Raw genomic sequence first — 72089 nt, 5'->3', positions numbered from 1 at the left:
TAAGAAAATCAGAGCGATATTTCAAACATTTCATATTCAGAAACCAACTTTTCATATTCAAAGACTCATTTGGCACAACATGACTAAACATCTACATCTTATCATATCATATCAGAGCATCATATCATAACAGAGTCCATGTTTAACCCCCATAGTATGGTTGTGCATTATGTGGAAAGACAAGTAGAACATAAATCACCATGTTATCAAAGCAATCACACTCAGAGCAGAGACCACTATTATATATCGTGGTAAGGCCAGAGGTCACTATTATATCCCGTGACAGGGCCAAAGGCTACTATTATATCCCGTGGTAAGGCCAGATGTCACTATTATATCCATGATAGGGTTAGAGGTCACTATTGTATCACGTGACAGGGCCAAAGGTCACTATTGTATCCCGTGACAGGGTCAGGTGTCACTATTATATCCCGTGACAGGGTCAAATGTCACTATTATATCCAGTGATAGGGCCAATGGTCACTATTATATTTTGTGACAGGGCCACATATCAGAACAAAACAGAATCAGAATCACCATATCAGAATCAGAATCAGAAAGTCGTGCCAAAAGTTTTCAGAAATCACATCTTATCTAAACAAAGTACTGAACATAATCATATAATCTTCATAATCATAGTAGATCCAAAGCATATTTACATAATCATGCACAAATTTTCAAATTCACTCTTTTTGCATAGGTCATAAATATAATGCAAAAAATAAGCTCATATCTACACCAGTCATGACAAAAATATTTTCTCTTTCATCAAAGTTCAATGAGTAATGAAGAATAAATAATTGAGATTATTTTCACATTTCTTTTGAAAACATATGATGCACATTTTCATAAATCAAACTCAATTCATTTTTATTTTATGCAAAGTCTGGCATATGAACTTTGCTTACCTGAACTTCTTAGTTTTTTTAGAATTTTTCCACAACAGTGCTGAACGAATATTAACCGTCACCTATAAAATAATCACGCAACTTCCATAAATTTTCAATCCACGTATTTCAATATCTAAACCTGAAATGCCAATTTTAATACTTCAAAACCTAAAATTTCTCTTAACTCTAAAATACCATCACTTTCTAAATTCATCATTTTCCACTTAATAACTCTTACTAAAACATTAAATTCTAACTTATTTACTATGCAATATAAAATTGGATAACATAATTATATTAAAATCTATTAAAGTAGACAAAGCAAAAATACCATTTAATTAAAATAGACTTAATTAGTCTCTCTTTAAAGAGTTCAAAATAAAAGTCTTGCACTACATTGTACTTCTAAAAATATATTAAAAATATAATAATACTAATACCATATTACAAATATTTATTATTATCATTATAAAATCATGTATTTTCTTAAGTAAAATTAAACCAAGACCATTTATTAAAGACATAACCCATTTAAAATAAGTCCAAAATAACTAGAATAATTTCTGTAAAAGTGAAATCTAGCCCATAATATTTTTAAAACACAAAACCATCTGAAAAAAAGTCCAACACAGGTTAAGCCCTTGGGCTTAACGGCAAACTTGAAATATTGTAAATCATTTTTTTTTTCTTTTTTCTTCTTCTTGTAGTAGCTTTACGTAAACTAGATTTTCACTATTTTAGTTGTGCTATGAAGGCTCACCGGAAGAGAGAAAGTTGCGACGGATGAAGAGCTGGGCGAGGGTGGGTGGTGATTGCGACGGAGCACAGAGAGAGAGAGAGAGAGAGAGAGTAACACGGTGAGAGAGTGAAACATGAGGGAGATAGAGACTAAGCCAAGAGAGAGTGTCATGGAGGTGCTATCGATGGCTTGGGCTATTCTGTAACTACTGCTGCTCGATGATGCATAAATAGAGGTGGTACCAAATGGCTGAGCAGGTTGGGGCCGTGACTGACTAGGTGGTGGGTTTGCATTGCTCACGGTGGGGGAGAATGAGGGGTGGGTGCTCTATTTCGGGAAGCAAAAATAGGGGTCTTCGGTTCTCTATGCAAGTGGCTGCCGATCTCGCGTGGGCTGGGCACGGAGGTGAAGGGCGGTGGAGGCTACTGCGACGTGGTGGCTAAAACCGTTGGGCATCATGGAGAGTTTCTAATTCACAGCCAGGTCGTTTGGGGAGGCAGTCTCGGTGGCTAGTGGTGGTGCAAGGCAGATCTGCGTGTGTCAAGAAAAATGATGGTTGGTCTGGGTTCCCTTGTGGTGACTATGAAGAGGTGATGTGGCTTGATGAAGTTAAAGCTGGGGCTGCTGCAATCCTAGGACTTGAAGGAGGCGACATTGCATGAAAGCGTATAATGTGTATTTATATATGTGATTGAGGACCAAACGAAAACAAAAAAGAGACGTGCACGTGCATGGGAGTAGAGTCATGCGGGATGGGAACAACTAATCATAAACTAATAGTTTGTTTTTATGGTTTAAAACAAACGGGTGTGGGCCTTGGGTTATTGGGCATACTAGGTTTGGGCTTTTTCAAAGAAAAATAGGCTTTGATTCAATCTCTAAAAATAATATTTGAAAAATTAACTGGGCTCTTTCTACGTATAAATCTAAAAACAAAAATTTTAGTAAAACAGCTTGTTACTGGACTCGGGTGTTATAATATAATTAGTAATACACATTATATAGTATTAGTATAACTATTAATACAATAGACTATGATAATATAAGATTTTAAAATTTAATATTATATTAATTAGTGATTTATCATATAATACAAAACTATTTTATATATAATTATATATTATATATAAATTATATACAATATAAAAAATTATAATATATATGAACCATATATGAACTGGTCCGGTTCGGTCCGATCTGATTTTAGAAAAAGAAAAACTGAAACTAGATCGATTTTGACTGGTTTTAAGAAAAATAAAACTGGTACCGGATCGAATCAAACTCGATACTGGACCATACCCACCAATTCGGTCCAGTTTTACCCTTTTTTTTTTTACACCCTTATGCAGAATCATGGAGAACCATTGCTAGAAGCAAAACACCAATGGCGGTCGAAACTCCAACCTAAAACACAAAGGCGCGTGAAGATGAAAAGTGGGCCAAGACACAACCTGCAGCCTCATTTAATATCAGCAGCCCAAATCTCCTTCCCTCTAATGAACATCCAACCACCCTTCACTTGCAATTATCCCAAATGCAATTGGCCTTTTGAAAACCCACAGTGCACAACAAGGTCTCTCCTCATTTAACCTAAAAAAAAACCCATTAAACATTGTCCCCCTCAGTCTACTAAAATCAAATGAGAAGGATTTCACTATGTACACGTCAGGCCCATCAGTGTATAAGCAAATCCTTAAGCATTTTGAAACTCTTTCGGGCTCAACATATAGTTCTCCACCCATTGCAACCCAAAAGCGCAGGACCCAAAGCTCAGTAGACCACACTCAAAGCAGTGGTGAATTATCAGCAACTAGCAAAGGATCCACTCTGAAGGAAATACCCAGCCCCAAAAACAGTAACCCCCTTCAAGAGAAAATCTCAAACTTGCCCTACTCTTCCTCTAGGATAGAATCGCCCATAGCTCTCTCCCCCCCCCCCCCCCCCCACCCACCGCAAAGTCACCGATCCAACCTTGAACCAAACCCTCCCAAAAAAATCATTGGAAATCTTTGCAAGCACCAAAAAGAGAGATTGGTGACATTGAGGATGTGGACCAAACCTTGGTGGCAATCATCAAGTCCCGCAGTGTCCGAATGTCAGTCAAGGTGGAAAAGCAAAAGAAGAAGCTGAAAGCTTCATTTCTTGATCTCATTGATGGTAATGATTCTCAGAACTCTCTTCAAAATCAATCTTGTGTCAATGAAGTGGCTGAGGTGGCGGGCGCTAACCTGCCACCAACCCAGAAATGAGACTACTATGCTGGAATTGCAGAGGCATAGCCCGACCTCTTGCAATATGTAGTCTAAGGGCACAAATCAGGACTCACCAACCTGATTTAATTTTCCTTTTGAAAACTCTTTTATCTGATGTTAATACTGCTAGTATAGTGAATAGACTAGGGTTTTCTTTGTATTTGCATGTTCCTCCCCCGAGGAAATGGGGAGGCCTTTTGTGTATGTGGCGTCCAGGTATGGACGTCGAACTTGTTTATATTTCTAGCAATGTAATGACTCTTTTGGTATATTCTGATCATGTACATATGCCTTGGTTACTTCTCCTAAACTACTGTTCTGCACAACCTAGTCAAAAGCAAATTTTTTGGACTCAACTTAACTCTATCGCATTAGAGTTTTCAGGACCTTTATTAGGGTTAGGGGATTTAAACTTTGTCCTTCATCAAAATGAAAAAATAGAAGGTAGACCTTTCGCCTCTTCCTCTCAATCCACTGGCCTTAGTCTCTTCATGAACCAACATGGTCTAGGCGATTTAGGTCACGAGGGTTCAAAATACACATGTTCTAACAACAAATTTGGAAAAAACCATATTCATAAAAGACTAGAGAGAGGGATTGCTAATCCCTCTTGGACCTTTCTCTTTTCTGACATAAAAATCTTTCACTTGCCAATTTACTCTTCAAACCATGCTACACTCCTCTTGACCACAACTGGTTTAAAAAAGGCTCCTAATTCTTTCAAATTTGAAGAATTTTGGGCAAGAGACCCTGCCTGTCTTGCTATAGTAAAAAATGCTTGGGAAAGAATATTTGTAGAGTCACCAACACATATTCTTTTCCAAAAATTGAAAGCCGTAAAAAAAAGCCTTCAAATTTTGGAATAGATAGAGTTTTGGTCATATTCAAACATTAATCAAGGATCTGAATAACCAACTGACTCAAATCCAATCTAGTGATCCCTCTGATTCTTCTATCTTCATTGAGGAAAACCTAAAAGTTTGCCTCACTGAACAACTAAAAAGAGAGAAAATTTTGTGGAGGAAAAAATCCAGATTGCAATGGCTCACCACCACTGATCTAAACACCATATACTTTCATATGACTTCTACGTTGAGAAGAAGAATAAATGATATCTCTTGTTTGAAAGACACCTTTAATCAGTGGGTGAATGATCCATCATCTATTAAGAACATGTTTTTGGACCGCTTCAAAAAGATCTACCAAACCTTAACCCCTGAGCTCCTTGTGGATCTAGATAACTTGTTTTCAGAGAAAATCTCAAATCTGGAAAATGATAGTCTTTGTAAAATTCCGTCAGATGAAGAAATCATGTCAACCATTAGACAAACTCCTTCCTCTAAATCCCTTGGACTTGATGGTATTACTGATTTCTTTTACAAGCGTTATTGGGAGGTTATCAAAGTGGATCTCACAATAGCAATAACGTTTTTTTTCACCAATGACCACATTCTGTAAGAGCTTAATCATACACACATTGCCTTAATCCCCAAGACTGATTCACTTGATGCAGTCCACTAATTCAGACCAATTAGTCTTTCTAATGTGTGCTATAAAATCATTGCCAAAATTTTGGTCAACAGACTTAAGACTATTCTCAACAATTTTAACTACTCACCAATCTGCTTTCATCTCTTTACAAACTTCAATACAATAATTATTTTAAAAAGATTTTTATTCAAATTTCTCTATCTCATTTTCCAAAATCTAATCTCAAACAAATTTTCAAAGTTTTCAAATATTTCCAAATATTTTTTTAGTATTTCTCAAAAACCTCACTTATTTTTGGAAAAATCCTCACCTTCAAATTCAAACATCTTTACATACCCTAACAATTTTTAACCCTTTAAAATAAATTCCATCTAATCATTAGATCAGTTTTCGTAATTTTGAAATAAAAGCATTTTTAGAAAAAGACTATCAATCCAAACATATTTACAGATTCCACTGCATATACGTTATTTCATAAGAAAATTATTTAAAAATATTTTTAAATTTTCTTTTAAAAAAATAAAAAAAATTTATTTATCATTCTTACATCACACATTAATATTTTTTTAAAAATAAAACATGAACATATATAGATGAAAATTAAATTTATTATTTTTATATTACTCACTAATATATACTTTTTTTATTTAAATAAAAAATAATAAATAACATGTTGGTGGGCCGGTGGCTGGAACAAGAGAGATAAATAGAATCATTCCGCGTGGATATGCCTTCTGAAAGTTATAACCTCGTAAGTGTTCAATATTCCGTCGTCCCTACCTTATCTTTGTCCTGGGCCATTGTACTACCATTACGCTTTTTTTTTTTTTTTTTCCTAAAGATACCACCATTACGCTTTTTTTTAAATCTGAAAATTTTTTCAGATTTAAATCTGAAAAATCAAAGCATTTCTGATGGATATATTATTGAACAGTTTTAATTATTTATAATCTAAAAAGTCCATATGATTGATGAGGCTAGCTGGCAGGTTAGCACCTTGTGACGTGGATCGATGACACTCACCTAGGCGATCACGACTAGGCTTCGTTTGTATTTTAAACTAATCTCAACTCATCTCAATTCATCATTACAACTTTTTCAAATCTCAATACAAAATATAATAAACAATTCAACTTTTTCAAATCTCAAAATAATAATAATATTAAAAAATAATATTCTAATAATATTTTATCATCTCAACTCAACTCAACTCAACTCACTCTAACATCCAAACACAACCTAAGACTTTAGTCAAAGTGTTTCGCACTCTGAAAAGAAATTATCTGCGCATAACATTTTTCGTAAGTATTAGTACCAGTTTGAATTTAAAATTTATTTTAATTTATCTCATTTTATTATTATATTTTTTTAAATTTTTACATAAAATATAATGAATAATTTAATTTTTTAAAATTTTAAAATAATTTTTTTAAATTTTTTACATAAATTATAATAAATAATTTAATTTTTATCCTATTATTTATAAATCAACTCTTAATCTAAGAGTGATATTTTATAAAAATGTATTATGTGTATCATTATTGTTCGAAAAAAGTAACGTGTCAAGATTGATAAAAGAAGAAGAAGAAAAAAAATAGTATCTTTTATTTATTTTTAATCGATTATCATGTAAATATTCGTTAGATACATAAAAGTGACACAAGTAGAAACGTTAATTTTATTGTTTCTGAATTTTCTAAAAGCTATTTTTCAACTCGACTCGATTAGTTTTAGGTGCATTTAAAAAGCTATTTTTCTTTCCCTCTTTGTCATTAAAAAGGCATTTCAAAAGAATATAAAACTTGTACTTTTTCCTTTTATCAGGATTGATATATAGCTACGGAATCAATTTTTAGATCTATAGAAAAAAAAAATATTACTTTCAGATTTATAGCATTATTTATGCTTTGTTTATATATTTAATTTTGGTTTCTTTCCTTCTTTGTGCTATTCATACTTTATACTTTTTCTTAAGGGGGCTATTCTGCCGCCCCACTTTTACTGTTGACTGTATTTTTTAGGAAACATTTTATTCACAATTTATTTTAATTTATTTTAATTCATTTCACTATTATTTAATAATTTCAACTCACAAATATCACTATTATTTACAATTCATCTCACTACTATTTATAATTCATTTCAAGTCATTTTCGAATTTAAACGTCTTTTTAGTATTTTTTTTTTAAATTTTTAATATATTTAAAAAAGGAAAATGTTGGAGCTCCCGCTGGGGGCTCCCGCTGGGAGCTCCCGCTGGAGCTCTAGTATATTTTATATGTGTATTTTTTAATTCTTTTTTTATATAGATGTTTTTAATAATTTTTAATATTTTTAAAAAATAAAAAAATTTATAATATTATTAAATAATATTTTCTTAATCAAGAAGTAAAATAAAAAATATATTTTTAATATTTTTTATTTTACTTCATAATTAAGGAAATATTTTTTAATAATTTTTTTTTACTTCTTGATTAAGAAAGTGTTTTTAATAATATTTTATATTTATTTTATATTTAAAAAATATTAAAAATATTTATATAAAAAACAATTTAAAAAAAAAATACAAACAAATCATGCTACAGTCCCCAGCGGGAGCTTCCAGCGGGAGCCCCCAGCGGGGGCTGTAGCACTATCCTTTAAAAAATAAAAAAATATATTAATATATTTAAAATTATTTATTTAATTATTAAATAAATAAAAAAGTAATGTTTTTCTGAATCCTATCGACAATATATTAGTATTACCGTGGTAAAGAAAGAAAAGGATAAAGATGATGATGGACAACGTACGAGAACGACGACGAAGACTTTTATAAAAGCTCTGCAAGCAAATAATTGCAAACAACCCCGAGACTTGCAGGGTAAGTTTGCCTACTGTTATCTTCCTATAAAACCGGTACTGCGTGCTTAAACACTGCGCTCTTCGAATCATCAAAACGTAGTGCACATCTTTCTCTTTAGAATCAGAAAGTCCTAAATATTTCTTCCTTGTTTTTCTATAACCTTTTCCGGTTAAGTTTTGTTAATTATGGCTGGCAAAGGCAATGGTGCGGCAATTGGGATCGACTTGGGAACGTGCTATTCGTGTGCGGCAGTTTGGAAGCAAAACCGGGTGGAGATCATACCCAATGAGCTTGGGAACCGAAAGACTCCATCTTATGTGGCTTTCAATGAGACCCACCGTTTGATCGGTAATGGGGCCATGGACCAGGCTGCCATGAATCATAGCAACACTGTTTTTGGTATGTTCTTGTTCTTTGATACTTTTACGAGTTCAGATTTTAGAGTCTTGCTTTCAAAATAGTGGTTAATTATTTCTCGTTCGCATATATAGATGCGTTCTGTTGAAGTTGGGTTCTTTTATGTTCATTTAAATATATTGTTTTTCTTTCTTTAAGATGATGTTAAAGAAAAATGTCCGAGTTGTAGATAGATCTTTGTTTGGCTTTAGAGAAATGAGTGAAGCTTCCAGCCGGTCGGGTGAGTTCACCATTTTTACACCAGTCACTAAGGATCTGCCATGTGTAAGCATTGCAGCAATCACAAATTTATAACCGCATGCAGTAGATTACATTTTTATATTTGCTTTATGATATCTTTCCCCCTCACTCTCTCTCTCTCTAAAATATGCTCTCTCTCTCCAAGCACATTCTCTCTCTAACTCTCCCATTTTCTTTCTCCCCTCCTCTCTTTATTTCCCTTTCTCTGCAATTCCCAAGCGTCTTCTTCTCTTTCACGTTTTCCCTTTCACGGTTTCCCTTTCTCTGCAAACACAAATTTAATCTTTTCAGAATAAACATAGCCAACCCAACATTAAAATTTCTTTTTTAAAGTAAATTCCCGACATTACAATTTTAATTAATACCTATCAAGTTCCATGTACATGATCTGATCTACAAATTACAAGTTAGAAGAGCATTAACCACATTTTGGTTGCCAAGAAAGTACGAGAAAAGACAAAATCGTTTTTGCATTACGAGCAGCACACTCCAGTGTTACCAAAAACGAAAAGAAAATACTGAAGAAAACTAAAATTTTAACGCCGAAAATTTCTCCGAAAACCAAAAGAATAACATACGGTAATCAAAGGGAGATAAATCACCTCCAAGGGCACAGTGGATTTGGGGCCTTGAACTCGAAGAGAAAGCGACCGTTGAACTTTTAGTGGATTTTAGAGAGAGAGAGAGAGGGGCTTGCAGACAACGGGAATGGGGTAGGGAGAGAGAGAATAGATCCAAAATTGTAATCTAGTGAGTGTGGGTGCAAAGTATAGTTTGCTAAGTCTCTTACGTGGCAAATTCTTAATGGCTGGTGTAAAAATGATGAACTCACCCGACCGGTTGTGAGCTTTTTCCTAGAGGAATCTCTATCTTTGCATAAAAAAAGTTGACCTGTTTTTTTCTTTTGCTTTCTGATGGTTTCGATTTCTGAAACTAAGGATGTTTAATGTAATGATTTGTTTGTATGTTGATGCTCTTGCCTGTGGTATGAAGACGCTAAACGTTTGATTGGAAGGAAATTCGACGATGCCTCAGTGCAACATGACATGAAATTGTGGCCATTCAAGGTGGTTCCTGGCCCTGATGGGAGGCCACTTATTGTGGTTGAATACAAGTACGAGGAAAAGCGGTTTTTGCCCGAAGAAATCTCTTCAATGATTCTCATAAAGATGAAGGAGATTGCTGAGGTTTACTGTGGTTCGAAGATAAAAAATGTTGTTATCTCTGTCCCTGCTCGTTTCAATCACTCACAGCGTCAAGCAACAATGGATGCTGGTGTCATTGCAGGCCTGAATGTGATGCGAATAATCAACGAGCCAACTGCTGCTGCTATTGCATATGGGCTTGACAAGGACAATAATGCTGGTGAGAAGAATGTGCTCATCTTTGATCTTGGTGGTGGTACTTTGGATGTCTCACTTCTCGCCATTGAAGGAGGTGTTTTTGAAGTGAAAGCTACGGCTGGTGATACCCACTTGGGAGGTGAGGATTTTGACCGTAGAATGGTGAACCATTTCCTTCACGAGTTCAGAAAAAGGCATAAGCGGGAGATTGCTGGTGGAAAGGCTCTTAGGAAGTTGTGGATTGCTTGTGAAAAGGCCAAGAGGATCCTCTCATCTAATACTCGAACTACAATTGAGATTGATTCTCTATTTGATGGTATTGACTTTAACACAAGCATTACCCGAGCAAGGTTTGAGGAGCTTAACATGGATTTGTTCAGAAAATGTAGGGAGCCCCTTAAGAAGTGTTTGAAGGATGCTAAGATCGATAAGAACAGTGTCCATGACGTGGTTTTAGTTGGAGGGTCTACTAGGATCCCCAAGATCCGGGAATTGTTGCAGGAATTCTTTGATGGGAAGGAGCTCTGCAAAAGGATTAACCCTGATGAGGCTGTTGCTTATGGTGCTGCTGTTCAGGCCGCAATTCTTAACCGCGAGGGTGGTAGGAAAGTGAAGGATATCTTGTGCCTAGATGTCACTCCTCTATCCCTTGGATTGGAGACTGCTGGAGAGGTCATGAGTGTGCTGATACCAAGAAACACCACCATTCCCGTCAAGAAGGAGGAGGAGTTCTCAACCAAGGAAGATAACCAGCCTGGGGTGCTGATTCAGGTGTATGAGGGTGAATGTAGCAGCACTCATGACAACAACTTGCTGGGCAAGTTCGAACTCTCTGGTATTCCTGCTGCTCTTGGTGGAGTTTCAAAAATCACCGTTTCCTTTGATGTCGATGCTGATGGTATCTTGAGCGCCTCTGCCAAGGACAAAACCACTGGACAGAAGACTGACATCACAATCACCGACAAGGGCAGGCTCTCCAAGGAAGAGATTGAGAAGTTAGTGCAGGAGGCTAAGAAGTACAGGGCTGAGGACGAGGAACATAAAATGAAAGTTGATACAAAGAATGAACTCGAGAACTATGCTTACGACATGATGAACGCATTCAAAGACGAAAAGATTGCAGTTAAGGTCCCTGCTGCAGACAAGAAGAAGATTGAAGAAGCAATTGAGCAGGCTATCCATTGGCTTGACCGAAACCAACTTGCTGAGGCAGAAGAATTTGAGTTCAAGAAGGGCGAGTTGATGAGCATCTGCGGCCCTTTCATTGCCAACATTGGTCAAGGTGCTGAAGGTGACATGAGTGGAACCACGCAAGAGGAGTCTGAGAAGTGCATTTATCAGCAAAAGGAGTGTAATATCAAGGTCGAGACAAAGAATGCAATGGTGAACTACGCTTACAATATAATGAGCACTTTAAAAGATGAAAAGATTTCAGCTAAGATCCCTGCAGCTGACAAAAAGAGGATCAAAGATGTAATTCAGCAGAGTATCCATTGGCTCGAAGGGAACCACAATGCCGAGGCAGATGAATATAAGGTCAGGATGAAGGAATTGGAGAGCATCTGCGACCCAGTCATTGCCAGGACTTATCAAGTTGCTAATGGTGACATTGGTGAAGCCTCGCAAAAGCATAAGGAACCCAATAATGAGACCAAAACCAAAATGCAGGACGCTGAGAAGGATATGGATCAGGAAAACGAGCATAAGACGAAGGAGACAGAGAAGAGGAAGAAGAAGGTTGAGAAGAAGAACATGGCTGAAGATAAGGTGCATGAGGTTGAGGCAAAAAATGCTTTGGAAAGTTGTGCTTACTACATGAGGTACAAAATCAGAGTTGTGAAGAATGCTTTGACAAAGACCGAAGATGCAATTGAGCAGACTATCCTTTGGCTTGATAAGAACCAGAATGCCGAGGCAGGGGAGTTTGAGAATAAGATGAAGGAGCTGGAGGGCATCTGTCACCCGTTCATTGCCAAAATGAACTAAGGAGCTGGTGGTGATAAAAAAAAATATATATATATATATATATATTTCTTTCTACTGTTATCTGATCTTTGTTTGTGAGTAATTGAAAGTTGTTGGGGCTTGAAGGGTGAGGCTTTAGTTACTTTTATTGCACTTATATGTTAGCATTGTAAATCAGTTGTATATTGGGCGTTCTTGGGATGTTTAAACTATATGTTGTGTTGTGATGTTGGAAAAAATGATAGAAATCAGATTTCAATTAGAAAATATATAGCCAATGGGAAATGCTTTGGGACCCAAAATGTGTCCCGAATGGGATTTTTTTTTTTTTTTTTACCGAATGATTAAAAAAATATTTTTTAATAATGTTGTGATTTTTTTTTAAAAAATATTTATGATAATTAAAAAAATATATAAAAAAAGAAAAGAAAAAAATAGTCTAGACACATTTTGGGTCCCAAATGACCCATAGCAGTTCCCTAAAGCAAAAGGACCATAATTGTTTTTTTAGAATCATAAGATTTTTTAAAATGGTAAAAAAAAATTATTATTATTATTTTAATTTTTCCTTTTGAGAAATAGCCGATATATACTTTTCTCATCGTCTCCCTGTCTTCCTTTTTTTTTTTCTTTTTTTTTTTCCTTTCCATTTTCCCAATCTTCCTTTAGCGAAGTAGTCATGTATTACTTTGAAAAAAGATTCTTTTTGTCATTCTTTACGCCTGAGGTTGAGCTTCTATCATAATCAAAGTCACCATAAGAAAATGAATGAATAATTGCCCTCGCCTAATGTATGCCCAACCACTTTAAGCCATGTTTGGCAATCTTAGAATTCTCAAAATTCTTCAACAATATCTCTTAACCTAAAATTTCAACTTTTCATCTAATCATTAATTAAACACAAAAAATAATACTTTTACAAATTAAATAAATAAATAAAATAACATAAAAGATATAGTTTTACACACAATATTATATGTTTGAGAAATTATATTTATAGTTTTAAGATGTGTAAGGTTCGCCACTCTCTTAAAAAATCATGTATAAATCTGGAACACAAATGAAAAAATTATTTTTTGATGGTATATTCCATTTTTTTTAAATAGAATGCGCGGAGTTTGCACACTCCAAAATTGTATCTAGTATTACTCTCTATGTATTAAGTATTCGCCCATTTTTAAGTATAGATATCAAATATCCTTTTTCATCTTAAAAATTATAATCAAATAATTTTTTAACTTTATATATCCACAATTACAAACTCCAATACAATAATTATTTTAAAAAGATTTTTATTCAAATTTCTCTATCTCATTTTCCAAAATCTAATCTCAAACAAATTTTCAAAATTTCAAATATTTCCGAACATTTTTTTAGTACTTCTCAAAAACTTCACTTATTGTTGGAAAAATCCTCACCTTAAATTCAAACATCTTTACATGCCCTAACAATTTTTAACCCTTTAAAATAAATTTCATCTAATCGTTCGATCAATTTTCGTAATTTTAAAATAAATTTTTTTTTTAAAAAAAATTATCAATCCAAACATACTTTTTACATATTCCATTGCATGTACATTATTTCATAAGAAAATCGTTTAAAAATATTTTTAACCTTTTATATAAAAAAAAAATTATTTATTATTCTTATATCACACTAAATATTTTACAAAAGAATTCATGAACATATAGATGAAAATTGAATTTATTATTTCTATATTACACATTAAGATATATATATATTATTTAAATAATAAAAAGGTGCATGGAATAAGAGAGATAAAATGAATTTTTCCGCATAGATATGTCGTCTGAAAGTACTACCTAATCAATATTCGGCCGTCCCTACCTTATCTTTTTCCTGGGCCATTGTACTACCATCACGCTTATTTTTAATCTGAAAAATTATATGGATATATATTATTGAACAATTTTAATTATTTATAATCTAAACATTCAACATGATTGATGAGGCTAGCTAGCAGCCTAGCAGCTTAGCACCTCGTGACATGGATCGATGACCTCACCTAGGCGACCACGACAAAGACTTTAATGAGATGTTTGAATTCAGAGATGAATTGAAATGGATTGTGATGATTTGTAAATAATAAAATAGAGTTAAATTATTTATTATATTTTATATAAAAATTTAGAAAAATTATTTTAGAATTTGAAAAAGTTAAATTATTTATTATATTTTGTATAAGAATTTAAAAAAGTTGTAATGATGAAATGAGATAAGTTGACATGAGTTGAGATGAGTTTTGAATCCAAACCTCTCCTAAGGCACCGTTTGAAAGTCCAATCGAGCTGTCCATAATTTTATTTAATCTAATTTTAAGTTAATTCTAATATTGAAATATCGAAATTTTTTTATAGATAAGATCTATAATTTCAACTAGGAGAGATTTGGATTCAAAACTCACCTCAATTCATCTCAACTCATCTCATCTCATCATTATAACTTTCTCAAATTTCCACACAAAATATAATAAACAATTCAACTTTTTCAAATCCCAAAATAAATTTCTCAAATTTCCACACCAAATATAATAAATAATTCAACTTTTATTCTACTATTTACAAACCATCTCAACCCATCTCAACTCATCTCTGAATCCAAACCTCTCCTAAATACATATTTACATACATGATCTATAATATTTTTTAACTTCTCATAAATATATTTAAACTCATCTTAATATCTAAACTTATTTTAAATAGACCTCACAAAACTCACTACATAATCTCACTCTCTACTATTTTATAAATAACTCAATTTATTTGAAATGAACCTAACATTCAAACGGGACGTGACTCAAAAGTCTTTCGCCATCTGAAAAGCAAAATGATCTGCTCATAACATTTTTCATAATATACAATTACATATTAAATGAGAAATATTTTATAAAAATAATATCTTTTCATAAAATTATTTTCATCATATAACATTATTATAAAACATATTATAAAAATGTATTATGTGTATCATTATTCTTCAAAAAAAGTAATGTCTGTCAAGATTGACAAAAGAAAGAAAAAGAAAAAAAATTAGTATATTTTATTTATTTTTAATCGATTATCATGTAAATATTCATTAAATACATAAAAGTATAGAAAAGTTAATTTTATTGTTCCTCAATTATCAGTTTCCAAAAGAATAAAAATTTTGGATTTGTGTCTTTTGTTCGAACTTTATTATACATCTAAAATAGATTTCACAATATTTAATAAGTCTTTAATATTGTTCAAATATTCACAATAATAAAAAAAATGAAAAAATTAATATTTTCATATCAAATTGTATGAAAGTTTTAAAATATGAGTAGCTTTATCCCTTTCTTAAATAATAATTATGAAATCTATTTTATATATCTATTTCTTTTTTCAGAGCCGCTTCACACCGGTCGGGCTGGTTTTCTCCCAAAAACAGCCCTCCATTAATCTCCAGCCACATGGATAAAACACTATAAGAGAAATACACCCTACCACAGGCAATCACCCTGTACGTGCCCTGCCTTCGTTTCCTCAGCATTGTCATTTGCTTTCTCTGCCCTCAGTCCGACACCAACGCCGACACAAGCATCTCAGTCCGACGCCGACAAAAACATAGTTTAGAAACACCCCCTCAAATCACACCCTTCTCTTCCTCGCTGCCCCTCTCCTGCTTCTCACTTGCACCGCCCCTTGCTGACCCACGAAACTGTCTCATTTGATTACAGATTCAAATTCCAAAAAAACCCAGAAATCTAATATAAACCCAGAAAAATCCAGATTTCACACTTCTAATATAAAAACCCAGAAAAATTAAAAAAAAAAACAGAAAAAAATATGATGTATAAAAAAGCTTGGTGAATCCTCCAAGGTAGAATCTTGCCATGGCTATTTAATTCATAGACGGTGGTTGAAAGTAATAAATGCATTCATCAGTTCTCTCCATTGCAATAGTTCCTCCTCGTTGTTTTCCGCATATCTCCAACCATCCTCAACATTGTCACGCTCTTCCTCTGTTTCTTCAATATCTTCTTCCTCGTAGCCTTCTTCTTTGAGCGGCCATGGTTTTTTCATTACGTTCACAGGGATAGCAAATTAAGGCAAACATTTACGCTGTGCAACTTTTGGAGGAGGCAGCTTCAAGTTCGGTTTGGGCCTACTGCTTTGTTGGGAGCTGTTAGGGGACAAAGAGATCTGAGGGTGAGGAGAAGATTTGGGGGCAGAGTGTGGGTGTTCGAGGGGGTACAAAGGGGCTGTGAATCTAATAGTTGAGAATCTAATGTAGTGCATATACAAAATAACAATGATGGAAAGCCTAGGTGTCACTTTATTATTTGCGGGCTGTTAATCGAAGAACCTCGGACGGACCGGTGTCAAGTATTTCTCTTCTTTTTTTAATCTAGAATCCTCGAGAACTTAATAAAACTTTGATCTAAATGGAGGTTGAAAAATGCCAACTACTGATAAGCGTGACCATTTTCTTCAAATATTGATGCAAGTTTAAAAACTGAATGAATAAAAAAAAATCAATTTTAAGATAAAAGTATAAATTACGTCAAGATTTAGATGAAACCTACATTAAAAAAAAAAACAATTTGGTAGGATTATTTAAAGTTAGTTAAATCATTTTATTTTAGCTTTTTAGATAAGTCTTGGTTTACCATGTTACCAAATCAGATCATATGTAAAGTTTGATTCCATACTTTATAAAATAATTATATTTGAAGGTTTTTACACCACATATAATTCACGTAATATAATTATATGTTATATCTATTTAGTGTGAATGATAAATATTTGGTCCATACACAAATTTTAGATAGGAAATTTTACACACCAGTGTAACTTATACCCAATGAATATGTATAAATATGTAACCTATGTTTATATATTATTGAGGCAAAAAATGAAGAAGTTGTGTACACTAAGGAGACACCTCCAGCTGCATTTATGTAGAATTCTCTCATTGCTCCAACGCCTCCAGCTGCACTCCTGCACACTAAGAAGAATTCTCTCCCTACTCCACTACCAATGGACTTTGCCAAAGGACCAGGACCACTGACATCCTCCAGAATATTCAAGCCGAAACAACTTTGCTGATGTGTAACCACAAGAGTGGTCGATGTACTGATTTTCCTCTGTTATTTCCTATGTTGAGAAAGTGTATAAATATTTGAATTGTTTGCATGTAATCTGTGAGAATGAATCAATGAAAGTAGAGATACAAAGAATTTCTTTTCTCCTACACATTTTGTCATGCACCTTGTGTGCGTTTTTCTTGGTCTCTATTCTTCTATTGTCTTAGCATGGTATTAGAGCCACAACAGGACTAGCGTCTCTCTTCTTCTTTTTCTTTCCTCTTCTTTTCAATTTGATCATGGCTTCTCCAGAAAACTCAAATGTCTCACATGCCTCTCTCCCACCTGTCCCAAAAGCTTCCATCAACACCTCGTTTTCTCACTTTGTTACCATCAAGCTCACACTTGATAACTATATTCTATGGAAGGCTCAAGTGGTTCCGTTTCTCAGAGGGCATCAACTGGTTGGCTATGTTGATGGCTCTTCCCTCTCCCCATTCAACAATAGATGGTATTCCAAACCCAGACCACTCAAAATGGCTCCTACAGGACCAACTCATCATTTCTACTCTTAATGCTTCCTTATTTGATTTTGTGCTTGCTCAAGTTCTCTCTTGTACAACCTCACCTGAGGTTTGGTCCACCTCGCAAAGCTTATTTGTAGCTCAATCGTCTGCCCACATCATGCAAACTCTATATCAACTAGCGACACTTAAGAAAGGATCCTTTACCTTTTCTGAATATTTCAACAAGGCTACATCGTTGGCAATAACCCTTGGTGCTACTGGCCACCCTCTTTCATCTTCTGAGTTTATCATTTACCTGTTAGCTGGCCTTGGATCCAATTATGAGTCGATCGTGACATCACTCACCACTCGGCTTGATACACTTTCAACTCTTCAAGTTTATAGTTACATGTTAAACCATGAATCTAGGATTTTTCTTCAAACTAACAATCTCCTTTTAGGTACTTCAATAGTAGCTCATACGACCACAAACTTGCCCTCCAATTGGTCATACAAAATCTCCATCCAGCAAAGGCAATGGGTCTTTCTCTCAGGGATGTCGAGGCAATGGTGGCCATAGAGGAGGGTTTAACCCATTTTCCAGTAGGCTTGATACACGTTCCCTATGCCAAGTATGCCATAAACCAGGCCACACAACTATGATTTGTTACCACCAATTCAACCATACATATCAAGCTTCACCACCCCCATCCTTCATAGCTCATTATACAGCCTTGCCAAACACTACACCTCTTTCCAATATTTGGTTTCCCGACACAGCTGCAACCAATCACTTTACCTCGGATTTTTCTAACCTCAACTTGGATTCTATGCCTTATCAAGGTTCCGACCAAGTTAGCATTGACGATGGTTCGAAGCTTCCCATTCAAAACATTGGCACCGCTCATCTTCACTCCAACTCTGGAAAATTTCTTCTTTCCCAATTACTTCATGTTCCTTTAATTACTAGAAATATTATTTTTGTTCTTCAGTTTTGTTTAGACAATTTAGTTTTCTTTGAGTTACACTCTAATTATTTTTTGTGAAGGATTTGCACACCCGGGCAGCTTTTCTACAGGGTCACGTTAGGAACGATCTCTATGAACTACCAACTGACGACTCGGTCACCATCTCTTCCTATGAACCCTCTACCTCACCTCAAGCTTTCCTTGGTACATGGACCTCCACCTCAACTTAGCACACAAGGCTTGGACACCCGTCACCCCGGATCACCTCCTTTGTTATAAATAGGTTTAAACTTCCTGTTAGTTCATCTACAAAAATGTCTCCGTGTTTATCTTGTTCACAAGCAAAAGCATATGTTCTACCTCATACCCCTTCTCCCTCTAGGTCTAGTACACCATTTTCTTTAGTTTTTCTTGATGTATGGGGATCGGCTCATGTGCCGTCCTCCAATGGATGTAAGTTTTATCTTTTAATAGTAGATGACTTTTCTAAGTATATATGGCTTTTTCCGCTTCAATCTAAATCCAGTGTTTCAACCATAATGTTGCCCTTTTTGCAATTTGTTAACAATTTCTTCTCATCAAAAGTTGTCTTGGTTCAATCAGATTGGGGAGGGGAATTCTGACCTCTCCACAAAATTTTTCAATCTCTTGGAATTAACAATCGTATCACTTGTCCATATTCTCACCCTAAAATGGTACTAATGAAAGAAGGCATCGGCATATTGTCGAAACGAGCTTATCTCTTCTAGTCCATGCTTTGGTTCCTTATCAATATTGGGCCAAAGCCTTTCAAACGGCGGTTTTCTTAATCAACCGAATGCCAACACCAATTTTACAAAATAACTCTCATTTTCAAACCCTCTTTGATGAATCTCCCGACTACAATTTTTTACGAATTTTTGGGTGCTTGTGTTGGCCCAACTTGAGGCCATTTAATCGGCATAAGTTGGAATTTCAGTCCAAACTACGAGTGTTCATGGGCTATATTCTGGATCACAAAGGTTATCTTTGTCTTCATATTCCTACGGGCCGAATTTACACCTCCCGAGATGTCCAGTTTCATGAAGCATACTTTCGATTTTCTGTGCTCCAACAATCTCAGCCTGAGCCTCTCTTGCATACTGCTTTGCCCATTTCGTCTGTTTCCACCTCACACCAAGACTCAATTCTTGGCCCACCCACCTCACAAACTAACAGACACACTCCCTTCTCAAACACTCAGCCCAATTTAATACAGCCCGAAACCCTTCATCCAACGCATACAACCCCTCCCACCTTCTTTCATACACCAGCCCATTCGGATCCAACCCATTCCCCTCAACCCAATCCAACAACAGCTCCCATAACCAACACAACACCGTCTCCCATACCTGATACACTTACCCAACACGACATTGTCGTCTCTCATGTAACTCCTTCTTCGCATGAACCCAGGGTTTTCCACTCTCTTTCACATGAACCAGTCTCGACTTCTCCTCCTCCTCTCTCCCGCCACCCCATTGTCACCAGGTCTAGAAATCATATTCAATGTCCTCTATTTCGAACCGATGGCACGGTTCCATGGCCCACACCAAAACCATCCCTTAACCTTTCGGTCTCTACCTCTTCCTCCATATCCAACGAGCCAACATCTTTCACAGAGTCCTCAAAATACTCTAAATGGCGTCTGGCCATGGCTACTGAGTTTCAAGCATTGCTTGATAATCACACCTGGGACTTGGTCCCACCATCTCCCACCTAAACACCACGCTAATGGATCTCTTGAATGCTGCAAGGCTCGACTTGTGGCCAATGGATTTCATCAGTAGGCAGGTTTGGACTTCACCGAAACTTATAGTCCAATTGTTAAGCCCGTTATAATTCGTTTGATCATTTCCATTGTTGTCTCCTCTCACTGGCCGTTGCACTAGTTGGATGTCCAAAACGCATTCCTGCATGGTGACTTGGAAGAAGCTGTATTCATGCAACAATCCCTAGGTTTGCCAACCTGATTATCCTCAGCATGTCTGTAAGTTAAGAAAATCCTTGTATGGTCTTAAATAAGCCCCTAGGGCTTGGTTTGCTAAGTTGAGTAATTGCTTGTTATCTTTAGGATTTCATGCATCTAAATCAAATTCTTCATTGTTTATCTACTGTCAGTATAATCATTCTATTTTTGTCTTAGTTTATGTTGAGAACATGATTGTCACCGGTTCTAACTCTAGTTTTGTTTCTAATTTTATAGTTGCCCTGAGTGTTTCCTTTCCAATAAAGGACTTACAACCCTTGCATTACTTTCTAGGCATAGAGATTATACGCACTTCTGATTCTCTTTCTATGTCACATTCCAAGTATATTTCAGACTTGCTTAGCCAGACAAATATGCATAATTCTAAGCTCATGGCCACTCCCATGTCCAACTTAGTCAAGTTGACTGCTATTAATGGCTCATCATTTGAAAACCCCCAACTTTACTATAGTATTGTTGGGAGTCTTCAATATTTGGCATTCACACGTCCGGACATTTCTTTTGTAGTTAACAAAGTGTGTCAGTATATGCACTGCCCTAGAATTTTCCATTGGCAAGCAGTCAAACGTATTCTTAGATATTTACGTCTCACAAATAATTTTGGTCTTAAATTTTCTGTCACTTCCTCTATTTCATTGTCTGCCTATTCTGATGCTGATTGGGTTAGTTGCACTAATGACCGTAAATCTATTGGTAGATTTTGTGTCTATTTTGGGTCTCACCTAATCTTTTAGGGCTCTCAGAAACAGCCCACTATTGCCCGATCATCCATAGAAGTCGAATATAAGGCTGTTGCAAATACCACACGTGAACTTATTTGGTTGCAATCATTGCTAAGTGAACTTGACGTTTCTTTCTGAACCACCCACTCTTTGATGTGATAATCTCGGTACCACCTATCTCTTCCTTAATCCTGTTTTACACTCTCGCATCAAGCACGTTGAGCTCGACTACTATTTTGTACGGGATTGTGTGGCTGCCAAAGCACACAAAGTTGCCTTTGTTTCTAGCAAAGACCAGCTTGCATATATTTTCACTAAACCCCTATCTACTGTATGCTTTAATTTTTTGCAATCCAGTCTCACCATTACAATAGTGCCCACTGGATCGAGGGGGGCTATTTATGCAAAAAATGAAGAAGCTGTGCGCACTAGGGAGACGTCTCTAGCTACACTCCTGCAGAATTCTCAGTGTTTTTGGTGCCGTACCGTACTGGCCGGTACGACCGGTATATGCTGTACCGGCCAATCGGCCGGTACTGGTTTAATTAATATTTCGTTTCGGTTGAAATTTTGACTGTACCGGCCGGTAAGATTTTCAGCAGCTGGGTTGATGGCAGTTTTGAAATTTTTGCAAACTCTTAAGGGCAAGTTTGGACTTTCACCACAAAAAGAAAACCTAGCATTTTGGCCTTAGTTTCAGACTCTCAAGTCTTATTTCTTTCTCATTTTCGGCGCCTATTACCCTTCGAGTTTCGGCTTCACGCAGCTGCAAGCTGCAGCACCCGAGTCCCAGACGGCCAGCCAGCAGTCCATCGCCGTCCGTCTCGTCTCGTCGCATCGCACGTCGCCGACCACCACCCTCAGGGCCTCATCTTGGTATTTTATTTTTACTATTTTTTTCGTTTATATTTATAACTTAATTTAATTATTTTTTGTTACTTTTTTGATAAACAAATCAGAATTGTATTTTGATAGATGTTTTAGATTATATTGTTATAGTGTTTGTTTGTATTTTTTTGGATGTTTTAGATTATATAGTTATAGATGTTTTAGATTATATTGTTATAGATGTTTTAGATTATATTTTTATAAATGTTTTAGATTATATTGTTATAGATGCTTGTTTTTATTCTTATAGATATTTTAGATTATATTTTTATAAATGTTTGTTTGTATTTTTATAGATATTTTAGATTATATTTTTATAGATGTTTTAGATTATATTGTTATAGATGTTTGTTTTTTATTCTTATAGATGTTTTAGATTATATTTTTATAGATGTTTGTTTGTATTTTTATAGATGTTTTAGATTATATTTTTATAGATATTTTAGATTATATTGTTATAGATGTTTGTTTTTTATTCTTATAGATGTTTTAGATTATATTTTTATAGATGTTTGTTTATATTTTTATAGATGTTTTAGATTGTATTTTTATAGATGTTTTAGATTATATTGTTATAGATGTTTGTTTTTATTCTTATAGATGTTTTAGATTGTATTTTTATAGAAGTTTTAGATTATATTGTTATAGATGTTTGTTTTTATTCTTATAGATGTTTTAGATTATATTTTTATAGATGTTTGTTTGTACTTTTATAGATGTTTTAGATTGTATTTTTATAGATGTTTTAGATTATATTTTTATAGATGTTTTAGATTATATTGTTATAGATGTTTGTTTTTATTCTTATAGATGTTTTAGATTATAATTTTATAGATCTTTGTTTGTATTTTTATAGATGTTTTAGATTATATTTTTATAGATGTTTTAGATTATATTTTTATAGATGTTTGTTTTTATTCTTATAGATGTTTTAGATTATATTTTTATAGATGTTTGTTTGTATTTTTATAGATGTTTTAGATTGTATTTTTATAGAAGTTTTAGATTATATTGTTATAGATGTTTGTTTTTATTCTTATAGATGTTTTAGATTATATTTTTATAGATGTTTGTTTGTACTTTTATAGATGTTTTAGATTGTATTTTTATAGATACTTTAGATTATATTTTTATAGATGTTTTAGATTATATTGTTATAGATGTTTGTTTTTATTCTTATAAATGTTTTAGATTATATTTTTATAGATGTTTGAATCTCTGATAAATTTAGTAGCTTTAATCCAGTTTTACTAAAAAACAATTCTTTATCCAAAAGAGAATGCTAAACTAAGTAGTTTAGATTTGATGAGTTTCTTCTTAATGGCTTACTTATAAGTGCTAATTTTTTATACTTTAATAGTTAAAAATGTCTAGTTTTCAATCAATTGGTGGTATGACTTTAACTCCAACACTTGCTCCTGTAAGATTAGAAGATCCAGCAAGGGCCCATGCACGTGCTGTGCCAGAGGTAAGAAATAATACTGAATATTTATATTATAATAAAGTAATTAGAGGTGGTGGGATCACTCGGTTGAAGCATCATCTAGCTAGAATTTCAGGCGATATAGAAGTATGTAAAAAGGTGTCTGAAGATTTAAAATGACAAATGAAGAAGTTGCTTAATGAAATGAAAAAAAGCAAAGAGAAGAGAATGAGAATAAGGTCAAAGATTGGAGGCGATATACATATGATGATATTGATGATCGTAATAGTATGGAGGGACAATCTCAGCTTTCAAAAGGTAAAGGGAAGTCGAAAGAATCTGGAACTGGAGAGTCAGTGGGGGGATTTAGTAGATTTTTTGCTCCAAGAACAACTCCTGGGGCCCAACCTTCAATTAAGAGTTCTATGTGTTCAAATGAAATGATTGTAAAAGCAAAGATGGCTGTAGTACGTTGGTGGTATGATGCTAATCTGCCTTTCAATGCTGCTCAATCTAAGTTTTATCAACCAGCTATCGATGCCATGACTGTCATCAGGCCAGGATTCAAGGACCCATCTTTATATAAGTTGAGAAGAAATTTGTTAAAGATGGCTGTGGATGAGGTTTAAGATTATTCGCAACAAATTAAGAATATTTGGAATGAGACCGGTTGTTCACTAATGGCAGATGGTTGGACAAACCAGAAGCAACAATCAATAATCAACTTTCTTGTTTATTGTCCGAAAGGTACAATATTTTTGAAGTCTGTTGATACATCTGGCCTTAGAAAAGATGCTGAAACATTGTTTAATATCTTTGATGAGGTTGTTCAAAAAATTGGAGCTGAGAATTTTGTGCAGTTCATAATGGACAATGATGCAAGTTATAAAGCTGCTGGAAAAAAGTTATAATAGAAGTATGGCTCTTTCTAATGGTCCCCATGTGCAGTTCATTGCATAGACTTAATAATGTTGGAGAATTTTTTCGATCCAATATATTTTTCCCTTATTGATGATACCATAAAAAAGATAAAAAAGATAACAAAGTTCATCTATAACCATTGTTGGGTTTTGGCATTGATGAGAAAAAACTTTACCAAAGGTCATGATTTGTGTCGTCCTGCAGTTACAAGGTTTACGACAAATTTTTTAAGTATCCAGTGTTTGCTCTTGTTTAAGAAAGAACTCAGACAAATGTTTACTTGTGATAAATGGATTGCATCAAATCATTTTAAGAGCAGCTTAGGGAAGGAGATAGCTGAGATCGTTTTAGAAGATAAAGAGTTTTGAGCTCAATGTCAATTTATTGTTAAAGTTAGTGAACCTTTAGTTCGTGTTCTACGACTTATTGACGGGGATGAGAAGCCTGCAATATGATACTTGTATGATGCAATGGAAAGAGCCAAAGAAAACATAAAAACAAGATGCAATAACAAAGTCAGTTTATTTAGTCCATTCACCAGGATCATTCATTTTAGATGGGATAGGCAGCTTCACAGTCCATTACATGCGATGGGTTGTTTTCTTAACCCTGGAATTTACTATAGCCCCAATTTTAAAAATAAAAATGATGTTATAAGAGGCTTCAACAGCTGTGTTATGAAAATGAAACTTGATCCCGATAATCAAGACAAGATCATTGCAAAACTTGACTTGTATAAGAATGCAGTAGGTGAGTTTGGACATTCTTTAGCAATCTCTTAGCGTGATAAGATTAATCCAGGTATTATCATTTATCAATATCATTTGTTAAATAGTGTGACATTGTACTTTAAATTTTATCTTATTTTATTTTTACTTGTATTTAATTAATAATTTATAATTGCATTATTGTTATAGTTGCATGGTGGACCCAATTTGGTTGCGAGGTTCTAACGCTTCAAATGTTTGCTGTTTGAGTACTAAGTCAATGTTGTAGTGCAACTGGATGTGAGAGAAACTGGAGCACATTTGATTTTATTCATTCGAAAAAGAGAAATAGATTAGTGCATAAACGTTTGAATGATTTAGTATTTGTTCGTTATAATTTGAAGCTGAGAGAGATGTAAATTTTTTTAATACTAATGTTTTCATTGTTGAAAAATATATAACATTTTCAGTTATGTTTGATTTTATTTTGACAGGAGCATAAAAAATGGAAGAGATGTTTTAGATCTAATCAATCTTGAAAGCATTGATTTGATGGAAGAATAGGTAGGTGAAGAATCTGAGCTTCTTGATGGAGAAGATTTGGATTGGGCAAGTATTGAGGAGTCATTAGCCTCACTAAATGAGGAAGACGATAATAATGTTAGTGTTGATGTTGATGACGGTGATGACATTGATGAAAATATTTTGATTAACATGTCGAATCCTGATCCTTATTGTCTTTTTTATGAGGATGAATATCTTTGATGACGTAGTGAAGTTAATGATTTTATCATGATAATATTGGTGTTTATAACTTAATGTTAGTTGTAAATTAAAACTTAAGACTTGTATTGAGAATATTGAGTTTGACTTATTTTGTTGTTATTTTGGAATACAATTAATGCCTGTATATATATAATTTATCTAGATTTAAATTATTCCAAAACGGTATACAAAACGGTACCGGTACCGAAACGGTATCGTGACTGAAATATTATTCCGGAACGGTACACGAAACGATAGCGATACCGAAATATTTCGTTCCAGTGCCTTGACCGGTACGGCTTTCGGTACGGTATTCAAAACTTTGAGAATTCTCTCCCTCCTCTAATGCCTTCAGCTGCACTCCTGCACACTAAAAAGAATTCTCTCCCTGCTTCACTACCAACAGAGTCTGCCAAAGGACCAAGGCGACTGACATCCTCTAGAATATTCAAGCCGAAACAACCTTGTTGATGTGTAACAACAAGAGCGGTAGATGTACTAATTTTCCTCTATTATTTCCTCTGTTGAGAAAGTGTATAAATATTTGAGTTTTCTGCATGTAATTTGTGAGAATGAATCAAGGAAAATAGATATACAAAGAATTTATTTTCTCCTACACATTCTGTCAAGCACCTTGTGTGTGTCTTTCTTAGGTTGTGTTTGGATGTTGAAGTGAGTTGAGTTGAGTTGAGTTGAGATAATAAAATATTATTTGAATATTATTTTTTAATATTATTATTATTTTGAGATTTGAAAAAGTTGAATTGTTTATTATATTTTGTATTGGAATTTGAAAAAGTTGTAATGATGAGTTGAGATGAGTTTGGTAACCAAACTCACCCTTAGTCTTTTTTCTTCTATTGTCTTTTTTTTTTTTTTTTAAAAAAGGGAAAGTGATTTCATTGATCAGATAACATTCTATCATACATAACTGAATCTCCCAAGACAGAGTTTAAAACCTCAGGAGGGCAATCCTCTAACCAAAATCTTTCACTAACATCCCTAATTGCTAACTTGGCTACCGTGTGGGCAGCCTTGTTAGTTGACCTGTGTGCAAAGTTTAGTCGCCATATTTGGTTGCACTTCATCAATTGCTGCATATCCTCTGTCACTTGTCCAAGCCATAAGTTATCATCTTTTCCAAGCCATAAGTTATCATCTTTTTTGAGTTCACCGCATCTACAACAACCTTGGCATCCCTCTCAAAACAAACTTGGTTTAAGTCAAGCTCAATGGAAAAGTTCATAGCTCTATGAAGGGCATCACTTATTGCATAGAAAGCTGATGAGATATGGTCCTTAAAAGCTGTCAACACAGCTTGCAAGCTGCCTCCTGCGTCTCTGATGATTATTCTCAATCCCATACTACCCTTAGCTTTGTCAAAAGCTGCATCGAAATTCATTTTGAAATAGGGCCAAACAGGTGGCCTCCAATTTTGAGTTGATTCTCTCCAATCAATCCCTTCAGCACTCTTGAAACAAGTTTGATTGGTCTCTTTAAACAAAGATAGGTTAGCTTGAGCCCTTGTAGCAACTGTACCAGGTTGTTTTGAAAAATAAAAGCGTTTCTTCTAACCCACAGATAATAGAACATGATTGAGGCGAACTCCAAAATCTCCTTACTCAGCTTAAACCTCATTCCAGACCACAACAGCTGAAAATCAGAGGGATACCTCTTCCATTTATTGAAAATGCTGGTCTCTCCTCCCCAGACATCTGCTGTAGTACGACAGTCCCACTAAATATGCATTGGTGTCTCCCCTTCTCTTATACATATTGGACAAAGATTGTTCTCAATAATGTTCTTCCAATAAAGATTATCATTTGTAGGAAGAATATTATTAAGGGGCCACTGGGGGTTAGTCGTGGTGGTTGGGGACCTCCCCTTAGACTGTAGAGGATGCCGGCGGTCCAAGTGGTCATTGCAAGTGGGATCAAAAGGCTCACGGCAGTTTGCCGTGAGCTTGCTGCATGCATGGGGTGCATGGCCGAAGGCCACTGCTGCCCGCCATGCATCGGGGCGTGTTGGTGGCATTTAGGCTGGGACATAACACGCTGGCGGTCCACATGGTGGCCGTTGGCACCTCTGCTACGCAACAATGTGACTAAGCCGAGATATCGGCCACATGCAATCTCGTGCACGTGGCTATGCGGCGAGGTCTTCGCCGTGGGGAGGCGGTCATGGACCGTCTCTGAGGAGATAGATAGCGCCGACGGTTTCTATGGTGGTTGCCAGCACTAGCTCCCCTGTTGCCATGCACCGTTGGGCACGACCCAAACATTGGGTGTGGGCCTGCCGGTGGGGGTCACTGTACGTCTTATACAAACTGCCGACAGTCCATGTGGTGGCTGCCGCCGGGTCATTGGACCTTGCAGTGAGGCTCCCGGGTGCACGACAACGTGCACCCGTTATGCACTGTGCATGCCATGCACAGTTCGAACGTGTATGACATTGTGCACTTAAGCGCACAGTACTTGCTCACTGTGTTTGTGTACATATTTATTTACTTTATTTATTATACATTTAAATGCATAGTACATTTAAAGTGTGTGGAATGCTTACAACTCGAGGAGTTTGGACTCCTGGCCTTACACACTAGGTGCTTAAAAGTCAATGAATTGTAATGCGCTTAATCGGCTGGGCGAGGGAAAATTTACTTGCCCATTCACTACAATAGTATTTTCATAAAAATAAAAGTGAAAAGGCTGAAAATAATTATCTGGAAGAGTTTCATCTGCTCATTTGGATATTATTTAGCTCGCCGAAAAAGCGTCATTCTTCCGCTTCCAGTGTAAAAATAATCTCGATCACATAGATGGCGACAATTGTTAACTCCTAAAAATACCGCAACAATCAGGAAAGAGAGAAAGATTCATTCCCGGACTTGTTGAGATTGTTCAGGTCTTGATTGGTATTGTGTGGGTCCCTGGTAGTGGTCTGGTGCGGCTGTACAGTGTCCGTGCGTGCATCCATGAAGATGAACATTAAATAAATGTAGGAAAAGTAAAGAGAAAGGGACACACAAATTTACTTAATTCGGCATTGTGCCTACGTTTACGGAGGTTGCAGAGGGGAGAATCCATTATAATATATTTGTTTACAATCTCTCATGATCTCTCGTCTTCACTATACAATGGCGATTTGAGTTCTATCCTTTGGTTTTCCTCCTCTTATTAGAGTTTCTGTGGTGATATTGAAGAAGATGAAGTCTCAAAATGGCCTGACCAAAAGTCCCCAAAGTCATATGTGCATTTGTCTTTTATCTCCTGCCCTCCTTTGCTTTGTTTTACTTCCATTAGTGTTATGTCACAGCACATTTCCTTTATATTCACTCTCCTCTTTTCTTCCTGACATCTTTATCGACCTTTTGTCTCCTTCTTTCCTCTCTCTTTCTTCTCTCTTGATGAGTTTCCGACCTAGGAAATACCATGAACCTATTATATTTTATCCCTTACACCACACATTAAAATGTGATTTATTATTTTTATTTTTTTATTTAAATACACATATATTAATGTATAAATATATGTATTTAAACAAAATGATAAAAATAAAAAATTATATGTTGGTCTGAAGTGTGGGATGATATGTACTATTGTGTAGCATTTCTCGTACTTTCGACGGCCGAGATTTCTCATCCTTTCAACGGCGTGTCGCATTAGGAAAACACAATATCAGAAAATTCTCGAACCGCCTAGAGAGTTAAAAGAAGTGTGAAGAAAAAGCGGGAGAACCCCTCCAATGAGAAATTAAGGCCGTTTAAAAAAAATTGTTGATCCGACGGCTCACAATCCAAGATCAGGAACCTTCCAGAAATCGTACTTTCTTCTTATAAACCAGCTCTCCCCTGTTATCTCCTCAGTTCAGCAAAACCAAAATTGTTCGCTCGAGAATCCCTGTGATTTTTCTTCTCTCAAATTACAACTTCTCGTTTTTTTTCGTTTAGCTTTCTACGAGTTCTTTTGGTGATTTAGCCATGGCAAAGAGTGAGGGTCCGGCGATTGGTATCGACTTGGGGACTACGTACTCTTGTGTGGGTGTTTGGCAACATGACCGCGTAGAGATCATAGCCAATGACCAGGGGAACAGGACGACGCCGTCTTATGTGGCTTTCACTGACACCGAGCGTTTGATCGGCGATGCGGCCAAGAACCAGGTCGCCATGAACCCAACCAACACTGTTTTCGGTAAGTTCTTTGCTCTGTGATGATTCTTTCAAGTATTTTATGTTAGGATTAGAGCGTCCGTAGATTCTCTTCTTTCTGTTTATTTGTGATGCTTTTAATTGTCTAATTGGAAAACGAAATGCGTTAAGAGTTCAGTGCCTCTGTTTTCTTGTAAATTGAGTCGTGGGTAGGTGCTGTAGATGAATTCACTATGATTACATTTTCATAAACGCTCCATATAGGGAGTAACAGAAATAAATTCTCGATCGTTATAGATAAGGGAGAAGTGCGAAAATGTTAGTTCTAAATTGTTAGTTTTCATGGTGATCCGTTTTTGCAGGAATCTATCTTTTCAGAATAATTTCCATGGTGAATGTTATAACTTGTGTTTATGATCTATTGCGTTTTCCATAATATATACTTATATGTGAAAATCAGATAAAATTTGCATATAATCTATTCTTCATGTCGGGGGAATTTCTTTTCTTAAGCTTTAAAACCGAGAGTTTTTAAGTCCGAAATCTGGTTCTGTTTCGATCATCTAAGGCTTAACAAAATATAATTCTTGGTTCAAATTTGTAACACGTCTTGCTTAGTGCTTACCGCTTCTTGTTTGTTTTGTGACGTAGTAGTAAGGGCCATTGATTATAAGTGTGTCACTTTTTCTTATTGGAATTGTAACCAAAGATCGTTTTGATAATGTTTCTGAATGAATTTGTTCCCTTTCTGGGTATCCAGATGCGAAGCGTTTGATCGGCAGGCGGTACAGCGATCCCTCCGTGCAAAGCGACATAAAGTTGTGGCCGTTCAAGGTGATTGCTGGTCCTGGGGATAAGCCCATGATTGTGGTGAATTACAAGGGGGAAGAGAAGCAGTTTTCTGCTGAAGAAATTTCCTCCATGGTTCTCACAAAGATGAAGGAGATTGCTGAGGCATACCTTGGTACAACCATTAAGAATGCGGTTGTCACCGTCCCTGCTTACTTCAATGACTCACAGCGTCAAGCCACAAAGGATGCTGGTGTCATTTCCGGCCTCAATGTGATGCGTATTATCAATGAGCCAACTGCAGCTGCTATAGCTTACGGGCTTGACAAGAAGGCAAGCAGTGCTGGTGAAAAGAATGTGCTCATCTTCGATCTGGGTGGTGGGACATTTGACGTCTCTCTTCTCACCATTGAAGAGGGTATATTTGAAGTGAAAGCTACAGCTGGTGATACCCACTTGGGAGGTGAAGACTTTGATAACAGGATGGTGAATCATTTCGTCCAGGAATTCAAGAGGAAGCATAAGAAGGATATCAGTGGAAATCCCCGGTCTCTTAGGAGGTTGAGGACAGCTTGTGAGAGGGCTAAGAGGACTCTTTCATCTACTGCTCAAACAACCATTGAAATTGATTCTTTGTATGAGGGTATAGACTTCTACTCAACAATTACCCGAGCCAGATTTGAGGAGTTAAACATGGACTTATTCAGAAAGTGTATGGAGCCGGTGGAGAAGTGTTTGAGGGACGCCAAGATGGACAAGAGCAGTGTCCATGATGTGGTTCTCGTTGGTGGGTCTACTAGGATCCCCAAGGTTCAGCAACTGTTGCAGGATTTCTTCAATGGGAAGGAGCTATGCAAGAGCATCAACCCTGATGAGGCTGTTGCCTATGGTGCTGCTGTTCAGGCTGCGATTCTCAGTGGTGAGGGTAATGAGAAGGTGCAGGACCTTTTGTTGCTGGATGTCACTCCTCTTTCCCTTGGTTTGGAGACTGCTGGAGGTGTTATGACTGTTTTGATTCCAAGGAATACCACAATTCCCACCAAGAAGGAGCAGGTGTTCTCAACCTACTCTGACAACCAGCCCGGGGTTCTTATCCAGGTGTACGAGGGTGAACGTAGCAGAACCCGTGACAACAACTTGCTGGGCAAGTTCGAGCTCTCTGGCATTCCTCCTGCTCCCAGGGGAGTCCCTCAAATCAACGTGTGCTTTGACATCGATGCCAATGGTATCTTGAATGTCTCTGCGGAGGACAAAACCACCGGACAGAAGAACAAGATCACAATCACCAATGACAAGGGCAGGCTTTCCAAGGAAGAGATTGAGAAGATGGTGCAGGAGGCCGAGAAATATAAGGCAGAGGACGAGGAGCATAAGAAGAAGGTGGAGGCGAAGAATGCTCTGGAGAACTACGCTTATAACATGAGGAACACTATCAAAGACGAGAAGATTGCTGCGAAGCTACCAGCCGCGGACAAGAAGAAGATAGAAGATGCAATCGATCAGGCCATCCAATGGCTTGATGGGAACCAGCTGGCTGAGGCGGATGAGTTCGAAGACAAGATGAAAGAGCTCGAGAGCATCTGCAATCCAATCATTGCCAAGATGTACCAAGGTGCTGGTGGTGATATGGGTGGAGCCATGGACGAGGATGGTCCTCCAACTGGCAGTGGAAGCGGTGGTGCTGGTCCCAAGATCGAGGAAGTTGATTAAGTGATGAGTGTCTTGTAGTGTGTATAGGGTTCCTCTCTGTGGAGAGAATGGTTACTTTGTTCTGTCTGTATGGTGTCTGATCGTATGTATGCTTGGATTTTAGACTTGCATCGTGCTATGTTTTGGTTTTGTTGTTTAAAGTTAATTATAATGGAAAAGTTTCTTTTGGTTTTCTGGGAGCCACCACAAAGTTCACAGACTTTATCTTCCTCGAGGAATCTACAATACCAGCATATTAGTTTGGTTGTTCTTGTTTGTGTGTTGAAGTCAGACCTAATTGACACCACCAGATAGACAAAGGGATAAGTGAAAAAAATGTACAGGACCTTTTGCTTTTGGTAGTGAAAGGAAATAACGTTGTCAATCTATCTTTAATCCATTTCTCATAACTTGGGATTAAATTTTAAACAAGTAAATAGTTCAAAGCACCTTCGGTGGAATGATAGCAACAGCTGCTTCAAAAGACACAACAGAATTTCACCGATTACTTTTGCAGAAAAAGTACAAAAAGATTTTTAATAATAAAATATTATTATAATATTATTTTTTAATATTATTTTTATTTTAAGATTTAAAAAAATTAAATTATTATATTTTATGTACAAATTTAAAAAAATTATAATAATTATATAAAATAAAATTATTTAATTATCCAACATTATTTCACAATCTAAAAGATACCGACTATCAGATCATACTATCACAAAACGTGATATATTTATTTGTACATACCAGTGAATACCAAACCCACAGGTGAATTTATAAAAAAAACACACACAAGTGAAACCTTCTTTATACACAATTGGTTCACTATATAGAATAAGGAATGAGTACTAAGCAAGACCGGGCAATAGACTTGGGTGTTAATCCAATTTTGTTTGTTTAAAGACTTTGAAAAATAAAGAAAAAGGATTTCGAAAAACATCTTCAATTAAGCAATAAGTTGGATTTGATCACAAATGTATGTTGTAAATATAATATCTCAAAAAATAATATGGTGCCATCTATGAGGCACCAAGATAATATATATTATAATTATATATAAGATAATGTTATTATAATTTATAACATAGAATTTTAATCTTTAAGATGAAAATTTATTTGATCATATGCTTTAAATATAATATATATATTAATAAAATTTTATGACCTAATAAATTCTCAACATATTCTTTTTGAATATTTGATAAATGCATAATACAGTAGTAATACTAATATACATTAGTATATTAATTACATTTCGCTTTAATTAGAAAGTAAACATTAGTATCCTAATGTATATGAGTATATTAATTACATTTTATGCTCTAATACTATTAGTAATCCACTTTAAGTCTATATATAAAGAACTATATAAATCATTGTAGTATTAGTAGTTATACTAATACTATATCACTATAAGTCTATAACAAATACTAATATATAGTTATAAACTTATACTAATCACTATAACTTTAACTAATATTTATATTAATACTAATATAGTTATACTAAATCACTATAACTTATACTAATATAATTATACTAAATCACTATAACTAATACTAATATATAGTTATACTAATCACTGGTTCATTAGAACTAAATCACTATAACTCTATATAGTATTAATATCACTATGACCATATATTATTCTATAGTATTAATATCATTATTAGTATAGTATATAATATTACTAATAATTTAGTATTAATGTATTATTATATAATATATAACATATAGTATTAGTATTACTATATCACTATAATATTAATATATAGAATTATTCTTATTGTAGTCCCCCATTTAGGGTTTGCATTGCAATCCATAAATGAAACGCAGCGTTTCATTTTATAAACGAAACACTACGTTTCATTAAAGGAAAAAAACGAACAAACCTACTTTACACGCATTACCCCAGACCCCTTCATCTCCATACCCATAGCCGAAGCTTGCCCAAGCCCATCACGTGTCGCCATCTCTGTCGCCGTTGCCGCTCCCCTGAGCAAGCTACGTCGTCATTACTCAATAGAGTATTTCTTGGTGAGGGATTTCTTTCTCTGTGATTTGAAATGTTTTTGGTGAGGGATTTCCTTCTCTATGATTTAAAATATTTCCTTCTCTGAGATTTCACTCAGTGTCTTCTTTTGCATGTAATTCTTCGCTTGAGAGTGAATCCTGAATTGGTTTTGCTTGTTTGTAAACTTGTGTTAAGATCTTTACTTGTTTGTAGAAAATATTTCTGGTTTTGATTGTGCACTCTACGTGTTTGTTCAAATTCGTGAATGGGTTCCATATGGTAATTTATGCTTGAAGTGTATGTGTCTGAACTAGTAGACTTGTTGATAGGCTTCTTGCAACTCACTTATGGAACCCATAAATATTTTCTGGGGTCTGGATAAAATATTTCGTTCTTGCAATTCACTTGTTCCATACGGTAATTTATGCTTGAAGTGTATGTGTTTGAATTTGCAGACTTGTTGATAGGCTTCTTGTAACTCACTTATTACTTGAATACTATCATTTACCAATTGTATAAGTGATTTGCAAAAAGAATACCCATTTGCACTTACTAAAAAAGTCTTATATGCCATCTTCAGGACCAATCTTTTAAAATGGACTAATGTAGTGAATTGAGTGGTTTTGAATTCTACTATCTTTTATCCATTATTCTGCGATTGGCAAGAAAGAGGTACAAGACACGGGTAAATTCATCCTATTATGCAGTCTATCATATGCCCTTCATTGTTATTGGTTTTTACTTTTTTTTTGAAATTTTGGGAACTTTAAGAAAGAATGAACTTTGAGGAAGAATGTACTAGCTACTCAAACTTTGGGAACTTTGGTTTCTACTATCTTTTATCCATTTTTTTCTTGTTTTTGCTGGACTAGCAATTACTAAGAGATTACTATCTGATGTAGGCATAACACATTTCTAGCATAACACAGTTTCGAGAACTATTTCTATTTTTGATACGCAATGTGTTCATCGCATTCTTCATCTTTTTCAAATCATGCTCCAAAATGTCTATGCAGAGAGATAACACGTTTAAAATTATCGAAAACAACAAAAAATCCAAGTCGACCTTTTGATTCTTATCCAAATTACAATAGAGAGGTAGCACTAAAAAAATTTGTGTGTGCAACATTTTTTCAAATATTGTTGTATTAATTGTAATTTCTCACACCAATTAGATGTTTGCTGCAGGGAAGACTATATTGCGAGTACTTTTTATGGGTAGATATTGAAGTAGAAAATAAATGAAAAGTTGTGTGCAAAAGAGAACGTCGCCTCCAAAAGAGAGAGGAAGAACTCTAAAAGTGGGAGGAAGAACTCTAAAAGAGGGAGGAAGAGCTCCAACGTGCAAGGGTACAGATTCAAAAATCAGAAGATGACATCCAAAATGATTAGGATGAGCTTCATGGTATAATGAAAGATATTAACCATACAAGTATGCGACCTTGCATGTATTGGGGACTTGCAATTCTAATATTTTGTTGTTGGATAGGATCAAGAACAATTACCAATTAGTAGCAGTGTATATGAAGCTGTGTAATGTTGTTAAGTAGGTTGTAATAAATAGGTTTACAATCTTTATCAATATTGTAATATTCAAATCCATAAGACTTGTGAACATTATGAATAGTTATAAGAAGTATTTTCCTTGCACTATATTTCATGTATTTTGTTCTATATTGAATAAAACCTATGAGATTATAACTTTGAACCAACACTTTAATATAAACATCCAAAACTTTGATCAATCCTCATTCCGAACAATAATAACATATCTCATACCCATAACATAATTCATACCCTTAAAATGGTATAAATATCCAATGTTACAACAATACACCAAGTTTATAAGAATACAAAGTAGAGTTATACATATGAAGTTATGAACTTTTGTCAACATAACAGTCTACAGCGTCTTCAAATCTCAAGTACTTTGATGAGGGTAGTAGTCTACCATGTCTTTCATCAATTATCGAGAAGGCCAGGACATGCGAAGTTCATATGCAAATAGTTTGAAATATTTTGTAAAACATCATGCAAAACTCAGCATTATTTGTTCAAAATATAGACAAAAAGAATATTATTTAACATTTACCTGAGAAATAACGTTTTGTTGTGTACCAGGCAGTTGCGAAACAACAACTTCTGGTGTGTCGTGCAATATTACCGATTCTGTGGAGTTTAATACATCTTCCGTCCATGATTGGGGCTACATTTGAATACATAAACAAATGACATAACTTATTCATAAATTTGTTAAAACTATATCAAAATCACATTATTTAAACATTCCATACATTCTTTCTTTGTCGTTTGCCACCAGCCTTTTTATTTTTAGTTTGTAACTTCTCTATTATAAGTTATCTCCTCTTTGATGGGGGTTTGCCTTTGCCTATGACAACACGATGGCTCAACACTTTCTTCGAACTTCCAGTTTCGGCATCAATTGAAGCATGAGTGCTTGCAACTGTGGTCTGGGGCTTTAATTTAGTGTAAATTTCATTCTTTGCCTTTAGCTTCTATGTCATGTCCAGGGAATTATCTTTGCTTTCACATGCATTTGTAGCTACTTCGAAACATAATTTTATCAAACCAAAGTACCGACTAGCAGTTGGTTTACCACTCAAGTCATCGTAATTGATTCGAATGAGAGCATATCTACGTTTAATGTCCTTCCTCCACCTCTGTATAATGTACTTTTCTGGCAACACTTTGACATCCCTTGCGACGAAAATTAAAAGAATGTGCCTATATATAATCTCTCTCATCTCAAATAGTCCACACATGCACTTTGCCTCACACTCATCTTCATTGAAGTACGCTTGCAAAGTTGACTTCTTGATGCCATCTTCAACTACCCTTTGGTCATTAACTTGATACGTGGTAATTGTCCCTTCTATTTTTATGACAACACAATGAGAGTAGATAATCCCCATTACTTCTGACTGCATTTCCTTAAATTTAGAATTCGTATACACTACTTGAAATTTTTTCTCCACGGGTAAATGAGATATACAAGGGACTGTGCAATTGAATGAGTAGAAATCCGTTGCCATCTCATTCTCTACTTTCTTCCTCAGTGCATTGTCGAATTGATCGACAAATTCTTTCAACATAGTCCCTGAATGTACATATCCATAAAAAATGTTATTATTCATGCTTTCACTCCTCTAAGTTGTGTTCATCCCAGCCCAAAATGTATTTTTCAGGTATACGGAAACCCAATACATTCACTCATTATAGAGACTTTGAAGCCATGCATTTTCTTTCATATTGTAAGCGTCAATAAACACCTCCCAAGACTTCTCAAACTCGTTAGAAGTTTGAGAATCATAAACACATCTCTGCAATGCACTTTTCAAACCACACTTAAATTCAACATGTGAGCCCAACTTCTTTGGTAGTTTTCTCATTATGTGCCACAAACAATATCTATGCCTGGTATTTGGAGAAACTATATCAATATCATTTTTCATGGCCATGTCTTGATCAGTGATGAGAACTTTTGGCGCCCTCCCATCCATACATTTCAACCAAATGTCAAATAATCAAACAAATGTTTCAATATTTTCACTTGATATCAAGTCTGCTCCCAAAAATATTGACTGTCCATGGTGGTTAACACCAACAAATGGAGCAAATGACATGCCATATCTATTTGTTAGGTATGTTGTATCAAATGTCACATCTCCAAAATACTCATATGCTGCTCTGCTGCGTGCATTGGCCGAAAAGACATTTTTTAATCGACCATCATCATCCAAATCTATCGATGAGTAAAATCCATTATTCTTATACTATATCCTCTCAAAATAACCACGAAGTGCATCAGCACCACCTTTGCCAAGTCTAAGGTGTCAAGCCTTGTCTGTATAATTCCTTGCATATTTTTCAATAAATGTAAATTTCTCAAAACCACCAGCCTCGATAACTAATGCGTTAAAACTTTTGGCCATACCTATGCCTGCATTGTTGTTAATATCTAACTGTCTCTTCACGAAATCATCAATTGCACGATTACATCTAAAAAATCTTGCCTTTTGTAAACTTAACTCATGATTATGTGAATTGCAGACAATAGTTATATGTAAGATACCATCAGCCAAAACTGCATTAATTCTCACATTACAATCAATCTTCGTTATCGAGCGTGGTTTAGAAATGTTGGTAATACGTTTCCTTACCTTACGACCACGAGCACAACCAAGTGTTACATATCTAACACTCCCATCATCTTTCCTTTTACTTCTTTGGGTCATTATGCCGAATTCAGACTGTCTCCCATATTGTTTGTAGTAGTAAATGAGTTCTTTCTCAGTTTTAAAAAACATTCCTGGCGTTGGCTCTAAAACCCCATCATCATCATTTCCCGGTGTTGGTTCTAAAACTCTGTCATCATCATTTCCCAACATTGGCTCTAAAACCCCATCATTATCATTTCTCGGCGTTGGCTCTAAAACCACATCATCATCATCATTCCTCAACACTACACCGTGATTATCAGTCACTACCTTGTCATCTCTCACATTTGGGGTATGCATAGAATTACTGTTTTCTGAAAAAAATAGCGGTCGGCTAGTAGATGTGCATTCTTCCTCTTTCTCCATCAAGAACAATCTTGATATATTTAAAGCATAACATGAAAGAAAAAAGAAAAAAGAAATATTTAAAGCACAACAAATTAGTAAACCTGACAACTAAGAATAGAGAACAATTGAAGCAAAAATTAATAAATGCTAGAGACAAAGTTCAGAAGTATGATTATGTTTCTAACATAGGCAATATATACTCATTTCATTTTCTTGGTGGAGTATATATTGCCTATGTTGCATACAAGAGCAAGCACTTGTAGTAAAATTGAAAAGAATATGATGCATACAAGAGCAAGCACCAAACATTATACCCACATCATTAGTCATTATACCCACATAAGAGATCAAAGTAGCAGGTGAACTAATAATTGTCGTTAGGTGAACCAATAAATTCTTATTTTCTGCAATGCTTTTTACTTCCTTGTTTAATACAAGATTAATCAATCCGCACATTTTTTATTTTTAATTTATATGAATTGTTTAAACTTGTGTGAGGGTAAACATGTCCATTTGATGCAAAAATTACTTTATTTGCAACAAATGGTGATTATTCTGAATTGGCCTCTCTACAAATACAATCGGTATTAAACCCAAAACCTCTTAGTGTTGGGACGAAATCTTAATATTTTGAATTGACCCAAAATCGCAAACTCGTCCACCTTTCTACATATTTATCAGAGTAACTAACTTCTCTGTCTTAAGGGGTGGAAGCAGAGAAATCAGTGTGCAACTACAAATATTAAGCCAGAAAATCCATTGCAAGCAGAGAAATCAGTGTGAACTACAAATATTAATAGAGCTAGAAAATCCATTGCAAGCAGAGAATAAGAGTCGTCTTCGGCAAGGAAAAATTACCAAGGAAGTCGTCGGCAGTCGATGGTGGAGAAGGCCGTTTCGTCGATGGTGGATCGAGGGTGGTCATCGATAGTGGAGGAGAGAGTCGTTCGGGTTGAGGGGCACGCACGACCCAGAGGAAGAAATGTAGAGGGGTGCGATTTGAATTTGGGTGCAATTTGCTTCAGATTTAAGTTGTAGAGTTAATACGTTATAAGAGTTATATATGTATAATTAACTTAATATGTTAGTATTAAGTTCACTGCAAGTCTATAACTATATATAGTATTAATATCATTATTAGTATAATATATAGTACTAGTATTTGTATAGTTTATAGTTACTTAGTATAAAATAATTACAAATATTAATGTAATTAACATCAATTAACTAACCTATCACCAATTCACCATTAACTAATTACTAACATCTACATCTAATTAAAGTTCTAATTTATTAGATAAATTTTTGTAAAATACCTAATACAATTATTTATTAATCATATACAAAATGTAAAAACTAAAAAGTTTCATATATTGACAATTAACATAGATTCATAATACATTGACATACTCTAATTTAGTAACAAATTAACAATTAAAATCATGAATATAATTAAAATTAATTATTTTTTTAATGAGTTAATTAAATAATCCACATTAAATACTTTACTTAATTTTGATTTTATTAATTTAAATAATTAATTTAATTAATTTATGTGTCAAGAAGATAAAAGAATTACAAGATCAAACTAATAAACATCTGCCAAATTCGAAACGGCGCCGTTTATTATAAAATTTGACCTAAACGATCTACTGGTGAGCAAAATTGAAACTGAGTACTCAATTTTTTTTAAAATAAACCGTCTGTTAAAACGGCGCCGTTTTGATCCAAACGGCGCCGTTTCAGCGTTAGTTTTTCAGTTCATCCCTTTTCCCTTTTCGCTTTTCGCTTCCCCGACCCCTCCCCTGAAATCTCAGAAATCAGAAAACCCTAGCCCTCCGTCCGTCGCATCCCGCCCTCTCCAGCCCCTCCGTGACTCCCCGTCGAATTCTCTTCATCCCCTCCGTCGCGTCTTTTCGCTGATTGCCGATTGGTACTCTCTCTCTCTCTCTGGTTTTGAATCTTTGATGGTGTTGAATTGTTGATTCTGAGTTGCTCCGTTGGGGTATTTTTTTATTCTCAATCTCTGCAATACCGTTACTTGTTCATCAAAAGAAGGTTTTGGGTTCCTTGATTATTGGTCAAGGGCTTTGATTTCTGGTGGGGACTGGGTATCTCAGTGGTTCTAACTTCTACTAGGACCAAAAGGAAAGAGATATGCGTTTTAATCTGCACAGCAAGCACTAGTGCTCCCTTTGGATCTCTCAGTTCTACGATCACAGCCTCCAATCCTGTAATTTATCTGCTCTTTATTCTCCTCTGTTCCCCCGCTATATTTCCAATCTAAACGTTTGATATGGTTTATTTGCATAAAAAAATGCGAGCTGCATTGTTATGGATGCCCAAATCAAATTTCATAATTTTTTACTATAAGAGCGTCCTTGGATTTTGGTATCTCGGTTTTTTTCCTGGAAAACTACACTATTTTCTGTATTTTTTGTATGGAAGAGGCCTGCATCAATTAAGGAGTTGTGAATGTTGGAATGGCTTGCAGTTATTTTCGTAATTTATAGCCTACCCGAATGATACTGAACGACATCGTTAAATTCAGACTAAAGTCCCTAAACCTCCAGAAGTTCCCGTTGAGTCCTACTGCCCTAAGCCCCTAACTTTCTCAAATTCTCAGACTCTCGTCACTCTCAGAAGTCAGAATCTGAGTTCTACTTCTCCATCCCCATTTTGTGTATCCACATTGCCTCCTACTCGAATCACCATAGGAAGTTCCTCAGTTCTCCACCCCTGGTTCCCTACTGCGGTGCTGTCCTAACTTTCTCAGTTCTCCATTCCCCATTGGCTATTATTGTGCGTCGCCTCCTACTCGAATCACCATAGGAAGTTCCTCAATTCTCCATCCCCGATTCCCTGCTGCGGTGCTGTCCTGACTTTCTCAGTTCTCCATCCCCCATTGGCCATTGTTGTTTGTCGTCTCCTACTTGAATCACCATAGGAAGTTCCTCAGTTCTCCATCCCTAATTCCCTGCTGCAGTGCTGTCCTAACTTTCTCAGTTCTCCATCCCCCATTGACCATTGTCATGTGTCACCTCCTCCTCCCCTTAGCCACAGACTCCGCTAATCTCTCTCTCGACCTCTTGGTATGTTCTTTTTTGGATTGTTTGAGTTTTGTCTTGGCTTTATCTGATTTGGTGGGTTGATTTTATGAGGTGTTAGGGTTAGGGTTTATATGGTGGTTGTTGGATTTGGGAACTTTTGGCTTGGATAATTTTGTTGGATGAGACTAATAATAACCTCATTTGACTGAAATGGGTTTGCGCTTAGAGAGGAGCACAATCTCCCCTTTCGATGATATTGGAAAAAGGGTGTTCTCTCATCATGATCTTCATCAAGAAATCGCGTAGAGGAGGTGGAAGACATGGTGGGATTTGCGATGACGGAGGATTTGGGAAGAAGATGAGGGAAATGAGCAAATTAATTTTCTGTTAGAAGCTATGTACGTAGGTGTAACGCCCTAATGAAAGGCTCAAACCACATGACCTATACTCCAAAAGGACTAGTCAATAATACAATTGGAGGCCCATTAGAACCTTATAAAGAGCAAGAATTTCTCATTCCCAAGCAATGTGGGATCCCATACACCACCTACCCTTATCTATATCATATATTATATGGGGTATCACAATCTACCCCCCTTAAATTCTCGACGTCCTCGTCGGGCCTGTCCATTGTAGGTGGCACGGCTCAAGTCCCACATTTCTGGTTGGGATAAACTCTGATACCATTTGTAACGCCCCAATGAAAGGCCCAAACCACATGGCCTATACTCCAAAAGGACTAGTCAATGATACAACTGGAGCCTCATTAGAACTTTATAAAGAGCAAGAACTTTTCCTTCCCATGCAATGTGGGATCTCATACACCACCTACCATTATCCATATCATATATCATATGGAGTATCACAGTAGGTTGTGGGCTTTTGTGTGTAGAGGTGCAGATAACTTGCTAAATGTGTGGAGGATTGGGTTTCTCAGGAAAATGACAAAAGAATCAACGAATAATAATGGAGTATTTAGGTAAAACACACCATCGGAATCTGGTTGGATTGGAAAATCCGCATTTTCGGAATTGGATTTGGGTTGGAAATTCGGGTATTGTTACGGCTGGGAAGGAAACCCTTGTCTTTAGGGTCATGTGTTAAGCACATGGGCTTGGTCAGAGGAGAGGGCCCGTTAAGTTATCTATTTTACTTGTTTCAGTTAGTCCATTTGAGTCTGTTATGTTTATTGGGCCACGTTGGCTTAGTGTGTCAGTTTAAGTCCATTTCTATTTTCATGGTCAGTTATTTAGTCGTGGGTCAGTTATGAAGTTGAGTTAGTTGCATCCGTTGGTCATCACTTGACCAAGTCTACCTATAATTGCTTTAAGTACTTTTTAGTGCTTCAGTAATCAATTATCAGTTTCTACAATAATTTGTGTTACAAATTGGAGGTCCAGGCCCCTCGAAGTGCCTATAGAAATTACATAGTGAATTTTAGAGACCCTAACAGTGGTATCACAGCCGCGTTCCTGCGACATGGTTGAGGGTACACGCCATGCTTAGTTGGCGGAAGCAGTGTCTATGCTGAAGGGAGAAACCGTGCACTTGAGTGAAGAACAAGACCAACAAAAACATATGCTGGAAGTAGTGTTACAACAACTGAATAATTTGGCAGTTTTATATGAACAGTTAGCAGCAATAGCAGGTAATCTGCCAAAAGGAAATCAGGTCAGTAATAATCCTTTATTTGAAGGGAGTGGGGGTATTCAGGCTAGAACCTTAAGGTTGGATTTTCCAAAATTCAATGGGTCTGAACCCATGGAATGGATCTTAAAAGCACAACAATTCTTTGCTTATTTTAATACTCCTGAGGACCAAAAGCTCCAGATAGCCTTTTTCCATATGGAAGGAAAGGTACTTTCTTGGTATTGTTGGCTAATGGATGCAGGACCTATTGGTGGGTGGGAAGAGTTTGTTTCTGCACTTAAAGTGCGTTTTGGACCCTTAACCTATGAGGATCCAGTAGGGTTGTTCACTAAGTTGAAACAAATTGCTTCTGTTGAAGAATATCAAACTGAATTTGAGTACCTATCTAATAAAATCAGTGGATTATCGGAGGAATTCCGTATTAGCACTTTTATAAGTGGGTTAAGGGATGATTTGAAGATAATGGTAACCATGCTTAAGCTTAACACAATTTCAGCTGCTTTTGGGTTAGCAAAATTGCAGGAGGAAGAGGTGGCTAGAAGAAAAGGAGGAACCAGCAGAAACCCAAGTCCAACCCAAACCACTTTTCCCTATTTGCCAAAATTACCTGCACCACTAATGAGATTACCACCACCACCACCACCACCACCTAGACCTGAAAATAGAAATAGCCCCACTACCTACAACCCAAACAAAAAACCAACATTTCCCATAAAAGAATCTCGCTTGTCCAAATGCAAGAAATGAGAGAGAAGAGACTTTGCTACTTTTGTGATGAAAAATTCAATTTTAATCACAAGTGTAGCAGGCCTAGGATTTTTTTGTTGGAAGGATTAGAAGAGGAGGAAGCTGAAACCAGTGAAGGAAAGTTGGTCTTAATTCAATTAGATGAACCTGCTAAGGAAGAAAAGGAGTTAGGGGAGTTGCTAGGCATTTCACTGCATGCCATGGTAGGTTCTCTATCACCTAAGACCATGAGGGTTGAAGGTTTTATTAATCATCAAAAGGTTTTATTAATCATCAAAAGGTTTTATTAATCATCAAAAGGTTTTAATTCTTGTTGACATAGGAAGCACACATAGTTTTGTGGATCCATATGTAGCAAGGAGATCAAAGCTGCCAGTGGGAGAGAGCCAGTTGACAGTCAAAGTGGCTAATAGAGATAGCCTTCTTGCCAAGGTTACTGTAGGGTAGTTCCTATCCAACTACAAAATTTAAGGGTTAGAGCTAATCTTTATTTATTGACTTTGGGAGGTTGTGATGTGGTGTTAGGAGTTGATTGGCTAAAAGGTCTCGGGTCCATCTTGTGGAATTTTACTGACTTAACTATGCAGTTTAATTTCAGGGGAAGTGAATGTAAATTGCAGGGGCTGCAACCACCTCGAGAATCTTTAGAGGAAGAGGAACACATTCCTAAATTAAAAAAGGGGGTTGTTAAAGGAGTTTGGCTGCATTTAATTGGAGGGGAAGTGAGGACAACAGAAGAAGCTAGTATACCAGCAGTGTCAAAAATAGTGAAGGATTTTGAAGCTGTGTTTTCAGAACCCCAGGGTCTACCTCCACCTCGGAGTCATGACTATAAAATTGTTTTGCAGGAGGACTCAAAACCAACATGTGTTCGGTTACAAGTATCCATATTACCAAAAAATAGAAATTGAAAGACTGGTGACTGAGATGTTAAAAAGTGGAATTGTAAGAGGGAGTCAAAGTCCCTATTCATCTCCGGTGCTGCTGGTTAGGAAGGTGGATGAGAGTTGGCGAATGTGTGTGGACTACTGTGCCCTCAATAAAGACAGGGTAAAAGATAAGTACCCTATCCCTAACATTGATGAGCTATTGGATGAACTTTATGGGGCTGAAATTTTTTCTAAATTGGACTTGCGTTCTGGTTACCATCAAATCAGAATACATGAAGGGGATATACCCAAGACAACCTTTGGGACCCATGAGGGTCACTATGAGTTTTTGGTAAATGCCATTTGGGCTTACCAATGCCCCCTCCACATTCCAAGGATTGATGAATGAGATATTCCAACCCTATTTAAGAAAGTTTTTTTTAGTTTTTTTTATGACATTAATTTACAGCAAGTCATTGGAAGACCATTTACAGCATTTGCAGATTGTACTGGATACATTAAGATTTCATCAGTTGTTTGCAAAACAGTCAAAGTGTGTATTTGGTTGTAGTGAGGTGGAATATCTTGGTCATTTAATCTCTAAAGATGGTGTTAAAGCCAACCCCCACAAGATTACAACAATGCAGAGTTGGCCATTGCCCAGAAATTTGAAGGCTTTAAGGAGATTTTTGGGTCTCACAGGATATTATAGGAAGTTTGTGCAGGGTTATGGTGCCATAGCAGCACTCCTAACAGCTCTACTCAAGAAGAACTCCTTTATGTGGTCTGACAAGGCTCAAGCAGCCTTTGACAAATTGAAAGAAGTCATGGTTAGTCCTCCAGTTTTAAAATTACCCGATTTTACTAAGAATTTTGTAGTGAAATGTGATGCTTCAGGTGAAGGGTTGGAAGTTGTGTTAATGCAAGAAGGCAGGCTGATTGCTTATCTAAGTCAAGGTTTAAAGGGGAGAAGTCTTATGCTATCTACTTACGAGAAGGAGTTGTTGGCCTTGGTGATGGTCATAAGAAAATGGAGACATTACTTGGTTGGGCAACATTTCAAGGTCTGTACTGATCGACAGGCCTTGAAATACCTTTTGGAGCAAAGAGTGGGCACCCCTGCCCAACAAAAATGGGTATCCAAGTTGCTGGGTTATGATTTTTCGGTGGAGTACAAAAGTGGGAAAACCAATAAGGTGGCAGATACCCTATCTCGGCTACCATGTACAGAAAAACCAGAACCAACAACCAACCAAAACACTATACCAGAATCCAATCCATCCTCCCAAACAGAACACAAACAGCCCTTCATCCACAACACACAAACCAATCACCCATACTCACAAGCCATAAGCCTCATGCAAACCCAATGGATAGGAGAGTTAAAAAAAAACTTACCACCAAGATTCCTAGTTGCAGGAGCTGTTGAACAACTACCGTCAGGGAACCTTGGACCAAATTCATTACCAAGTCCGGAATGACTTACTCTTTTACAAGGGTAGGTTACATTTGGAGAACTTGGTGCCATTCCAACAAGAGATTATGCAGCAGTTCCATTGCAGTCCATTAGGGGGCCACACAGCAGTATATAAAACATATGCTCGATTAAGAAAAGAATTTTACTGGCCTGGTATGAGGAGGGATGTTCAAACCTTCATACGAGCTTGTGATACGTGCCAAAGAAACAAGGTGGAAACAATTCAACCCGCAGGCTTGCCCCAACCTTTACTAATACCCACCAGGAACTGACAGGATATAAGCATGGATTTCATTGAAGGGCTGCCACCTTCAGGAGGACGCATAGTGATCATGGTGGTGATAAACAGATTGAGCAAATATGCTCACTTCATGTCTCTTTCACATCCATATACAGTAGTGGCAGTAGCACGTATTTTTCTGGACAATGTATTTTAATTGCATGGTTTTCCACTAACCATTGTCAGTTACAGGGACCTAATCTTTACAAGCCAGTTTTGGAGAGAACTTTTCAAATTGAGTGGCACTGAACTTCTACTGAGTTCAGCTTACCACCCCCAAACTGACGGCCAAATAGAGGTGATGAATAAAATACTAGAGGGCTATCTGAGGTGCTTTTCAGGAGACAGGCCACGAGACTGGTCATGATGGTTAACTCTGGCTGAGTATGCTTACAATACATCAGAGCATACCTCAACTAGGGTTTCACCATATGAAGCATTCTACGGGCAGCCACCCCCAAGAATGTTGCCATATGAAATAGGATCCACGAGGGTTTAAGCCGTGGATGAGGAACTCAGAAATAGAGAGCTTATCAACAAACTAGTCCAAGAAAATTTAAAGGAAGCACAAGCCAAGATTAAGTTATATGCAGATCGAAAAAGAACTGAAAGGGAGTTTCAAGTGGGAGACAGAGTGTATCTAAGGTTACAACCTTACCGACAAATGTCCGTGGTGCTGCGAAGGAACCTCAAGTTATCACTAAGATATTATGGGCCATACACGGTGGTTCAAAAAATAGGGAAAGTTGCATACAAGTTAGATCTACCACGAAACTCACAAATCTACCCTATTTTTCATGTTTCTTGCCTAAAGAAAAGGGTTGGAGAACACATAGAACCACTTACCTAGCCGCCAAGGATAACAATGGAGGGAACCTTAGAACCCGAACCCGAACTCCTGATTTTAGATTGAAGGCTGCTCAAGAAAGTAAGGCAGGTGTGGAGATGTTGGTACAATGGAAGGGGATGGCCAGAGAAGATGCTACATGGGTGGATCATGAAGAGCTCAAACGACTTTTTCCCAACCTTGAGGACAAGGCTTTCTGAAGAGAAGGGATATGTTAGGCTGGGAAGGAAACCCTAGTCTTTAGGGTCATGTCTTAAGCACGTGGGCTGGGTTAGAGGAGAGGTCCCGTTAAGTTATCTATTTTACTTGTTGCAGTTAGTCCATTTGAGTTTGTTATGTTTACTGGGCCACGTTGGCTTAGTGCGTCAGTTTTAGTCCATTTCTATTTTCATGGTCAGTTATTTAGTCGTGGGTCAGTTATGAAGTTGAGTCCATTGTGTCCGTTGGTCATCACTTGACCAAGTCTACCTGTAATTGCTTTAAGTACTTTTTAGTGCTTCAGTAATCAATTATCCAGTTTCTACAATAATTTGTGTTACAAATTGGAGGTCCAGGCCCCTCAAAGTGCCTATAGAAATTACATAGTGAATTTTAGAGACCCTTACAGGTATACATAATCAGCTCGGACCTGTTTGTTCAAGAGTGAGCCTTTTCGGATCGGGTTGGGTGAACAGTGCTAGCCGTGGTTGATGAGGATTGCCATGATTGAAATTAGTAATTTTATTCTTTCATTCCACTGTTTATAAGATGTGGTTTTGGATTGATTAGTAAAAAAAGAATTAGACAAGAAGTTGTTCAATTTCTTGATCGAAGGGGTATTTTATATGCGAGGATTGACAATGGACTAATCACAGACTTAACCCAATTATCATTACTCTAGAAGTTTGCTTCGAATACTTGTGTCCAATTAGTTTATTCCTTGTATAGCCATATGGCCAGCTTTTAGTCTTCTGCTCAATCTTTAAGCTATGGGTGAAAAACTAGTCTGAGTAGGTGTCGACTTTCATGCCAATGTAACTGTTGCTCTGCTTTTGCTTCCCCATATGCTTTTCATTGTTTACACGTGCATACTTATGGAACCAAACAGAAATTCGCCTCACTTTATACTCACAAATTAAGATGCTAAATATGAGTTGCTGGCTAGACTACCACATGTTTCGCACAATGGATTCAGATTGCTTCATTGCTACGAATGTATGCTGTACAATATTACGCAATGTATGCTTGGGTTAAGGTGCATCATTGGTGGCAGAAAATTTACAGCTTTCAAATGGTTCTCCTAAATGAGAAGTGGAATTTATTGGAGTGGATGGGACCGGGAGGTGGATCTCTTTTACCTCATTTTATGCTTGTTCGTATACTCTTTGAGTGAGACAAGGTGGAGAAGACAAGATGCATTGAGCCAGATTTAAGAGGGGGTGTTCCTAGTTCAATTGTTTCAATCATTTTTAGTTCCCTACAGCAGATGTGGAAACCGAGGATCTTCTCTTACTCCATTGTGAAGTAGCTAGCTAGCACTTTTGGCAAGATTTTTTAGTCTTTTTGGGCTTGATCGGGTGATGCTGGTAGGTATGGGTGGTTGATAGGTTAGCATGCTGGAAAGGGCAGGTTGGCAGTCATCACGTTATAGTTCCAATCTGTTTAATGTGATGGATATGGAGAGAAAGAAATGACCAAAGTTTCGAAGATGGCACAAGTACTTTGGAGGACCTCGTGTTTCTTTCTCAATACACTACCATTCGATAGTTGCCCATCTATGTTTCTCTAGTTTTAGTTTTCAGGATTCTCTTGATCTACTTTCTTTAATTAGGTGTATTTGATGTATATTTTCTTTATACTTGGATAATGCCTTTTACTCATAATGAAAACTTGTCTTATGAAAAAATTTCATATAAATAAAACTGACTCTGGAAAAAATATGGAAAAACCATATTGATACGTCTATTATTTGGTATAAATTTCTGTCTTCTATTTCTTTTCTTCCCTTTATTGCATGCACTTGGAAAGATGGGCGTCTGGTCAATTGGAGGATTTGTAGTCTTGCAGCATTGTTCTTTCTTTTTCTGGAATGGATAGATGATAGCCTTCCTCCTCTTTTGTTTACTCCGTGAGAACCATTGAATTACATGAAATGGATGATACTGATACTGAATCGACGTGGAGCTTTTTTTTGTCTGCTTTGGTCCTGTTGTTCTTTTTTTTTTTTTTCTTTTTCAGTTTGCATTTTTATGTGCTGCATTCTAAAATACAAATCATTTGGGTTTATTTAAGATGTTCTAGTATTCTAGTTTACTTTATTTTGTTCGGTAACATGTATAAACCTTTACATTTTGAGTGTTTGGGGAGGAAAGGTATAAGACTCCCTATTAATTTGGGCTTCCACTTGGGTGCTTGTGTAATCGAAAGATTTTAAAGTGGTTAAAACATAGCTATCTTAGAAGTACATAAATTTGTATGATGTAGAAATGTAGAAATTTCTCAGGTAACAATTGAAGTGTAGAAAGTTTGTATGATGGTATAACTTAGAAATATAGAAATTTCTATATCCTATAGGCCCCACCACTTTCATAAAACCCCATAAAATCCTATCTCTAAAAATCTTCATCTTAATTTAAAAACAATTTCAAGAAAATCTTACATCAAAACATGCCCTTACAAAAGTTGTCTGCCCTTGCCAATTGCATACCTATATGATCTCATTTCATAACCACCCCCCTCTCTTTAGGTGTTATTATGGGATTGCAAGGTTGTGAAAGAATTTGAGGAGGCATGGATAGATTGAATTAACTTGGAGAGTGGCTGGGCGGATAGCCTTTGAATAACAAATGGAATGCAGATTTTATCCTAATGTATTGCAGAAAGGGAACTGTCACAAGAATGTGATATCAGATATGTAGAATATTGGTTATTAGGTGTTAACTGTGAAGCCTTGGCTGGGAATCACTATATTTTTTAAGTTATGTGATTGCGCTTTAGGGGAGTATGTCTGGAGTTAGTTGTCTCTTCTAGAAACAGATTCACTTTTCAGTCATCTTTCCAATCATATCTTGCTTCCGTTGACAGCTGAATGCAATATACCGTTGAGTAGTTTGACCTGTTGACATGACCCTGATACAAGGACTTCGTTTCAGTCATCTTTCCAATCGTGTATCTTGCTTCTGTTGACAGCTGAATGCAATAAATATGCTGTTGGGTAGTTGATTTGACCATTGACACGACCCTGATGTAAGGACTTCGTTAGAATTTTGTTATATATTTACCATAAAAAATGTAAGAAATTTTGCATCTGTGAATGAATTTTAAGGGTATTAAACGTGGGTACCTGGTGCTCTGACTGTGTGGGGGTAAGAGTCCCTGATTGAAGCTTCAAACTCGGCAACAAGAAAAGAGTGTGCAATTTCTCAGTTGGCAATTGAAGTGCAGAAAATTGCAGCGACTTGTTTTTTGTTAGGACTTTACTGATTGTCTAGCTCAGATGCTTTCCGTGTATGTAGTTTGACTGAATGCTGCATGCTTTTAGTTCCTTAAATGGGATTGTATCTGGTTACGTGATCATTTAAGTGCCTTGAAATGTTGGTCTGTTTCAATTATTTTTTTCTCTTTATCCCTATCATTTTTTTATGATTGTAATTATTTCTAGTGCTTCCTTTTCATTATTGTTCTTGATTATATATTTTCATGAAGTGGTCAAGTCTAAGATTGTCTTGGCTGGGCATGTGTAGTTGTGAGCATAGAGCAATGGGCCGTAAAACTGGTACGCTTCATATCAACCCAAAGAAATTTGGCTCTCTTCACAAGCCTTGCATGAAGGAAATGATTACATTTCTCAACTGCTTGGCTGTTAACCACAGCAGTGACGATAAGTGTGTTAGGCAGAAAGAACTTTTGAGCGCTTGTATGGATTCTCAGGTGATCCAATTTTCCAGTTTATCGTATCTTCTGCCTGCTTCAGTTAGTCGTTGTTTGTACCATTTATTCTTTCCCATACTTCGTATTGGTTCCTGGATATAAGATTATGGGATTGTTCTATGCAATGTATGCTTCTAAAGCTTATGATTACATTTGTTGCAGACAAGCAATAAAAGGAAGTCCTTGGGAAGTATTAATTACCACCTGCAGAGGCTTAACAGAGGAAGGAAGTAGTTTGGGGTTTTTAGAGAAGAATGTTTGACTCGGGCTCATTCTTCAGGTTCAGTAGTTGCAGACGTTTATTAAGGTATGGTGAACCAAAGAGTGTCTTATCATTTCTCAATTCGACTTGGATGATTCGCCAGTGAAAACATCAAACATTTTTTGAACAAATAGTAATACTATAGTTTATATAAATCCTCGTCCAGTTAAAGAGGTTTGCAATAATCTGTAACATGAGTACTTGGGGAAGAAAGGAATCTGAAGGGTTTTAAATGGTTGGCTGAACTGCACTATTACTCTAAACTGCTCATCAACTGTTTTATTTTTAAATCATCCACATTAATCATATATTCAAAAACAGATCGACTTGGTATAAGGCGTTGCCAAAGAACAATTGAGAGAAGTACTGACAAATGAGCAGTAAGTTTTCAAATGTGTCAGTTCCTTAATCAACAACTAAAACTGCTTTAACACTAATGAATTAACCTTTGGTTGTACAACTGTAAAAGCTAGGGTTGCTAGCACCCCAACCCCAAAAAACCATGCACTTAAGCCTCAAGGTCTACGTTCAATTACTAGTGCTCATGAAATTTAACTTTTTGGCAAGTCTTTAATGCAGAAAATATAAGTTGTTTATATTTTTTTTTTATCTCTTACTTAGTTTTAACCTATAAGAACTATCTGCATTTTCGAGTGGCCGGTAGTGCCAAAAAAATAATAGTTGATAAAATACAAGCAGGACTAAATATTCCATGGTACTGCATGCACATGATAGTATGTAACATACCATTGATTTCCCATGCGCGCAGTTTCCAAGTACCGTTGACAAAAGTCATAAATTAAGAACAATGTAACATCATATGGGTATCTTTCGTGCTCGTAATATCACTAGAGACTGAAGTTATGCTACAGTTATATAAAGATTTCACAAAAATAAATTTATAAACTAACATAGTTTGATGTGGTACGTTAGATTTATTTTACAATAAAAATAATTTTACTATCTAATGTACCACATCAATATATGTCAATTTGTGAGTTTAATTTTGTGAGATCATTTTATTATTAAACCATTTCTGATATCAAAATTAGTGAAATCAAAATTATTGTAAAGTCTTGGGTTTAAAATTTTTGTTATGAATGACGTATAAGCATATCTAGTGATCAATAATTAAATATTAGATTTTTTTGTTTTTTCAGAAGGACGGTACCTCTAAAGTTTTATTGAAATCCCCACTTTTTGCAGAGGGGAACTATGCTTACAACATAAAACCAACTTATTATAATCCAATCAATAGAATAAGCACCCTTCAAAACTCAAATAAAAAACTTATACACAAACCAAACTATGTATGAAATTGAGGAAGTCTAAGTTTTTCAATTTTCAAATATCCTCTTAACAACTTCGGAATATCAACATAAACTTCTCAATGAGCTGACAATCCTTCCGCACCTATTTTTGCAACCCTCAAGCCATACAACAATTCTAATAATTCTTCTTTTTTGTTCATACCGTCACCAAAATAATTAGAGTAAGCAGCCAAAAATTTTCCATGATGATCACAAAAGACGCCATCAGCTCCCATGACACCTAGGTTGCCAATACAACTTCCATTTATATTTAATTTTATTCAGCTGGTAGCTGGAGGGTGCTATCGAGCTAATATAGGCAGCTTTGAAGACACCAACTTGAATGGTACTGCTAACATATTCAAGATCTCTTGATCTCGGCACGTGAACTCCTCCTTATCTTTTAGTTTCAGTGCCAACCAACCAATATGATGTTTAACTCATGCCCAGACCACCTAAAATGATTCACATAAATCTTTTATTCTAGCTCTACACCTTCTATTCCATAAACACCATAAGACAATACATGGAATGATACCAAATAGTGAGCCAACTTTTATAGAATTATTTGCTTTATGAAACCAACATTCCACTCTATCACGCCATCCCCTCCCTCGCATGGGTTGTAAACCCACGCAATTAAAAGCTTTTTCCCAAATCATGTTTCGGTAAAAGGGGAAATCAATTTGGCAAACTCCCCTTTTACCGAAACATGATTTGAATCTTCATACTCCCCAATGTCACAACAATTGCATTTGGAGACAATATGAATTCCAATCTTGCAAACATTATCATCCCCACTCAACGCATTCGAAAATGCTTTCCATACCATTATTGAAATCTTTTTGCGTAAAGAAGAATGCCATACCCACTTAGACCATACAACCTCAAGAGCTCGAATACATAAACAAGACCAAGCACTTTTTGTGGTAAACTTCCCATCAACATTTTCAGTCCACACCAAAATATCATCACCTTCCTTCTGTCGACCCAAGCTTTGCATAATAGAGTAAACTTTATCAGCACCAACCAGCCGCACAAGCAAGTCGAAGTCCCATTCATTGTCAAGTTTGCATTCTTGAATCGAAATCTTTGGGAATGGACATGTCGGAAACTAATTTTTTTAAAGGCCCCTCATCCGACCATTTATCATACCAAAAGGAAATTCTTCCCTCTCTTATTTTCTAGCGAGAGTGATTTAATAGCAACAGTAGACTCCTCACCATCATACGCCAATTTTTTGAGCCCTTACAAGGATCAATTAACGACACATGATTATTTTTCACATATTTAGCTTGGAAAAAATTCGCCCAAAGAGAGTTCTCATGTTAAAGCTTCCATGCAAATTTAACATGTAAAGAAAGTTGAATATCATGCAACCTTTTTATACCTAAACCTCCTTCCTCAAACGGAATAAATAAATAAATAAATAAATAAATAAATCTTCTTCCAAGAGCACCAACAACGTTTATCTCGCCCATCCAAAGAACCCAAAAAAAAGTTACTATGACATCAGTTTATTCTCTGCAAAACAACTTTAGGAACTTGTATACAAGAAAATCAATGAATCGGCAAGCTCATCAAAATTTGTCGTATCAAAATCAAACGAGCACCTTGAGACAATAAGCTAGATTACCAACCACCAATTCTATCATAGATTTTATGCACCAAGTCATCTAAATGAACAACCTTCAACCTGCTTGAGACAATAGGAACACCCAAATAGCGAAAAGGAAAACTTCCTTCATGAAAACCAGTTACACGCAAGAGTTCACAATGCCGAGCAAGGTTGACTAAATTTGAAAATTGTAGAGAGGACTTTCCAACACTAAGCTTTTGGCCTGACTAGCTTTCTTAAAGATAAAAAAATTCTCAAAATATTCCGCAAAGATTTGAGACTTTCATTTGTGAAGATAATAATGTCATCCGCATAAAGGAAATGAGAAATGAGTGGAACACCTCTTGGATGAGAAAAAGGCTCAATCTTTCCTTCATCAAAACTCCCGTTTTAACAACCTTGATAAAACCTCCTTTACTAAAATAAATAGAAGAGGAGATAATAGATCACCTTGCCAAGGCCCCTCCCACTTTTGAAAAAACCTTTAGAGATACCATTCATAACCACCGAGAACCAAGGCGAAGAAATACAATTACGAATCAAATCACATATTTGCAAAAAAAATCCAAACGCTTCCACCACATGCAATAAAAAATTTCATTCAACACTATCATATGCTTTTGCCAAATCCACATCCACCTTCATCAAAATATTACCATTTCTCCTCTTGGAATTAATAGAGTGGACCATTTCTTGAATCAAACTGATGTTGTAAAAAATACTTCTCCCAAGAAGAAAAGCTCCTTGCTCAGGCGAAATCAATATAGAGAAAATATGATTAAGTCTTTGAACACGTATCTTAGAAAAAACTTTGTATATAACCAAGCACAAATTGATTGGACGAAACTTATCGAAACTTGTTGGGTTATCAACTTTAGGAATAAGCACCAAAGAGGACGTCGAATAAAACCGAGGGAATGGTTTTCCACTAAAAAATCACTAACAGTATCCATCACATCCACCTTCACAATATCCCAACAAGATCTGAGAAAACCTGCTCCAAAACCATCTAGACCCAGGCTACCATCAATGGGAATAGCAAAAATCGCGTCCTTCACTTCCTCCATCAAAGGCACCCCTGCAAATCATCATATTCCTCAACAATTGATGCCTCAACAATAAAAGATAAATTTGGAAGAGATGACATTGGCTTTAATTTTAGAAAATCTTCAAAATATTCCACAGCCCCAACGTGAACAGCTTTAGGCAAAGCTAAAACCCGTCCATCCAAAAGCTTCATATTAGCTATTTTCTTTGTTTTGGCAGATTTCATAGCACATAATTTTTTTTTTTCAGAAGCTTCCCTCTGATTTATCCAACTGACTTTAGCCATTTGCCTTAGCCGAATTTCTTCTCTACACAACCACATATCCAGCTCAAATTTAAAAGTTAACAAATCAAGTTTCGTGTCCTCCGAAAAGGCCACCTGCAAATCCCATTCCTGACCTTAAACTTGTTGTTCCAAAACTTGAATATTACTATTTGTGTTACCAAAGACATTTTTGTTCCTATCTCTCAAGGAACTTTTTATACACTTTAATTTCCTTGCAAGCCGAAATAGCCTCAAGTCCCCAGTTTCCACCTCCCAACCTTTCTTTATTAGCTAAAAAAAAGACTCATGTTCGATCCACATCTGTTGGAATTTAAAGGAAGTAAAATCATATAAGAATAAGTTACTCAACTGAAGCACCGTCGGAGCATGATCAGAAGTAGTTCTAGGCAAATATTTCAAATGAACATCAGGCCTAAACAACAAATGTCAACAAAGCACGATCCAATCTTGCCCAACGTCTCGCCTATCCCCCTGTCCATTACACCATGAAAAATGACTAGCAGAAAAATTAACATCCAAGAGGCCACACGCATCAATACAATCTTTAAAACCTTGCATAACAATCAAAGATCTAGGTTGGCCACCATGTCGTTCGGAAGCATTCTTAATAATGTTAAAGTCACCCATAATGATCCACTTTTCTTGATGTAAATTCAAGCTAATCAATTTCCCCCATAAATTTTTACGATCCACTTGAGTACACCGTGCATATACAAAGGTGAGAAAAATTTTCATCCCATTGAGCATCGCACAAATCGAAATATGTTGGTCACCAATGGAAACCACTTTCACTTGCCAACCTTGGTCCCATAAAAGCCACAATTTCCCACCCTGCATTTCATTCAAAATTTCGTGAGCAAAGTCCAAGCCATTACTAAACTTCATCAAATGTTGTTGTGAGCGAAACGGTTTCGCTATACCAAGAATATAAGGTTTAAATTTTTTTACCAATTTTCTCGATCCTTTTTTGGAGGTGCCTAGACCCTCACATTCCAATAGAGTACAAATTGTATCATATATTCATTCTATTGGGCTTGCTAGGAGCATTGGCTGGACTTCTCAATTTAATACCAACCTCATTCTCTTTCTATTTTTTATTCTTTTTATCATTCTCTGATTAATAAATCTTTTCCTCCCTGCTTCATCCTTCTTCTTCTTCTTCTTCTTTTTCCCCCCGCACACTACTAAGTGTTCCAGCAACCAAGATATTCCTTTAAAGGATCAAGGTATGACCCATGGAAACCGACCACAACAATCTAGCCAGGTTCAATAAGCTAATCAGGAGAAACTGCATCAGACCCAGTCTTATCTTTTTTCTGCACCGCTTCAACAGCCACCAATTCCATATTTGCAGTAATCACAACCTTAACATCATCCACAACAGAGTCCATATTTTCTTTAGCCACATTTCCTATAACCACAACATCAGGATTCAACATCTCTTCCTATAAATTTCCACCCAATTGACTTTCAACAATTTCCTCATCATTAGAATTTTCAACCAGTGAAGGCATCTCACGATCTTGCTGCACCTTCTTAGCATCTTCCTGAGTTTTTTTAATCCATACTTTTCCACGTCTTCCACCTTCCTTCAAATTCTCATGCAATATATGCTTAACCCCCTTACAACTTTTATTATTAGGAAGACCAATCCAGAAACTTGGAAGCGGCTCTATAGTCACATCCATTTCAACACACACCCTTGCACTATCAGTTCTAGTACCACATTTAGTGCTATTATCACGATGTAAAGACTTTCCCATTGGACCTACTATATTTCGAAGAAACACCTCATGATAATAATTCGGTGGTAAACTAGGGAGAAAATCCAAATAGGAACAAGAGATAGTTCTTTCCCTTCACAAAAGTTAGTCATCCAATAAAAAACTCTATAGTGCACCCCTATCTATATCACAAGACTCACGAGCAAAAGCCTTCAGAAAATCATCTTCATTAGCAAACCGCACAAAAACATTGCGTGTTCTTTGCATAGAAGAAACTACGGGTTGTTGAACAAGACCCCAACAATTGCAAATAAAGGATCGAATAACATCTAACGATGGATGCTGACGTAAGAACTTCAAAACTAGAGAATTTGAAAGGTTGAATTGAAAGTGCAATTTCCTCTTTTGAAACAATAAGGCAAACGTCACCTTCAACCCGCTTTGGCGCACGCAAGGGAACCTCCACCTATAGAAGAGGTTGTGGTTTATGTGCCACCAGATTAGCAAACGTCCGCCCACCATGAACAACCGACATCAAAGACCTTGTTAGGGACCTCGGTCAAGTCCCTAAACACTAGGTTCGCCACGCCAATGGTAGTCTTGAAATGACCGAAACCTTGTCCCTCTCTTGCTTGGTCCACGATCAATGATGGTCACAATGGCCAATATGGAATGGTGAGGTTAAGTGTCTAGGCTAGAATGGATGTTGGAATGGCGGGAATTGGTCAATGAAGTGTATGGCTAGAATGGTGGTAGGGGCGCACGGCACTAGTGAGGAGCTAGGGTTGGCGCAACTTGGAACTTGGGTTTAGGGTTTGGGAAGGTGTGATGGACGGCTAGGGTTTGGAATTTGGTTGATGTGTTGGGCGGCTAGGGTTGGCCGAATAGGGTAGTTGAGTGAATTTAGGAAAGTTTCCTAAATTCTTGGAACTCAAATGAGAAGTGTATATGGCCGGCTATAGTAAGGATGTGGGCAATTATGGTAAGTGGAGTGGGCGGCTAAGCAAGTCCCAATAAGGCAAGTGGTTGCCGAATTGGACTTGGCTTGGCAAGAGTGTGGTGTTCGGCTAGGGCAACAAGGAATGGTCAATCAACATATGGAAAGTTTACTAACACCTATGTTGGTCGAATTCTAAGGCAAAAAGGATTTGGAAGAGCCAAATGTGAAGAAACTCAAGAACAATGATGAACACTCAGGAACAATGCTCAAAATACTAATGCACTTGAATGATCAAAAGCGTAAACAATAACAATTCAATACTTGATTCATGAATTGCACAAGAATTGAATAAACCTCATGTATTAATAAACTCAACTTGAATCCACGAATTTCACCAAGTTGTAAAGAAACAAGATAATTAGATTACACCTATTCAATGAATTGCAAGGTATAATCTTCTCTTTGGGGTTCACGAATTTCACCCAAAAAGCCCAAGTGCAAAGGCATCGAAAATGATCTCTCACACAATAGTTCTCTCACTAAGAGTTTTGCTAAAATATTCTAAGGCAAATGCATAAGGTTCTATTTATAAGCAAAACAATTTGGAAACCCCCAATAGGTCCCTTGAAATTAAATAAATAAGTAAAATAAAATAAATAAAATAAACAATATGATAGTAGTCATGGACCAAGTCTAGTCGTGGCATGCATGGCCCATGATGGGCTAGGATGGTGCATGGTGGTCTCGAGCTGGGCCATGCTGCGGCATGGCTTGTTGATGGTGAGCCATGGTGGTGCGCTGCATGGCCTAGGCTGGTGGCCTAGGCGCTGGCTGCAAGGCATGGGCTGGAGCCATGCACTGGATGGCATGCCTGGTGGGCATGCCACTGGCCTGCTCTGCAAGGCACAGGCTGGAGCCATGCGCTGGATGGCATGCCGTGAGGCATGCCACTAACCTCGCTGGTGTGCGGCAGGATGGTTGGCGTGGGCGTGTGCTGGCATGCGGCAGGCTGGTGGCCTGGGCGTGCGCGCGCGCACTCACTGGGTTGGCTGGTCTGGCTGGGCTGGCCGTGCGGCACAAGGATGTGCGCATGGCCTTACGGCACTTGGCCGCGCATAGGGCCATGCGGCCCATTAGCGTGCGCACGGGCCTGCACACTGGAATGTGCATGGGCGTGCGGCGCGCTGCTGCGCCCCATGCCAAGCGCATGGGCTGAGTTGTGCGTGCGGGCTGTGCTGTGCGCGCGGGCATGGCTACGCACATAGCAGCACGCATGGGCGTGCAGTTCTTGGCTGTGCTCTTGAGCAGGCTCTCGGTAGCCTTGGTAGCCCGCATGCTGGGCATCCCGTGAGTGCCATCGCGCGGGCCAATGCCCCGTGCATGGTCTCCCACGGGCTAAGGCATGGTTGTGGGCTAGCCAAGGCGTATGTCCTCACCATGACTAGGGCATGTGCGGCATCTCTAGAGGCAACTCGACGTGGGAGTCTAACAGACCCACCCTGGGCGCCAGCGGCAGCCATGCAAACCCTAGGGCCTTAAAACACTAAAATTCGAAAACCATAAATCGTCAAAATCACCAAAAACAGGAGTTCCGAAAATCACGGGAATGCCAAAAGAATGGTCTTGACAGGCCACCAATATCCAATCCAAGTTCTATTAGATTTGTTGTTAGTAGTTCACATGCGATATCACTCATTGCGTTTGTTCTAAAAATAAATTTTCATCATTAGATGCTAAATGTTAAAAAAGATTTGAGTATATATTTCTTCCTATTATTACTTGAATTTAATTAAGTGGATTAACATGATGATGAACTTACTATCCACAATTGGTGTCAAATTAACGGGTTCTAGATGTACATGATTAATGTAAGGAAAAGCTTAATGTTGCACTATAAAAATTTCATTAAAATTAAGAACTCCTTACGAGTAAAATGATTTGGGGAAAAGAGTTAAAAAGGGTTTTAACCATTTGATATCTTACTAAACTTGTGTTAACAATTACATAACATTGCAAGAAACACTATCAATCAAAGTTCTTATATATCCAACACAAAAATGAAGAGAGAGAGAGAGTTTTTATCATTTGAACGTGTACGCCTGGAGAAATCGAAAAACGAAAATACGTCAAGATTCTTTGGGAGCCATATATGGTCCCCCTGCTCCCCATCCTTTTACCCGACTCTAGGAATTCTAAAAGCTCCCCCATCATCAGCACATGCAGCCAAACGAAATACGAATATATCAATAGATCTAATTCCCTTATTATATATCTTCAAGCTTTATCTGTTGGAGCTTGCTGAGTCATTCATGTTGGCCGGATCTCCGGTTCATTGAATGTTTTGGATGTGCATCTATTGATGCGAAAATGATCATCATCTTTGGGTAAAGCTATCTTTAATTTTCTGGGTTTTGGGTCCTTGGTACATACGTACGTACGTAGCTGTAGGTAAATATAAATATATATATATATATATATATAAAGCGATCCCTAGCTACCTGATGTGCGTACGCGCAGAGAGAATCTATATATCTATATGCAATAATAATGTCAGATGCATGTGCAATTATGAACAAAAGTTTTGTTATGGGAACTATTTTCATGGGCCGATAACTAATGCGTGTGTTGTTGCATGTGGTACGTGTACCAATATTACTTTGCAGTACTACTGCAGAAGTAGCTAGCATTAATATTTCCTTTGATTGATCTGCAGAACTTGACCCCTGCCCTGCGCGCTGCTGGCTATGGATAAATTCATCATGCATGCATGCTTAATATTATAACCTCTAACAACAAAACGGAGGCAATTTGCAATTGGGTCCTACGATCTGTCTCATTTACCTCATAACATTGAATGTAGAAAGCTAGCTAGCACACCCAATCTCTTGTACGCGTTGTTCAATCATTGTACTTTTACTATTCTAGCTGCGTGTGCCAGCACGTGCCCTGTGAGAGAGAGGGAGAGAGGACAAATGAATGTGTTAAGGCTGCAATTTTTCTTCCTTTTCCATACGAAAGGAATAGCTTTTTTGCATGAAAATGAGCAAAATAAAGCCGGCGATAGCCCTGTCAAAACAGATAAGATAGGCGCTTGGGGAATTAGATTCCAACACCAGCAATTTCTATTATTCTTATACCCTTTCACCATTAAGCAATTGTAGAATCATCCACGTTTAAGATAATATTCATACGCAGCAGCAGCAGCAGGGTTGCACGATGCATGCAAATCGGAAAGCAATGCACGTGGTAGTTTAAATATTACACATGATTCCAAAGTACATTTCGTTAACAGTTCTGTTAAAGACATATATATATATATATATATATATACGTGTTCTGCCCTCAAATTCTGATTAATGTTATTATCACTGGAAAAATTTATCTGTAAATTAAGCCGAAATTAATACTCATTGCTGATCTCGATCTCAACGAGCTCAAATATTAGTGGCCGGGAAGCATTTGACCAATTAGAAGGTAATAAGGTGACAAGATTTGAAATATTCCATCAAGAATAATGATTAAGATGATTAAAAAAAATCCTCTGTTGATTAAAAAACCTGTAAGATGCTGATCATGATTCAACCCTTTAAATACTGATATTCTTACGTACGAAATTGATATGGGTTATATATAACAAAAACCCCTTGAAAAGGATGATGATCATCATGATCATGTGCCTGAATTTTTTAAAGAATATACCGTCATGACCTTTGTTAATACTTTAATTCCTTGGATAATACGGAAAGATATTATATATGCCGACTTGATGTACTCGAATAAAGCAATTAGCCGCACGTCTGCCTCCATTGAAAATTCTAGAAAGGAAAAGCCAGACGTTCGTGTGTGAAGCTTTAAATTAACCAAATCATATATATGCATGCATATATACTTCTTATGGTAAATGATTTATATATAGTGTTCTAGAGCGTGCAAGTCCAGCACATGCACACTCTTTTTAAGAAAAGTAGATAAATTTAAGATTCACATGAAAAAATTACTTTTAAATTATAAGTTCCACTTGTTTTCAAATGGAGTACTTCAAAAGAAATATCATGTGAGGCATGCATACTTAGGATTATATTTAGCATCACTCACTTCTTATATATATATATATATATATATATATATGTATATATATGTATATATGTATATATATACACACACTACAAAATGCAAAGACAATATGCTTTTAAGAATAATCATAGAGACAAGTCAAAAAAAGAAAGATGCAAAGATGTTTGTATATAGAGATTAAGTCATCTTTTTCTATGAAGGATGATGTTGAATCTCTGTTTAGACAGAGTGTTGTCTCTTGAATGTTTGTATGTAAAGAATATCAATAGTAGTGAAGATAAAATCAATCACAAAAAAAAAAATATATATATATATATATATATATATACTGGCGAAGTTTTAAATGTATTAATTAGTTTATGAGGTAATAGTTGATACGTGGATATCTTTTATATATATATATATATATAAATATATATTGAGATGTAAATTTTTCTTATAAACGAATGATGAAAGTTCTCCTAATAAAAAAGAGCCAAGTGATCGTGAATTAAACAATTATACAGAATCTGTACGTGAATATATATATACAAAGAAAGACTAGATCATGATCCTGGGGGTGGATGTGGTGTGCATGCTTTTCCACCGTCCAGATCGAACGGTATATATTCCGTAGGCTATTTTTCAGGAAAGTGCTTCTGTAGTAGGACACAAGTGGACTACGTGGCAGTGGGAATTCCAGACCACGAGCATCTGATGATAGAGATTGATTTTGAAATGTCCTCACCCGCTTCGTCAGATGACTTTAGGGCACAACTAGGCCTGCTTTCTTTTTGCATGAAACGTCAGGTCGTCGGACGAGAGTCTTCTTTTGTGTCGTATAGGCCCACCCATGTCAATTATGAACTGTTCTGAGGGATCTTCGAATCTTTTTGAACAATTATTAGAGAAATTCAGGCTGACTGCTCCAAGCTTATAAGTGCCATGAGTTTTAAGATACCATAGTAACCTCTTTAAGACATATTTGATACTTTTGTACGTACGACGACGTCGTTAATTGGTACTATATATATTTCATTGTTAATTCTTCTGACAATTATAATTGTTTTTGCACATGATGATGATGATCAACTCTCAAGATTTTTTAAGTTTCTAATTGGACGTATGAATTATGATTGAGAATTACTTGATTATAATATAAGTACTGCCAATTTAATTCCTGCATTCATTTTTAATAATTTATTGTTTTATAAGTACTACTACACTATATATAAATTAGTACATGTACGTACAGATATATCATCATGTATATATGATGTATCTATCCCTTTGTTTGGATAATTATATATAGCAAACATGCATATATATTAATATAAAAATTATTTATAGCATATAATAATTGATGTGATCACTTTATACGTTAGGCTTATCGATTTTATAATAAAAAAAACGGAAAACAGTCAATTTATAAGTGTTTTTTTTTTCTTGTAATTAAACTTAGCACGTATGCTTTATGTCAATCATAAAGTTTGTGTATAAAGAACTAGATTCCTTATTGACGAAGATAAATAATACTACTACTCCATTCATGCATGATCGTGTACGGTGCGTGTTTTGCTTCCTTTAATTCGATAATCACCATGATGATGATGATGATCTGTGCAGCCCAGGCAGCGGCCACAAAAGAAATTCATGGTTTTCTACTTACTCATGATGAATTTGGAGGCCGTCTCTATCCTGCATATATAAAAGGAGTTGATCAAGAGAAAAAGAGTACGTAACAAAAGATTGCATGCATGTGGACCGGAACAAAACAAATTAAAGAAAGACAAAATATTATTACATGCATCATGTTGATGATATTGTCAAATATTTTCTAAAGTATATATATATCATCATCGATTTAGTGTTAAGGCCGCCAAAAGGCAACTGTACTAGATTTTGGGAGTTAAAAAAGTTGACAAGGATAGATAAATTAATTACTTAATTAGAGCGCATATGCATGCATGCATTCATAATTTGCTATTATATTATATTATGAGTAATACTACGTACAATCCCCAAATAGGGACTACATTGCATGCCTAGTTAATTTTGTCTTTAAATTTTTTCAAAATTACAATAATATCTTTATCAAAATGGAGAGTACTGCTAATAGAATTTCTCTTATATTATTTATTGTCCACATGTGTTGCATGTAGCATGCATGTCATCATGTAAATACTACAACTAGCATGCATGCATGAAATATTTGCTCATTTTAAGAAACAAAATTTTCATTAAATTTCATATATATAATATATATTTGATCACACGAATGCATAGATTATGGTTTCATATATATAATTATATATATTTGGCAAATCAAAAAGATTAAAAAAAACTAATGGTGCATTAATTTGAATCGATGCGGGATTTGGGGAAGAGGACTTGGATGTAAGTATATATATATATTTATAATTAAGAATTTCTTGTTTAGTTCATAGATTAAAATTTGAATTGAAATTTGCACCAAGCTGCAGGCCGTCGTCAAACAAGATTTTTGGATTTTCAAAATTTAAAAATAGTTTAAATCTTAAGTCAAATCCAAATCTAAATTCTTCGATCCAAACACAACCTAAGGTAAAAGAAGAAATATTTTGTTAAAAGAGAAAACGTTTGCTTTAAATATGATGCTAGAGATATTAAATAAGGTCAAAATAGACAGTTTAATTTAGGTGGGACACGATTAATTGCATTCATATTAATATATATATATATATATATATATATATATATATATCTTTTTACACATACCAAAGATAGCTATAAAGGTTTTAATTAATCATCTTGATATTAGAAATGGATGATGCATGCATTAATTGGTGCCTAGCTAATTATCATAGAACGAGCTATATTATATATATACACACACACACCTTTAGAGACAATTGTTATTTCTCATAAGGAGCAAAAATAAATGCTTCTCCCTTTAAAGTTTCTAATGCTGATCTCAATGCCAACGCTACCACTTTCATTGAAATGAAAAAGATTGTTGAAAAAAACAATCTTGTCAATCAAACTTCGGCAGCCATGAGTAGTGTTGAGCTCATACTTGATCTTCATCTGAAATCCATTAGCCGATAATAATCTTTCAGTAGATTTTTCATAATATTTACTAGGTATTATTCATTCCTGAATATAATTCATATCTAATATGGAATTAATCATAGAAATCACAGTAAATTCATATTCATAACAAATAATAATAGTAACTTTAAAAAATCACTTGAGAGGAATAGTATGATGGATCAAACAGATTTGATTGTTGTAAGAAAGAGAAGTTTTTTCATCCTTTTGACTTGAATCAGAATTATTTATTTGGTTATCATTATCAGAAGGAACATCTTGATCAAATTGATTATAAATTTTTAAACACAATAGCTCTTGTTTAAACTAATCATTTTCAGATTATATATATATATATATAAAAGACTAGCATGCAAATGACAAATTAATCATCATATATATATAGTGCATGGTGACAGTATTGAGCCTGTACTTAAATTGACATGCATTTGTGAAAAATCATGTTTATTATATTATATTTTATTGTTTAATTATAATGCCAACAGAGGAGAGAGAAACCCCAATTTGGCTTTTGTAACATTAGTTCTACTACGTGCTGTGTGTTTAATAAAAGTGAAAGGTGGACTAATTGACCAAGGCCAATAACTTTTAGCTAGCTAGGCTACCACCTTCTTGTTATCCATATATGTAAGTGATCATGGTGACGTTGCATATATATATATATATATATATATAATTAGTAATCTAATTTGGTATATAATAAAACTTACGAATTCATGATGCCGTTTCAGTTTATAAAACTTATTATAATTTGGTATAAATATTGCTTATATATATGCATGCGCGCAATATGCATGTATGGTAACTCAATTCCACGTCAATATATATATATATATATATATATATAGCATTATAAGTAATTTCAATATCTAAGAAATGTATTAAGATCTTGATCTCTAAGATATGATTTGTCGACTATTACGCACCTTTTTATAAACAGATATAAAAGACGTGAATACCTAAGAAAAACCCTAAAACTTCGAACCACAACATGGTTTCTAAACTCCAGCTTTAAATTAAAGGTGAAAGAGTTCTTTGTTAAATATTGAGCATCTCCATCTAGATAGCAATATTGCACCTTAATTCTAGTTCCTTAAATGGCATCATACATGACTCATCCATGTTAACTACAATATTATTTAATAACAGTAATGCTACATACAGTCGTAAAATATGTAAGCGTAGTGCAGTCGTTTTGAAAAAGAGTGAGCTTCACTATTAAAAAATTAATTTCGTTTCCTGTGTGTCTCATATTTATTTATTTTTTTAAAATGACTGCACGATACTTGCACACTCATGACTACAAGTATCATTTCTCATTTAATAAAGACATCTTGAACGAGTACTACCTCTCAGAACTCAGATCAAGTCTATCGTACACAGATAAAAAGTTATATACATATATATAATTAATATATATATATATACATGGTTTATCTTGTGCTGATGTTTCTAATGTAAGCTTTATAGAAAGATTGATATTGTTCCAATGCATGCATGTTCGGCCTTATTTTTATCTGTGTACTGGTCCCCGTTTAGGTATTTTTTATTACGCGATATATATGGTGAATATCAGTGGTAAACTGCTTTAAACTCTCTCTCTCTCTCTCTCTCTCTCTCACACACACACATGCATGGGGAGCCACTGATCTCTTTTTGCGCACTAAATCCGCGTAGTCCCAGCATCCAAAGAAGCTTATAGGCGAAGAAACTTCGTCCACTAAAACCCTAAAAATATAATAAAACAAAAAGAGATGAGAATTATGAGAGAATAAGAGCAAAGTAAACAAAAGCCTCTCTTAGCTGCTTTCCTCCTCCTCCTCTTTAATTCTCCTTTTCCTTTCTTTCTTGGCTCTGGTATTCCCTTAGTGTGATTCTCCACCATATTTCCAAAAGACCCATCTAACTTTAATAAAGAAAAAAGATCAAAAACCATGGTTTTCTCGTCTGTTCCACTCTATTTAGATCCTCACAATTGGCAGCAGGTAACGTTTTCTTCAAATTATTTCATCCACATCTTCTCATGAAACCCCCCCAAAAAAAGCAGATTAAAAAGATAATTATTCCTATTCTCTACTGATATCTTCTTGAATATACCGTCTATTTGTTTCTTTATGGTCTCGATTACATGGGTTGATTATTTTGCAGCAACCTAATCATCAACAAGGAATCGACACTCAAAATCCGCAGCTTCTTCCACCAGTAGTACTGCCCCCGCCAGCCGGCCATCATGCCGGCGGTGATGCTGTCTCGATCAGGCCTGGTTCGATGGCTGATCAGGCCAGGTTAGCAAAGATACCACAGCCAGAAACAGCTCCCAAGTGTCCCCGCTGTGAATCCACCAATACTAAGTTTTGCTACTACAATAATTACAGCCGTTCTCAGCCCCGTCACTTCTGCAAGACATGTCGGCGTTACTGGACCAGAGGGGGTGCCCTTAGGAATGTTCCAGTGGGTGGGGGTTGCCGTAGAAACAAGAAAAACAAAAGCAATCGCAGCACTAAGTCTCTGGCTGCCGCTGAGAAACAAACGGGTCCTAACTCTAGCAGTGCAACTCCCTCATCTGCCTGTGCCCCAGATCAGATAATTGGCCATTTTTCACAGCAATCACCTCATCAATTACCCTTTCTAACCTCTTTACAGAATCTTACCCGCTATGGTATGGGAAATATTGGCTTAAACTTCAGTGACATCCAGGCACAGACTGATTTGGGGTATCAGATTGGAAGCAGTTCAGGTGCAAGCAACGCGATTTTATCTAGTACAGGAGGAGTAGATCAGTGGCGTTTGCAACAATTCCCTTTCATGGGTGGCTTTGAATCACAGACAGGTCTATACTCAATTCAAAGTGAAGGTGTCGAATCACCATCTCCTTTAGCTGGAGATACGGAGCTAAGGACTATGACGTCAAGTTCTAGGGTTTCTCAGCTTCCTCCAGTGATGAAAATGGAAAGACATGGGCAGAATTTATCTGCAGGTCTCAACTGGGGAGGAAATTCATGGACAGATTTATCAGGTCTTCACTCTTCTTCCACCAGCCATCTGCTGTAATTCTGATATTTCTGGATCTTCATAAGCTCACCTTGAAGCTAAAGCCTTAATCCAGAATTTAGATTTCCATTTACCAGATTTCAACTGCAGTTTCCAAACGCTCAGACTGTATTATATATGTATGAAGACCGGTCGAGATGGCTAATTAATGGCTATGAGGAAACTTGTAATTCTCATGCTGCATGATCATCCTAGAAAGAACCCAAGAAAATACTAAAATTGATCGTTTTCATGTACTTTTTAAATATATGTTTTCTGTATTGTATGGTCTTGTTTGTAGAACTATTTTGTGTGTAAGGTACTGCTGGGGTTTGTCATAAGTAAGAATATGATCAGCTTTTTTCCATACATGGTAACTTATTTCCCGGTTCTATTTTCTGCATGCAAAATCGTCAGCTAGCTAGCTAGCACCAGGTGCATGTGCCAGAGTGTGAGAAACCGCAAGAGTACGTACATATATTTCCAGAAGTTTGTGCAAGAAATAAGTACTTCACTATATACCTATACGACAAGTAATGATGGATCCAACTACGATCAAGAAGTACTCGTGCGTGTAGGGAATATCAGCCGGCCGGCCAGCTTATTAATTAGATTTTTTGCTTGATATTGCCTATCTATAATGTATAAGTTGATCATTTCGGCAATATTGAACATTGTCTATGGCCTATAGGGAAAGTCGAAGTGGTATTTTATCTGCACTGTGCTAGATCATGCGCGCCTACCTGATGATCATCTGATCCTGTCATCTTCATCTTCACTACTACTTAAAGAAGACGTTAAAGTCGAGTTGGAGCGGCTTCGATTTGATACATTATTGTCGGTCAGTCTCTGCACTTCGATCGTAATGTTGATTACACTGATATGTAACTGTAAGCCTAATTTCTCACTCACTCTCTCGAGTTTGCATCTGTAAAATAGAGGACATGGAGTGCTATATATCCTCTTTAGTTATATGTTCGAGTCAAACATTAATCCAATTCTTAGAAAAGACAACGAGTATTCAACAAACATTAACTTTTATATATATGTCCGAATTAATAATCTGAAGAACATTCCTTGTATGTGTATGTGTGTATATATATATATATATTCAGTACCTCACTTTAAATTAAAGCATTCGAGTAGAACATGAAAAAATTAAACATAGAGATTAATTTGTATTCTGTCGAAGAACATTCGCGTTCCCACATTTTCCTCGTGCATCTAGTTATGCAAATTTTAAATTTCAAGAAACGGGTTTTGTCTGGTTATTATAACGAGATATTTCTGAGAGGTTATATATTAATTTCTTTTCATTTTTTTAAGATATTGATAGGTTTATCGATTCTTTTTTTCAGCTGTCATCTTTCCAAGAAAAACGGATTACTCATGAGTATCATATATATAATCATTTTAAATAAATATCATTTAAATAATTAAACATCATTTCCAAGACTATCATGTTGTAAATGTCGGAGATTTACATACAAAAATAATATTATTTTAAATAAATATCCTCATTTTAAAATATAATTATAAAAATAATTTAGAAAGAGTTGCGCTAGCTTATTACGCTGATCTGTATTAATGAGAGTAACATCTTCGAACAAACCATAACGTACACCAGTAGCGCTGATCTTAATGATGGAGTAATAATTCTGACCAGAAAAAGGGAGAGTTTGTAATTATAATAAGATATATAAATAATGAAAAGATGGGACGTACTTATTTGAATTGGGTGCGACAATCTAAGAAAATGCCAAAAATTTCACTCAAAACCATGAACTGCCATTTTCAACGAAGCAAACGTCAATAGTGTCTCGGATTCGTTTGAAAATAAATATATATATATAAATAAGCGAAACAATATAGACTAATTTATAATAACCGCATGTTTTATTTCGATTAATTTGTTGGTTTATAAATAATACGTATTAAGTAGTGAATTGTGGTGTTGTTTATATGCAATAAAATGGGTCCTCTCATCAGAATTAATGTCGAAACTTTATGGTCAAAATAAATATAAGACCTTTAGGGAAAGCTTCATTTTGATGCATGCAGGTATTAATTCCTCCTGATGATCTGCCTCCCATGCCCTTCAAATTTGATCTAGAAATTAACCATGCAGTGTAATTCTTACCAACTAATTATTATATATATATGAACTTTAGGATTCAAATCGAACTGGATTGGTATACTTGGCAGTCATATAACAAAAAGAAAAGGAATCAATGCATTGATTTGCTTTTGCAAGGACCAAGGCCAGTTGCCCGGCAAGAATGAATAAAGCAATCCAAACGGTGTCCATCCACACACAGAAAAGCATCTCTCTCTCTCTCTCTCCCCCCTCTCTCTCTCTCATCAAAGTCCGTACGGCAGGTGTGTATATATATATTTATATATAGGCCGCAGTGAAAACAGTCTGTATAATTCCGAACAAATGGTGGTGAAATGGTTTGGTAAAGAAAAATAAAGGAAAGAAATAAAGAGGACCGCGTCCTGATGCTGCTT

General features: G+C 36.2%; 6 protein-coding genes across 9 annotated transcripts; 4 read left to right on the top strand and 2 right to left on the bottom strand.

Annotated features, from left to right (window-relative positions):
• The first annotated feature begins 8171 nt into the window (after positions 1-8171).
• LOC108992988 (heat shock cognate 70 kDa protein 2-like) lies at positions 8172-12421 on the top strand. The gene is made up of 2 exons (XM_018967727.2): positions 8172-8616; positions 9868-12421. Exons 1-2 carry the CDS (start codon positions 8403-8405, stop codon positions 12201-12203), a joined length of 2550 nt encoding a protein of 849 aa, XP_018823272.2. The 5' UTR covers positions 8172-8402; the 3' UTR covers positions 12204-12421.
• Positions 12422-30015: 17594 nt separating this feature from the next.
• On the top strand, positions 30016-32983 carry LOC108992981 (heat shock 70 kDa protein 4-like). Its single transcript, XM_018967718.2, has 2 exons — positions 30016-30348; positions 31066-32983. Exons 1-2 carry the CDS (start codon positions 30138-30140, stop codon positions 32802-32804), a joined length of 1950 nt encoding a protein of 649 aa, XP_018823263.1. The 5' UTR covers positions 30016-30137; the 3' UTR covers positions 32805-32983.
• Positions 32984-37319: 4336 nt separating this feature from the next.
• Positions 37320-38282, bottom strand: LOC108992944 (protein FAR1-RELATED SEQUENCE 5-like). Its single transcript, XM_018967670.1, has 2 exons — positions 38048-38282; positions 37320-37921 (listed from the first exon to the last, which is right to left on the bottom strand). The coding sequence occupies exons 1-2, from the start codon at positions 38280-38282 to the stop codon at positions 37320-37322; spliced, it is 837 nt and encodes a 278-aa protein (XP_018823215.1).
• Positions 38283-38657: 375 nt separating this feature from the next.
• On the bottom strand, positions 38658-39407 carry LOC108992945 (protein FAR1-RELATED SEQUENCE 5-like). The gene has a single exon (XM_018967671.1). It carries the CDS (start codon positions 39405-39407, stop codon positions 38658-38660), a length of 750 nt encoding a protein of 249 aa, XP_018823216.1.
• Positions 39408-41163: 1756 nt separating this feature from the next.
• Positions 41164-52864, top strand: LOC108993013. 4 transcript variants are annotated; one of them, XM_035685517.1, is made up of 4 exons: positions 41164-41322; positions 41538-41622; positions 52032-52218; positions 52381-52746. In XM_035685517.1, exons 3-4 carry the CDS (start codon positions 52048-52050, stop codon positions 52450-52452), a joined length of 243 nt encoding a protein of 80 aa, XP_035541410.1. In that variant the 5' UTR covers positions 41164-41322; positions 41538-41622; positions 52032-52047; the 3' UTR covers positions 52453-52746. The 4 variants fall into 4 exon arrangements, with proteins under 4 accessions (XP_035541410.1, XP_018823324.1, XP_035541409.1 ...); XM_018967779.2 differs by having other exon boundaries at positions 41529-41622; XM_035685516.1 differs by having other exon boundaries at positions 41445-41622.
• Positions 52865-68318: 15454 nt separating this feature from the next.
• Positions 68319-69947, top strand: LOC108993006 (dof zinc finger protein DOF3.6-like). Its single transcript, XM_018967770.1, has 2 exons — positions 68319-68533; positions 68697-69947. The coding sequence occupies exons 1-2, from the start codon at positions 68483-68485 to the stop codon at positions 69597-69599; spliced, it is 954 nt and encodes a 317-aa protein (XP_018823315.1). The 5' UTR covers positions 68319-68482; the 3' UTR covers positions 69600-69947.
• The last annotated feature ends 2142 nt before the right edge of the window (positions 69948-72089 follow it).

The sequence above is a fragment of the Juglans regia genome, chromosome 14 (genome assembly GCF_001411555.2).
Source record: "Juglans regia cultivar Chandler chromosome 14, Walnut 2.0, whole genome shotgun sequence".
NCBI lineage: Eukaryota > Viridiplantae > Streptophyta > Magnoliopsida > Fagales > Juglandaceae > Juglans > Juglans regia.
The sequence above is the reverse complement of the archived record's forward strand: the minus strand, read 5'-3'. Positions and strand labels throughout refer to the sequence as shown.

Excerpts from the sequence above, each read along its gene's own strand:
- LOC108993006 (XM_018967770.1), top strand. The coding sequence starts at position 68,483 with ATGGTTTTCTCGTCTGTTCCACTCTATTTAGATCCTCACAATTGGCAG. Across the intron at positions 68,534-68,696 it reads ATCCTCACAATTGGCAGCAG|CAACCTAATCATCAACAAGG; the intron begins GTAACGTTTTCT and ends ATTATTTTGCAG.
- LOC108992945 (XM_018967671.1), bottom strand. The coding sequence starts at position 39,407 with ATGGAGAAAGAGGAAGAATGCACATCTACTAGCCGACCGCTATTTTTT.
- LOC108992981 (XM_018967718.2), top strand. The coding sequence starts at position 30,138 with ATGGCAAAGAGTGAGGGTCCGGCGATTGGTATCGACTTGGGGACTACG. Across the intron at positions 30,349-31,065 it reads CCCAACCAACACTGTTTTCG|ATGCGAAGCGTTTGATCGGC; the intron begins GTAAGTTCTTTG and ends CTGGGTATCCAG.
- LOC108992944 (XM_018967670.1), bottom strand. The coding sequence starts at position 38,282 with ATGGCCATGAAAAATGATATTGATATAGTTTCTCCAAATACCAGGCAT. Across the intron at positions 37,922-38,047 it reads AGAAAATGCATGGCTTCAAA|GGACTATGTTGAAAGAATTT; the intron begins GTCTCTATAATG and ends ATGTACATTCAG.
- LOC108992988 (XM_018967727.2), top strand. The coding sequence starts at position 8,403 with ATGGCTGGCAAAGGCAATGGTGCGGCAATTGGGATCGACTTGGGAACG. Across the intron at positions 8,617-9,867 it reads TCATAGCAACACTGTTTTTG|ACGCTAAACGTTTGATTGGA; the intron begins GTATGTTCTTGT and ends TGTGGTATGAAG.
- LOC108993013 (XM_018967776.2), top strand. The coding sequence starts at position 52,048 with ATGGGCCGTAAAACTGGTACGCTTCATATCAACCCAAAGAAATTTGGC. Across the intron at positions 52,219-52,380 it reads GCGCTTGTATGGATTCTCAG|ACAAGCAATAAAAGGAAGTC; the intron begins GTGATCCAATTT and ends CATTTGTTGCAG.